The sequence below is a fragment of the Polyodon spathula genome, chromosome 19 (assembly GCF_017654505.1).
Source record: "Polyodon spathula isolate WHYD16114869_AA chromosome 19, ASM1765450v1, whole genome shotgun sequence".
In the NCBI taxonomy this organism is placed as follows: Eukaryota; Metazoa; Chordata; class Actinopteri; order Acipenseriformes; family Polyodontidae; genus Polyodon; species Polyodon spathula.
The window spans coordinates 25,343,992-25,416,080 of NC_054552.1; the positions used below are offsets into that span (position 1 = coordinate 25,343,992).

At 37.3% G+C, this 72,089-nt stretch overlaps 2 protein-coding genes across 8 annotated transcripts; one reads left to right on the forward strand and one right to left on the reverse strand.

Annotated features, from left to right (window-relative positions):
• The first annotated feature begins 10,711 nt into the window (after positions 1 to 10,711).
• On the forward strand, positions 10,712 to 12,338 carry LOC121294486 (beta-1,3-galactosyl-O-glycosyl-glycoprotein beta-1,6-N-acetylglucosaminyltransferase 3-like). Its single transcript, XM_041218227.1, has one exon. The coding sequence runs from the start codon at positions 10,817 to 10,819 to the stop codon at positions 12,149 to 12,151; it is 1,335 nt and encodes a 444-aa protein (XP_041074161.1). The 5' UTR covers positions 10,712 to 10,816; the 3' UTR covers positions 12,152 to 12,338.
• A 17,095-nt stretch (positions 12,339 to 29,433) lies between these two features.
• On the reverse strand, positions 29,434 to 45,105 carry LOC121294514 (tropomyosin alpha-1 chain). 7 transcript variants are annotated; one of them, XM_041218301.1, is made up of 10 exons: positions 44,862 to 45,105; positions 44,184 to 44,309; positions 38,926 to 39,059; positions 38,089 to 38,206; positions 37,619 to 37,689; positions 36,728 to 36,803; positions 36,183 to 36,245; positions 36,009 to 36,078; positions 34,930 to 35,008; positions 29,434 to 30,353 (listed from the first exon to the last, which is right to left on the reverse strand). In XM_041218301.1, the coding sequence occupies exons 1-10, from the start codon at positions 44,973 to 44,975 to the stop codon at positions 30,335 to 30,337; spliced, it is 870 nt and encodes a 289-aa protein (XP_041074235.1). In that variant the 5' UTR covers positions 44,976 to 45,105; the 3' UTR covers positions 29,434 to 30,334. The 7 variants fall into 7 exon arrangements, with proteins under 7 accessions (XP_041074235.1, XP_041074241.1, XP_041074234.1 ...); XM_041218307.1 differs by lacking the exon at positions 34,930 to 35,008 and adding an exon at positions 43,888 to 44,013 and having other exon boundaries at positions 44,862 to 45,104; XM_041218300.1 differs by lacking the exon at positions 44,184 to 44,309 and adding an exon at positions 43,888 to 44,013 and having other exon boundaries at positions 44,862 to 45,101.
• Between the last annotated feature and the right edge of the window lie 26,984 nt (positions 45,106 to 72,089).

Genomic DNA, 72,089 nt, shown 5'->3' on the forward strand with positions numbered 1-72,089 from the left:
ATTGGCTGAGCGCTGCTCGGGCAGGGAGGGATTAGGCCAGAAGGGAATCCACTGTTAACCACCAGTGACCCCTGTGGCTGATAGGGTACCTGCGGATCTGGAGTGGTGTTTAGCTTTATGTTGAATATAAAAAGACTACTAAATGCTAAGCAGAACACTGCAATGATTGAAAAAGCAACAGTGTAGAAGTGTTTTTTTTTAACTCTGTGGACTGCAGTACAGTGTAAAACATCTACTGTTGACTTTCTTTGGATGGATGGTAACGTCAATTCTTTTGCATTGGCCATTAAAAGCACAACCAGGTATGTTCCTTGTTTTTAATTATTTACAGGTTATTGAGTAAACCAAGTAACTTGAACAAAGAAATCTTGGCATGTTTGTTTATATACTTTGTGAATCCAGAATCCCCATATCAAGTTCCCAACAACTTTTTATGATAATATAATGCATTTTAAGGCTTTACTCGTTTAAAATGTTCAATTGCGATGCATAGTTTCGGCAAAATATCATTTTAAATGTCCCTCCGAACATTAGCAGGAAGACATTTTCCTGCTTTATGACAGTCGACCGCGTGACATCATCGCAGACTGCGGAACTGACTGTAAACTGTACAAGTACAGCAATAGATGTATTCATGCAAACAATTTTAAAAGATTTAAAAGTCAAGTTCAGCTATGCCTAAACATTGTATTGCGGCAGGTTGTTCTAATATAGCTACTGGGTATAAGCCTCTTCAAATTGTCACCAGCCGAGAAACTTCGGGCCGAATGGGTTAGGCAAGTAAGGTGAACTCGCTATAATTTTATAAGTCCAGCTGAGCACTTGGTACTTTGTAGTGCACATTTCACAGATGATCATTTTGATAATCAGCTGCCTCTAATGATATAATTTTAAATCAACGTGTAACTTGTTTCACCCCCCCATCCCCCAAATAGAGAAGAGATCCATGAAAAAGGATCCCAGAATCCATCGGAGGCATGTTCTGCAAGGATGTGATCCCTAAGGCTGGTCATGTGGTCTACCACACTAGTCAAATCGGTGTCTCCCTCAGGAATATATGTGCAGCAATGTTTACCCACCATATGGCATACCCCACCTTGCTCATCTAATAACATATCTAGGACCATTCGATTTTGCATAACTATGATCCTGATAGCTCTCATTTCAGGTTGCATAATCTGGAATCCTTCCAAAGTTAAATTGGTTAGGGTTTCTAGTTCATAAGCGGTGTTTAGGGTTACAAAGCACAACAGCCTATCCAATCACGAGGGAGGCTAGTATACACATTTCTACCACATATCCAATAAAAATCAATCATTGTTTTTGCGCCAAGCCATCCAGGACCTATAACTATAGGTCCTGCTTGGACAGTGAGGTCTTGTTCACCAAAATAAAGGAGGTCCAACGGCATCGGAGGGACTACCCTTGGTTATCAGTGTTACCTCGCCTAGTCTGGAGGTCAGTGTTTGAAATTTTTACATAGTACACATACGTTTCGCAGTGCGAAACCCCTATAAATACTCCATTTGTCCTGTTTCCCCGACACCAACAAAGGGTGTTGTTGGAGAAAGAAGCAGTTCGTGGGACAGTGTGACTTAATGGCGTGTTTCGATTCGGCCAATTCAATACCAACCAATTGCTTACACCACTGTACATGTATACTCAGAGTATCATTCGAGTAACAGTCAGCATGGTTGACGGTACAGTCGGAGGTGCTGCGATCAGTTCCTATATAAATATTCATGGCTCCTCTAAAAATGTTCATGGATACATTTTGGCTGTTTTTGTGGAGATCCACCATCTCGTTTATACTGCTCTGTTGTGTCATTTCCATGCTGGAGACCGTAATTATAGTCATTGCAGGTGCAAGGGTGTTTGTTGACACTTCTACTGGGCACAAGGGGAAAGGTTCCCCTGCTGAGTGTGTCATTAGAGAACAAACATAGCAAGGTTCGGTGATATTCAAAGTGTTCCTGGTAGTGTGGCGCAACAGAAACCACCAGGCATTACTAGTATGGTCTACATTGTGTTCAGCACTCGCTTGGTGCAGTGTGTTCCTTTTTGCTTTAATACTGGGAGACTCAAGGAGCAGCAGGGTGAGGAGACACACGCTCAAGAGCATGGTGACTAGTCCCAGGTGAAACTTGAGTGGAGACATCTTGGTCTGGATCGTGTGGTACTTTCCTGCAGTGACTGACATGGACCCACGTGGACCTCTCAGCTACCTTTATTGCGATGGGAGTTGTCAGCAATACTTGGAATGGTCCAGTCCAGCGCTGTTGGTGTCAATACTTCCTCTGAAGGTCCTTGATCACCACCCAATCGCAGGGGTGGACGTTGTGTCCAGATCCTTCTGTTGGGTCGGGCAGGGCAACTTTTACCCTAGAAAAGAGATTCTTAAGCACATCATTAAGAGCGACACAATATGCCATGAGCTCATCATCACAGCCTTGGAGCGCTACCTGGTGTCTGGTGTGGGGCAACCGATTAGGCATACACATAATGCGACCAGTCAAAACCTCATGGGGACTCAAACCATATGCAGCATGAGAGCATCCCCTCATGTACATCGGAGCCAAAGCTAGTACCGTTCCCCAGGCCAACCCAGTTTCAGCACACAATTTTGTTAATTTGCTTTTCAGGGTCTGATTCGCGCTTTCCACTGCGCCTCCACTTTGTGGATGGTAGTCACAGTGTCGCTTAAGATCAATGTGGAACGAGGCTCCCAAACAGTCAATGATCTTGTTTACAAAATGAGAGCTGTTGTCCGAACTTAATTTCATGGGTAGTCCATACCGGGGTATTATTTCCCTTACCAACACGTGGGCCACCGCTAGTGCAGAGGCATGTTTGATGGGGAAAGCCTCAATCCAACGAGAGAACATGTCTACGAGTACCAAGCAATACTTTTTCCCTTGCCATGGGTTTAGTTCAATGAAATCCATCATTATATGGTCAAATGGCTGATTAGGTTTGGGATGGGCGGACATGGGAACACCTGTACCCCTTCCCATGTTGTTCTGCATACATATAACACATTTGGAGCAATATTGTTCAGCAAAAGCAGTAAAACCAAAACAAAACCAAAATTGATAGACATAATCTACTACCCCTCCTTTTGACACATGATCAAGACCGTATGCCCATTTACACATAAAGGGATAGCAAGATCGGTGTAGTATGGGCTTGCCGTTAGGGCCTAACCACAGACCAGAAGAGGATTGGCCGCCACGTTGTTTCCATTTACGTTTCTCCATGTCATTGGTGGAGGCCTGTAAATCAAGAATATCTTGGAGAGAATAGGGTTGGTCAGTAACAACAGTAGTAAACAATAAGGAAGCAAGGGTGGTCCCCTGTGTAGCTGCAGCTTTAGCTGCTGCGTCTGCACGTGCATTACCTAGGGAAACAACATCAGTGGAGTTAGTGTGCGCTGCGCATTTAACTACTGCGATAGCTTTTGGCCGTTGTATGGCATCCAGCAGGTTTTTGACTAGCTGTCCATTGTTAATCGGCTTGCCAGAGGCAGTAAGAAAGTCTCTTAACTTCCAAAGGGCCCCGTAGTCATGTACGACTCCAAACGCATATCGACTGTCGGTATATATGGTTACGCTTTGTCCAGCAGAGAGATCACAGGCTCTGGTCAGAGCGACTAGCTCAGCAGCTTGTGCTGACCAATGGGGAGGTAAGCTTCCTGCTTCCAGAGTTGCAGTGTCTGTTACAACCGCATAAGCCACAAGGCCTTTCCCTTTGTTGTTCCTTTGTGCAAAGCCGTCAACGTACAGGACCAAATCGAGATTTTCCAATGGCTCATCCTTTAGATCAGGCCTTGGTGTGGTGACTTCTTTCACTAGCTGTTGACAGTCATGTGGTTGACCCTCCTCTTCATTAGGGAGGAGTGTAGCAGGGTTAAGGTTGGTGCAGTGTTGTACAGTAACATTGGGCATGGTTAATAGGACATTCTGGTAATGGAGCAAACAGGCAGGTGTAAGGTGGACTGTTTTAGCTTGATTAAGTAAAGCGGAAACAGCATGGGGGACATACACTGTCAGGGGGGACATTTGTACTATACTGGGTGTGCCACTGGGCCCCTACCTGCCATTGACCTCGTCCTTGTCCGCAGTGACCAAGTGTTATGTCCCTCCTTGTTTGGCCCAGGTCTCGGTTGAGGATTGGGATACTGGATCAGTGGGAACAAGCCTCGTACTGTATCATCTTTCTTGTTACGTTCTTGCTCTTGCTTAGGGTATCTTCTCACTGTTGGGTTTGGATCAGTCGCTTCTCTTGCGCTGTCTTCGCTTGCGGTGGAGTAGTCAGTTTCCACCACTGTTTCGGAGGGGAGGGTGGCGGTGCAGTTGGTATGGTTACCGGAGGCTCAGTCAGGGGGGGGGGGGGGGGGGAGAGTCTCTCTCTGCACAGTTTCGCCTTCCTCTGATCCATCTGCAACATAACTTGAGCCTCCCTGTCTGTCTTTTTGTCTGTCAGTTCAACACATCAATGTTAGGAAACCCGAGCAGTGTTCTGACATACAGAGTTAGCATACAGTTATTATACCTTTAGAGAGAGACAGGGTGGTTTCCCTTTCAACCAATAAGCTAGATGCAATTCAGTTGGTGTAACAAAGAAAGGGGGACAGGTATGTACAAGGTAGTACAGTAAAGGTTAGGTGGAAAGGTGGGTTCGCCTTGATCAACCGATAAGCTGGAGCCAGCTCAGTTGGTGTATTTAAGAACAGGAGGGACAGGTATTAACAAGGTAGTACAGTAAAGATTAGGTGAAAGGTGTGTTTGCCCTGATCAAACGATAAGCTGGAGCCGTGTTCCTTTTGTCAGTAGTACGGTGTAGCAACAAACAGGTACAGGAATGGTTTTATGCAATTATTCCCCTACAAACACAAACAGAAAATTAAACAGAATGCAGTACCCACGGTATTTATAAGAAAAATCTCAGCACATTCTGCACATCGAGTCTGACCTGATCGATTACATCTGGCAGTACACCCAAAGGCACGGCTGTGCTCAAACTTCAAAGTGTTTGATTACTATTTTGTACATATCCTGTAGCCTGACTTCCATTACATGGAAACTGTAAATATAACTAATATCATAACTGCTTATAATTAACTTATTATGGCTTTAGCAAGCCGTTTTGTTCCTCCTGGCACCATGACAATCTCTGTCTTGTCATGTAGGCTTTCTTGCGGTTATTTTAAAGCATGGCTATATATGGGCATTTTCAGTCTACTTTAAACCCTCTTCACTTAGCAATGATAGGATGCAGTTGAATGCTAAAAGGGGAAGAGAAACACCTAGACTATATTGAACAATTCTTAAACTTAATATCAAAGTTTCAAACTTCTTATTACATTGATATAATCCCTTTTTAAGTCACACAGGCTAAACAAACACATGAACAAACAGCTCAGAGGTTAGTACATAAATTGCATGAGATGTAATTTTCCCACCACAAAGTTCTCCCTTAAACAGTACAAATCATCCAGAATACAAAGATGTGCACCCATTGGACAGCAGGACCAGAAAATACAAAATAAAGTTTAAAGCCTGTTTGTGTTTTCAGCAAGTACGCTGCGTAAAACAGAGAACCAGGCAGAAGTGGTGACCGAGGCCTCCTTCCGAATTGCATGGTAATAGCCAGAAGGAAAAAAAAAGTTCACAGATGGGGAAATGGTCAAAGAATGCTTTCTGGAATCTGCAGATGTATTATATGATGGGTTCAAGAACAAAACTGAATAATAAATCAGATAAAGTCATTGTAACTCTCTGATAATACAGTTGCTCGCCGCAAAGAGATGCTGGGGCAAGACTGTTTTCATCTGAAGGTAAACATGCTACAAGCAGAGTGCTTTAGTTTGTAGCTTGACGGAAGCATAGAACTTTGCTAAACTTATAATTTGGTTAAGATACCCACATCGTATGGAACACTCTGCCGATTTTATTGGTATTATTGAGGAAGAACTACTTGGTATAATATTGCTGAGAGTCCAAAGACGTGGGTCTGACATCCATTTATCCTTCAAGCAGTATTTTCAAAATAATTATCTTAATTGCATCTGGTCGAAGTTGGTTTCTATTTGTACTGACGGATGCCCTGCTAAGTTAAGAAAAAAAGTTGGTTGTCATTGCATTACACAGCAGGAAGCACTTATTGGAAAGCTGCAAAGTGGACGCTTTTCCAGAATCATGGAAGTAGTTGTCAGAATTACAAACTTTATTTGTGCACATGCTCTTAATCGCCGGCAGTTTTGGTCATATATTGAGGAATATTGAACTTGTTACTATACAGATCTGGTACTACACAGCAATGTTCATTGTCTTTCAAGAGGCAGGCTACTTGTAAGAATTTTAGATCTTCTTCTGTGTATTCGGGAGTTTCTGGAGGGCAAGAGAACGCCGGAGCCTATGTTAGGGGAAACTTATTAGATTTAATTGTCATTACTGATATAACTGCTCAGTGCAATGCCTTGAATCTTACTCTGCAGGGAAAGGACAAAACCCCAATGGAAATGCTTTCTGCTGTAAAAGCATTTAAAGCAAAATTGCGATTTATTAAACATGATGTAAACAAAGATTTTACGCATTTTGCCCATTTGCTTCATGTAGCACGTGAAAAGCAACACTTAACAGAGCAGTTACCAACCGATGTGTACACAGAGCACACCACCAAGCTGGTCCAGTTTAAAGTTCACGCCACCTTCTCTTTGTAATTGAATAATAAATAGTGCTTCATAAAAAGGCAACGGAAAAGTAATTAGTTAACAGTGGTCAAATCTTTACAGTGGATCAGATGTTTTATATACTTAACATAGTGTATCCAGGTGATAACACAAGTATAAAAAATACTATTTTAAATGCCTTGCCAGGGTGGACAGATTTATGCCCGCATCCAAATTACTGGACCACTGCTCTAGGGCCTATAGCAATTAACAGTCAAGATACAGCTAGTCACTTCATTTAAAGTTCGGGTTGCCAGTGCACTGAAATACATTATTATTAAAACAACTTCAAAAATGCTATATAAAATTAACAATAAAAGCAATAAGTATAATCTCTATCAAAAATAATAGCTTTTCAGGTTGGTTTCTGATCTCATTTCACCAAAGCAGGCAGAGCAACATACACCACAGGTACAGAAAACTGACATGGATGATGATGATAAAGTAAGTTAATAAGCAGCTCAGTCACTGTATGTTTTCTATTAGGCAATGTAAATGACCTTTACTATATTGCTACATTTATAATATGACACTCTATATATACATTTTATTTTTTTGTCTAGTTAAAATGTGTGTACATACTTATCATTACATATTACAATGTTCTGTATTATATTTATTTTTTCCCAACTTTGCATATTGAATAATATTCCTATTAAAAACTTTAGAAACAGAAACAAGTTGCATGTCAATCCACCTTAGAAGTGTACACCAACACATAGAGAAGTAAACATATTCAGGCTTATGTGAACATTGAAGCTGTGAACATTTTTAAGCAGATATATAGTGTAGCGTGCATGAAATACATAAACCCGATATGTGCTCCTGCAAGGCAGCCGGCTGTTTTGTACAGTGGTCCTGGGTTCATGTCCCACCTCCGCCGGTGCGAAACCCCTGCTTGCAGAAAACACAATTTGTTACTAATATATATACACATACACACACAGTGCTTTGTAAAAGTATTCAGACCCTCTCACGGTTTTCAAATTTTATTGCTTTAAGCTTGCAGTCATGACACTTTGCAAAGTTGGTAGAGACTTTTTATAGGTCTGAATGCTTATGCAATCAACATAGTTCAGTTTTTTCTCTTTAGTTTTTGCTGACATTTACTGTAACTTACCTTACCCTTAAAAGTCTTCAGTTTGAGCATTCAAGGTTTGAATGAAATATTAAGTTCAGAGCCAGAGGTACCCGAGCCAGCACCAGCGGTACTGGAGCTGGAACCGGAGCCGCCTGCCCAGGGTCTAGAATTGGCAGTGCCCAAGCTGCAACAGGAGGTGACAAGTGTACCTCCACCACAGCCCCAACCTCCACCCCTGCAAAGCAGTCCGGAGCTGATGGGTATAGTCCCTTGCCCCATGCTCCGGGACACCCTGCCTAAGGTTCCGGATCTCTTGTCGCTGGACCTGGAGCCCAGGAGTGTGCTTCACTAGGCACAGTTCCTTGCCTGGTCCCCCACTGCATTTCCCCTGCAACCCCAGATGTCGTGATGCAGGCAGCAGACATCGCTTGAGCTCCCTCTGCCTGTTGCTGTGCTCCCCCTGGCAGTTCAGAGGTTGCTGCGCCAGTGCCTAGCCTCATTCCTCATTCCCTCGTCGCTGGTTCTTGGGCCCTCCCTGGGAGTGCTGGAGGGACCAACCCACCCTCAAGTTCACCCGTGGAAGAGGGTGAAATTAACATTTGTGGACTTGAGGGTGGGTGGTCTTTTAAGGGTGGAGGGAGGAGGCCGTTCAATGACCGGTGTCTTAAAAAGACATGGGGGAGGATGTGTGAGCAGGGAGAGGGTTAATTTCTCCCTGCTGAAAAAAAAATGTGCCTATGCAAGTTTTGATTAATTTAATTATCACCTGCACCTGGGAATTATTGTAAATTGGTGTCAGGTGCAGGGTTTAAAAAGGGTGCAGTAAGTCTGTTCAAGACTGCTGTGCAGAAGGAAGCAGGAAGGTATGTGTCCTGTTTCTGAGTAGTCACAACTGCATGTTTGTCTACTGGCAAACAACTTACCTGTCCGGTGTGTTAGTTAGGGTGATCCTGATAGTTAGTGCTCTAAAGGGAGCTAGGTGTTCATTTGGATTTTGTTTATTTTGTATTATTAAAGTGCACTAAAACTGCAACTCTTGTGTCTGGGTCTACATTTTTAAATAAATAAATAAAAAAATTATATATATATATATGTGTGTGTGTGTGTGTGTGTGTGTGTGTGTGTGTGTGTATATATATATATATATATATATATATATATATACACACACACACATACACACACACACATATTATTTATCTGTTTTGTATATGTTATATTTTCAGATACACAAACAGATTCCCTAAATCGCATGTGCACGTCTAAAAACTGCATCTGCACAAGCATGGAATATTGTGGGGATACATAATTCTATGGGTTAATGTTACAGAAACACCTGTCAGAACAATTTGATTTTGAGATACATGCCTTGGTTCGAATATTAGCAGACATTTTTTCCAGTCAAATCAGTATATGTAAAAAAAAAACTCAGAAAGGTTTTCTAAGGACATTAGGACCTTGTTTATAAAAAAGCAGGTCAATTATCATTATTTGTTAATGAATTACATTGGTTCCCTATTATTTTCCCAACACCAAGCTCATCTGAACTGTCCCTAAAGCACTGGTTTTCAAATCTGGTCAAAGAGATATTACTGATCAAAGATTTTAGAGAAATCACTTTAGCTACAAATTATATGAGGCTGTCTCAGTATTATGTGCTGTGGAAAACAAAAACAAAAAAAAGAGCTTAGGAATATTCAAGAAAACATTAGACACATTCAAAATCTGACCGCAATGATCTTTATTATTATTATTATAATTAATTAATTAATTAATTAATTAATAATTATATTATTGGGAAATATGTGCACTAAATTCCTAAATGTGTACATTTGTACTGTTGGAGGGCAGTAGCAGAGCAATAGCAGATAGGGTTCGAAGTTGGTTGTTTTTAATTTAATAATGATAATATCTTTCGCATTTATAATTGTTTCACTGTAGCTGCCGGTGTGCGGTGCCATTGAGTCAGATTGTATCATCTCTCATTTCAACAGGCATCACTATTGTTTTAATTATTCTAACTTTTTTCCCCCGGAGGCTGGTGCGAGGCACGTCTTCATGGAAGGTTTTGGGGTACTATTCAGCACAGGCATTTGCAGTTATATTCCGTGTGCATGATTCATCCTGTAGTTTAGACAGAAGCTGTTGGGTGGTGCTGCGGGCACCAAAATAAACTACAGAAAATGCCTCTTATTTATAATAATAATAATAATAATAATAATAATAATAATAATAAATGGTTTCCTATGTGAGGCAATTTCTGCAAATGTCTGTGCAGAACTGTGAATTCTGTAATAATTTCTGTGATCGCAGAATTGGGGAATACTGGTAGGGTTAGTTAGTATATATATATATATATATATATATATATATATATATATATATATATATATATATATATATATATAATGAGCTTAACATGCAGCCTACAGCACTCACCCATCCAAGTACTAACCACGCCCAACATTGCTTTGCTTAAGCATTGCATGGTAAGTTTGATTTGAAGAGCTTTATGCCATCAGAGACGTTGCCCATGGGTCACTACAAGGAAGTAGCTCTTCTTGACCTCCATAGGGTTAGTGATTAAACCTGTTTGTTTATGATTAAAAATAGTGTAGTGTTGGATATAATATGGATGTACGCAAAATAAAATAGACGAGTAGAACACTTTCTTATTACATACTGTTTCATACATGCTGATAAGTAAATATAGTTAAATACTGAACACTTGATTTGGTATGTTTGATGTACAGAAAAGCACACGGATAGCCTATTTACAATTTACTGAACCAATGATTCTGTTCTGATCCTGTACTGTATTCAAATTAGGCTCTCTATGATGCATCATTTAGCATAATAATAAGAAGAAAAAACTTCCTTGTTGGAGTAACTTAAATCAAGCATCACACCCCAAAGGAATTCAGTCAATGCACCTGTGCCTGGAAAGAGCATTGGTTTACGGTAGACTTCAATTTAGCTAAATATATATATATATTGTAATTTGTATGTACAGTATTGGATTGATTCATTATAATATGAAATTTCATAGAATAGCACCGTCTTGTACAAAATGGATCACTAAAGCATTTTTTAGTAAGTCTTATTTATTCATATTGGTCTTTTTATTCATGGTCCTGCTGCTGCAATCTGGGAGGCAGTCCTGCAAGCCCGCTGACATCTCAAAGAGATCAGTTCATCTACTCAGTGGAAAGAATCAGGATTTTCTCAGTAACTGCTCCCGAATCATCAAAGGGGACGTGGAAGCCATCGAGCAGGCACTCTTGAGTCAATTACTTATTGCAAATAAGAAAAAGCCTTTAACTGAGAATGACTATTTGGACATGACTGTGGATTGTCCTGCCTTTGTAAAAAACAGAAGATTCCTTACCTTCCCACTCAGCCAGGAGGAAAGAGACTTCCCAATCGCCTACTCCCTTGTGGTGCATGAGAAAATCGAGATGTTTGAAAGGCTTCTGAGGGCCATTTACAATCCCCAGAATGTTTACTGTGTCCATGTAGACAAGAAGTCTCCAGAGAACTTCACCAAGGCTGTGAGAGCCATCGTGTCCTGCTTGCCAAATGTCTTTGTGGCCACTAAGCTGGAGAAAGTGGTCTATGCTTCTTGGTCACGGGTGCAGGCTGATCTGAACTGTATGAAGGATCTTCTTGCAGGAGGTGTCCAATGGAGGTATCTTCTGAACACCTGCGGGACTGACTTTCCAATCAAGACCAATGCTGAGATAGTCCGATCCCTCAAAGTGCTGAACGGCAAGAACAGCTTAGAGTCTGAAACTAGCTCAGAGCATAAGAAAACCCGTTGGATGTACCATTACGAGGTCACGGATTCCATAGGCAGGACTGATACAAAGAAGAGCCCACCTCCTATTAGCTCCCCAATGTTCTCAGGCAATGCTTACTTTGTTGTCTCCAGGGAGTTTGTGGAGTACCTGTTTGAAAACCCTGAAGCACAGAAACTTATTGAATGGGAAAAGGACACCTACAGCCCTGATGAGCATCTCTGGGCCACTCTCCAAAGAATGCCTGGGGTACCGGGCTCCAACCCACCAAATGAAAAATTCCAAGCCTCAGATATGAACTCCATTGCCCGGCTAGTGAAATGGTCATACTTGGAAGGGGATGTCAGTAAAGGGGCTCCCTATCCACGCTGTACTGGGATTCATCGAAATTCAGTTTGCATCTATGGCTCTGGGGATCTTCAGTGGATGCTCAGACAACATCATCTCTTTGCCAATAAATTTGACCCTGCAGTGGATGACATTGCAATCCAGTGTCTTGAAGAGCATCTCAGATACAAGGCTATTTATGGAGAAGAGTTCTAGACACTAGGATTCACCTGAACTGGGACTTGGGAATTATATAAGACAGGGAGAAGTTTATTATTTAAGTGGTAATGGAAATGTAATTATTAATATGAAACTTATACAACATGCCATTTAAAATTACCCTAAATCTAATAAGAGATAATGGTATGTATGGCTTTACATTTCTGATCATTTATTGGTTGTTGTTACCTATTACTGCAAGTTTTTTTTTTTTTTAAATTAATTTATGTTTTGTTAAATTGAAAAGTAATTCTCTTGGTAGGTCTAAATGCTGTTCTTGTTTGTTCTGAAATTTCATTTTTCATAAATACATATTTGACTACTATGAAAAAAGAACTTCAGTGGTTCAATAATTAGGGGATTTCAAAATATAATCTGTTTATCACCTGTAGTTTAGACATTGTAGGGAATTGTGGCATTTATATCTTAATCCTTATATGATTTAATAGTGAATAGCATAGATAATGACAAGTATTGATTACAGTATAACAAATTATACTGTTTATTTATTAACATTCATTCTATTATTGCATAGTGATATAACAGCAAACAATTAAAGCAAAATATATTCTTATACAGATTATATTAGTCAATTAGTTCATACCATAACACAAATAGACTGATCAGTTTCTACCTGCACACCGGGTACTCTTTTGCAAGACAGGGCACTAAGCTAATTACAGTTCTAATCTTGGTGACATTACCACCTGTTTCCTTAAACAACTTTAAGTGCATTCATGACCTTCTTAGTTACATTGTATCAGGGTCATTATAACCTGCCCTGCATTTAATCATTTGCTAGCAACAAATGGAAGAAAAATGGCATTTTCTCTGTCTGTTTTGAAGAATTGTAGACGCCCTGCATGTTACGCTTAAGGATAATTAGATAAATTACCATAATAAAAAAATCCTCTGCTGTACAAAATGTCGAGCAAACTTTATAAAGAAATAGATTCAGATATTGTATCAAGTCTTATATTAAGTATTTCTCCTACACACCTAGTCTTCAGTTACAGTATAAAATTGATATTAAAAAGGTCTATATTTTTGCTGTTCTATGCATTAAGGTAACTATTAAGCAAGAAAGGTACATCTAACACTATAAATGTAGGCACACACGTTTCCTCCCCTTTAAAGACTTCTTGTCACTCAGGTCACACACAACTAAATAAACCACCTATAATAAGGAGGTTATAAAAGTCATATTCTCCACTGCAAGAAACAAGCATCACAAAAGTAACCTTTGCTTTAGATTGAAAGATGGGCATTAGCAGTCCACATACCCCCTCATAGAAAGTTTTACCCAGTTACATACCAATGTTGTATACAGTACCATAACAGTGTAAGTATCTTCAAAATCATCATGCACTTTGTTTAAAACATGCTGAAAAAAATGGTATTAGGTAGAAGTCGGCCATCTAGAAAGGGGGCGAAGCTACGGTACACAAACTCAGTAGCCTGGGCGAGAAACAGCGTGGCATCCACAGATTGGACGAGCGGATGCGCTCTTAACATAGGAATCATGGGTGACGGTATAAAAAGGGGACGTAGTGAAGCCATCTGTTCCTTTTGTAATTGGTTAGAGAAAACCTAAAAAGGAGAACGGTGAAAAACGTTAGTGTTGTTTGTTTGTAATGTCTTGTTAAAAACCTGTTTGTTCGTTGCTTAAACAGCTAACACAATCCAGAGCTGTCGCCAAAGGCCAGCACCAAACTGAACAACATCACCACTTGTTTCACGAAGAACTGTTTTTGCACCACAAGTACTAATTTGCTCACTAAAGGATTTGTGTATGTGTTTTGTGTTACGTGTGGGTGTAAACAGAATGGGACTTTTTGGTTGCGGAACAAACCCGGGGATTATAAGTAGAGGTCTAACTAAATTGTGGTAAATTGGCATATTTTTCACAGGTAGGTTGTGGAATAAAATTAGGATTCCGTGCACATTTCGCAGACCTGTTTAAACAGTAGACAGTATTTCAGAACACTATAAAGCCTAAAAATAGTGATACTTGCTTCCTTACTAAAACAGAGTGCTGTCATTTTTTAAAGGCAAGCATGCAGCATCCCACCGCAGTTGACTGGCCCATACATTGAGACTGCATCCACTTAATTGGTTGGAAGTTAAGGCAAGGTTTTGCCAAATTATACAGACGTGGAAATTGAAACGGCCACAAAACTCAGTTACCCAAGGGCATCTGGCATACTTTACTAAAGGCAATGTACAGTGGCTCTCAAAACTATTCACCCCCCTTGGACTTTTCCACATTTTATTGTGTTATAACATGGAATCAAAATGGATTTAATTAGGAGTTTTTGTCACTGATCAACACAAAAAAAGTCCATAATGTCAAAGTGAAAAATAAAATCTACAAATACAAAACAGAAAATAATTGATTGCATAATTATTCACCCCCTTGAGTCAATATATGGTAGAGGCAACTTTGGCAGCAATTACAGCCATGAGTCTATTTGGATAAGTCTCTACCAGACACTGCAATCTTTGCCCACTGGATGGGGACCTTAGGTGAACAGCAATTTTCAACTCTTTCCACATATTCTCAATTGGATTGAGGTCCGGGTTTTGACTGGGCCACTCCAGGACATTGACTTTTTTGTTTTTAAGCCACTAAAGTGTGACATTGGCTGTATGTTTGGGGTCTGCTGGAAGATTAATCTTTGCCCAAGTCCCAGGTCTCTTGTAGACTTCAGCAGGTTTTCCTCCAGGATTTCTCTGTACTTTGCTGCATCCATTTTGCCCTCTATATTCACAAGCTTTCCAGGTCATGATGCAGAGAAGCAACCCCATAGCACGATGCTGCCACCACCATGCTTCACGGTAGATGGTGTTCTCAGGATGATGTGCGGTGTTAGGCTTGCGCCAAACATAGCACTTGGCGTTGAGGCCAAAAAGCTCTAATTTGGTGTCATCAGACCATAGAATCTTCATCCACTTGGTCTCAGAGAGTCTCAGATATGCCTTCTGGCAAACACTGGCCAAGATTTGATGAAAGTTTTTTTCAACAATGTCTTTCTTTTTGCCACTCTCCCATACAGGCCAGCTTTGTGAAGCACCTGTGCTATTGTTTCCATATGCACAGTGTCTCCCAGCTCAGCCATGGAAGACTAACTTCTTTAGAGTTGCCATAGGCCTCTTGGTGGCCTCCCTGACTAGTGCCCTTCACACCCAGATACTATTTTCAAGGACAGCCTGGTCTAGACCAATTCACAGTTGTGCCATATTTTCTCCATTTCTTAATATGGAACTTTACTGTGCTCCAGGGGATATTCAATGCCTTGTAAATGTTCTTATATCCTACCCCTGATTGGTGATTTTGAAGAACCTTATTCCGGATTTGCTTTGAATGTTCCTTCGTTGTCACGATGTAGTTTTTGTTAGGAAATGTACTAACCAACTGTGGGACCTCCCAGAGACAGGTGTATTTAACCTGAAATTGTGTGAAACATCTTAATTGCACACAGGTGGACTCCATTCAACTAATTATGTGACTTCTAAAGAAAATTGGTTGTACCAGAGCTTATTTAGGTGTGTCATAGGAAAGGGGGTGAATACTTATGCAATTATTTTCTGTTTTATATTTGTAATTAATTTAGAACAATTTGTAGATTTTATTTTTCACTTTGACATTATGGACTTTTGTGTTGTGCAGTGGCAAAAACTCCTAATGAAATCCATTTTGATTCCATGTTGTAACAATAAAATATGGAAAAATTCAAGGGGGGGTGAATACTTTTGAGACACTGTATGCAGCATGTTCGTCGTCATGTTATTTGTCCCATCCAATAATTGATTTTATTGGTAGAGTCAAAACAAAAAAATTTGACTATTCAGGTTTAAAATTCCAAACTGCAAAAAAGTAAGCAGCAGGTTGAAGTGAGGTGGCTGTCCTATGTCGTGTTGTACTGATTTAACTTGCAGACAGGAATACTTGTCTGGGCTGACTTTCCAGTTTGGTTTCTGAAGAGCTGTTTATTTTACATTTTGTTCAGCAGCCTCTATTAGCCTTTTGTTTAACACGCAATGCTGAAGCTAAATAGCGATCGACCGTATTTTCTCCAGAGACATTAAGATATGCACAACAATTACCTCAATCTGCATGTACAGTTTCTTTGTGAAATATCTTGAAACAATCAGCCGAAATATGTAGCACCACCCCCCTTTTAGTATATAGGAGAGGGGAACTCCTAAAAACAACCCTTTAAATATGAAAAATACAAGGGTTGGTACAGTTTGAAACAGAATGTATTTATAAAATGGGAACACCAAATTGAATCAAACACAGGTTAAAAACAATTACAAAGCACTCTCTTCAAATAGGGACTATTTAATTGTAGCAAAAGCAATAATATTTAGTATAAAGGTTCAACTAGATAGTATTTAATGGTGGCAAATTCAATAGTATTTAATATAAACGTTCAAATAGATAGTATTTAATGGTAGTGAATTCAGTAGTATTTAATTGTAGAGACTGATGAAGGCAGCCAACTACCAAAAGCCAGGACGGCGATAAGGCCACCTTATGAACAAATCACACACAAAAAAAGAAACTCAGTGTCAAAAAAATAAACAAAATTAGACGACAAAATTATCAAAAGTGCATAAATCAACCAATAATAACACAATATAAGCTTGCTTAGCGCAGTGCTCTACCCAATATCAAAATCTAAAGCAAAATACCCTGTGACTATCACTGTCCAGGCAATCGAGAGTGCACCACCCTGACAAAAACTCCACAAAAGGTATAGTTTCAATATAAGCTATGGACAAATAGTACGTACAAGGTATTCACAGGATTCTCATGCAGCCATTAAGAGTCACACACGTTTGTAGAGTTACTCTAGGTAGCCATATAAAAACTATCTAAGAAAAACTGTGAAAGGCACTCCTTGTCCTATGAAAAGAAAGCAAAGGTTAGCAGCGTCTCCACACACAAAGGCATTTACCACTATACAATTAAAAAAAAAAAAAAAAAAAAAAACCTCGGGTGAGCTACAACCTCTACATACCCATAAACAAATATAAATTACCACAGGCGCGTTGACATTCAATTCACCTGATTGCCGCCATACAGATATAGGAACTAAAATAAAACTCCAATTAGAAATAATGCTCCAAGTAAAAGAATCACACTGAGCAGAGTGGAAATGTAACCTTAATTCGCCAAACGTCTGACAGGCAACCGGGAAGACAGCTACCGTAGGAAACGTGTACTATTGCATAATGAAGGAACACACTGCTTTTAAAAGGTAAATGTAACCAACTAATCAACACGTTTTCATGATCTTGAAATCTGTCACACATGTTAATTGTGCAGATCACTTGTTATTAGGCCAATGGTACTTAAACAGATCATTCAGTAGATTTATATAATATATTAAGCAGTAGCATTTATTAAACATATCGATCAGTAATAATTAATAACATTAAATCAATAGCATGTGTGAAGCATATGGGTCAATAGTGTTGATTAAGTATAATAAAATCAGTAGCACCTGCTACATAAACTTTGCTCTTTTTTTGTAGTCCATTTCTAATGTTTAAATCCAATGCTGAAAACTTGATTTATGCGACCCTAATGCAGTAAAGTCCTAAATGCAGTAAAGACGCACTGATAGGCTGATTAAAACTTTGTTATCATTTGAAAAGTAAACAAGAACGTTGACCGCTTTGGAGAATTTTTTTTGTAAATGCTACTTGTGCACGTTTTTTGTTTGTTTGTTTTTTGCTTAAGTGCAATTCACATAGGACGGTGAAGGAATAAAAAAGGGCTATCTTCAGAAGGAAGATGGAAGCTTGGGGCCAAGATGGCTACTTTTGCATGGCCTGAACAGTAGGAGCAATACCGAGACAGTTTCCAGTTGGGTCAGTAGTGGGCGCTATCCGACTCTGAAACCATGTTGTGTAGCTGCCGGAAGGCTGGCCCTTGAATGAGTAGACCCAAACATGGAATCTGCAGTTAAATGCTTCCTTGTGAACTTTTATTATTCCAAAACAAACAACATATATCCATACATACATTCACAAGGTCTTGGCTTTTTCAAATTCTAGTGCAATCTTCAGGCCAGTGCTGTTCAGGCCGGCTGATTGCATGTTGCATATAAATGGTGAACACCACTTCTCTTGGTGGGGACCCCCCGATGGAAACTGTGCCCTCTCGTTGTATTCAAGAAGCACAAGCAGTACGCTGCTGGCTCCCACAGCGCCTGCTTGTGCTTGGACAATAACTCAGCATACTGTCTCTACAGCATACCCAAGAAACTAAAACAAGTCCAATGACCTGATTGTCAAGTTCGCCAACATATTTCACTTGCAGGGGCCAGTTCCACTGTAGCAGATCAGGACATCACATTTCATTGAAATGAAATGCTTGCCGGATACATTTGAACCACCTAAACCAGAATCACAATGGGAACACGGGCAAATGTGTGTCTTTTCGTTCACATAAAGTCAGAAAAAAACAACATATGAATCTAAATTAACATGTATTTATACTAAAGTAATACAAAAATTACTACAAAAGATTTAGAAGTGAGTAGTTTTTCGAGATTTACGATGTTAATTTGGATTCATATGTTGTTTTTTTCTGACTTTATGTGAACGAAAAGACACACATTTGCCCGTTTTCCCATTGGAAATAATGATATTTTGAAATATCACTGTCCTGGTCACAAAAGCAAAGTTTGTGGGGAATAATAGCTATTTTCTATACTTTTGAGGCATAAGCAATTAGGAAATAACACTTACTACCCAGGAACAAAAATTGTGTTACATAGTGTTATTATTGACGATGTCAATAATACGATGTTGTTATTTTCTTTCCGAGTTTGCTGTCTCGCTTTTTTCCGCAATATATAACTTTAAGAGCCAAACCTACCCTGTTCAGATGGGCGGTTTCCTTATTTTCTAAAATCGTTTACCCATGCCCGGGCAAGCGCAGTATACAGTGTACCGCTTTTCAAAGTCTTCTCTGCCTTAATCACACACGCGCAATAGACAGCTAGTCTCCCTATTTATCAAATTCAGCTATTTTATTGTATTCATTCCAGCTTAATCAAGTATACAAATAATGACAAACTTTATATAGGATGTTATATACAATTCATATTTCTATATTGCGCTTATTTCCTTTTCCTTCTTAAAAAAAGTGTTATTACATTTACATATTTATATAATTTATTCTAAAAACGTATTTGTACAGATGAGTCATATGCATTATCATTGTATCTTTCTTGTTGCATCCATAAAGTAAAAACATATGCAACAAAATAAGCCTTATTTAACCTAACTTTAAATTAAGTTTAAACCTATAATCTGTTTAAATGATTTCAAGGTGAGGAATAATATTAAAACAATTTGAAACTACGATTAAACGGATTACATGTTTTTTTGTGTTAAAAACAAAACAACACCCTGTCTTCAGGGCTGTGTGAGAAAAACAAACAAAACAAACAAAAAAAAAACTGTTTGACGGCTTTGACTCACTGGATAATCGTTCATACATAGGAAACCGATATACATTCATATCAAATAAAATGATGAAGAATGCCACCACAATTATGAAGTATTCGTGGAAACCATGTATTGGTCTTTCTCCAAACAATCCCATAAATGCTCAGTGAAATTGAGGTCGTGCTGTGTGACTGGATTGCATTCTGTCATGTTTTTCTCTCTTACTTTTTAATTATTTTTTTTTTAACCTGCAGTAATTATTATCAGGCACTAGACCCGCAGACTCTTCTGTACTTTATGCTACTGAGAAAACGCATTACAAAAAACAATATTGCATGCTAGGTCGAAAAAATCCTCTAGATGTCGCTCTTTCACAACAATCACCTTTTAAGATGAGTCAAACCATATAACTAAAATCAGCACTGCCAGATATTGTGGATTGTGGCAAGTAATAATGTGTCCTGTGGTCAACACATTCAACAACAGTGAAAAGCCCAGGTCTGTCGTACACTGTATGTTTGACATCTCTTGAAACAGAAAATAAAAGAAGAGATGCATTTCATTCAGCTGAAATACAACAGTGCTGTGGGACTGCTCTTGGGAATAATAAATGCATACTGATAGGTTGTTCTCAATGTGCTGCTGCTGATGTTAATAACTGCTGTGTTCCAGCAGATAGATAGCAGCATGCTGCTAAGCATGGAGGAATCTCTTGACTGAGCAGCACACCACTAAACACTGTGGTAACTGTCACCAATTCAGAATTTATTCATAGCCGTGTGAAAAACCCACTCAGCATGCCTGCAGTAATTATACCATAAGCTGTACAGAATATGATCCAAATAACCAAGGGAACTTTTGTCCTGGAATGTACAATTTATTTAAAGATTTAAAAAATAAGTCTACTACATTCTTATACCAGTAACACTGGCACACGCACCATCCAGGATACTTTGCACAGGCCTCCAGTTGACCAAGATAGAATACTAGCTAGCTAGCTGATATAAGTGAATGTCATACACTAAGTGTACAAGCAACATCTTGCTGAACACTCTCTCAAAGAAGCTACACGATGTGCTGGTAACAGCGTTTCTCATTGGCTTCAGCACATGCCCTTTTGCATACACAGTTAAAATAAACGATCCCTTACAATTATGTATTTCCATTTCTAAAAGACTTTGTCATCAGGAAGAAAATGTGTTATATTGTTATGTTTGAAATGTATACAACTTTCTACCAGTTCAGTGTTGTGGTATTTTGCTTTGTTTAGAGCATTTTCTGATATGCAAGCATCAGACCTCCTCAATTTGGCATTGAAAGGTAGTTGGTTCCTGGGGCAGTTCATTCATCTGGCTGCACTGATGCAGAATGCATGGACCTTAATTGAGATGTCACAGTTCCACCTGTGCAGACCTATCAGGTGCTAATGCATTTTCACATACAATTGACCCTTTGTTTCACAAATTTATTTAGCGTTACAGCCATGGCTTGGGATTGTGTACATGGGAGAAAGCTCTTGCGTATTTAGTTGTAAAAAAACAAGGGCAGACCTTTGGATTTCCAGCTAGTGTACAAGCGATGCGTGTTAAAGTTTTAAAGCCTCAATGAACCAAAAGTATGCCTCTTTATTTGGAAAAAAAAAGCAAATGTATTTGCTCCATGTTAGGTCTTTGTGTAGCCTTCTGTACTCATTGTTCATTTATCAGAATGCTATTACTATTCAAAACCTACTTACTCATTTGAGCCTGGTTAAGTGGAAACAAGCAGACTCACTTATGATGTTGGGTTTATCACAGGACATACCCATTCTGTGCTATATCACATGGTATATCATCTTGGAATCCTTATAAAAGTAAGTAGACCAGAATAGTTGCACAAAGTTGTTCAAAATGGTCAATTCTTTCAGTGCTGTTTGAATCACCCTGTCTATACCTTGCAGTGATGGGATGGTATGGATAAAATATTGTACCTCAGTAACAGTATTTTTAAAATGGCATGAGGGCACAATACCTGACATATTTAACTAATTAAAAACTTTGTAAATGTACCCTTTCTTTGCTGCCCCATTAAAAGACAATGTCCCACGGCTAGATTGCCTTTTGGGAAGCAATAAAAACACCACTGGAATGGTTCATAGCCCGGTTGCCTGGGGTTACAAGGAACGTTGACCCTTGACATTCACTTTTCAAGAAACACATTCCTGCTTTTTTTATATGGAAACAATGCAAGAAAGGAAATACAGTGTACTTTATATTTTAGATGAATCTCTGTTTTCTGATTAGCAATATTTGAATGAAATTTGTTTTTTTTTGTTTGTTTGTTTTTTTTTTTTTTTTTTTTTTTAAAGGAATCTAGATCACAAAATATAGGATTACAAAATCCGGATCACTTTGATTTAGATTTTTTTTTTTAAAAAACAGCCCCTGGTTTTATCCTTGACTGCTTCCTGTTTGTCTTAAAATAGTCATATAAACTGTATTAAACATGTCATATTTTCAGTAAATATAGATCACTTTACTGTAATACTGTGAAAATGAAAGAAAAATCCAAAATGGTCCACATTACAAAACAGACACACATTTTTACACACTTGCAGCAGACACAAGTAACAGTCTCTGAATGACTAGGGAAGTGGTGTTCCAGTCAGCATTGAGAGGCCCTTCTAGTGGAAGCTCTCATGAAGCCTGCTGGCTCCGTAATTAACTGTACCCAGGGCTAATAGCCTTCCACTGATTATCATGAACACGACATGCACCAAAACAATATTTGGGAGTGTTTGGCACATTCCACCACCACCCCCCCTTTTAGAACAGCGTGTGAAAGCTTGCTGTGACAGTCCTCTGGATAAACATAAGACGATTCTTAGTTTCCTGCATTTAAATTCTGACCAAGAAACTAATTCCACAAGACTGTTGACCCTGTTCCCTGGAAAACTTTATTTCCAAGAAAATTTCCTAAGCCTTGCACTCTAGGGATCAGGCCTGTGACAAAAGCAATGTGCTGCAAAAGACTGTCTGATAAGATAAATAGACCGTTTAGCGACTGTTCCTAAAGATGTTGGAAGGCTGAGTAATTTAGAATAAATGCTTAGTGTCAAGAAGGATACATAGATCAACCATAATAATGATTTATCATGTACAACTCAAAGGTTCCTCGGTTCCCAAGATATATCTGGGCAAATAAAGGAAAAACCTGCCATATGTAGCACATTTCTGTGTAAATATGCTCCTGTTTCCACTGATTAGGAAAGCTGGATCTCCATATTGCCGTTATCAGTCACGATGGGACAGCAAGACAGCAGATTTTACAGACTGTGGTCAGATAACAGAATCCTTCCTTTGTTTTCATGGTCTGATGTCTCTGATCCTATCTGTTCTAACATGGTCCACAGCTGTTGTTTTGGAATCCTTGATATCAATCAGGGCCAGGAGTAAATACCTTAAAACTGACACCTGGAACTATCAGTCACCAGTAACCAAATCACGCAGGTGCTAAAAGCCTAGCCCACTGTAAATCAAGATACATAAACTAATAGCATCCTTTATAAGGGTATTTAGAAATAACCAGCTGGCACAGGTTTCTCCTAAATAAAACAATGACATTTCCACTTTCCATTAGCATAATTACATTTGCCCACTTATTTGCAGTTTTCCACACTATTTTCATTTTGACTCATGTTAACATAGTCTGCTTGCTACAATCCCCATTCACTTCCTTTGTTACAGGTCACTGGACCCATGCTTATTCTACATAGCTTCCAATGGGAAACATGGTACACAGATGGGTTGCTATTGCCTGTCGTGCAGATGGTGAACTTAAAACACTGGCAGGAGAACTGGGCTTCACAATAGAGCTGTCAGGAACATATCTAACCTCTGTGGCAGGAGAACTGGGCTTCACAATAGAGCTGTCAGAAACATGTCTAACCTCTGTGGCAGGAGAACTGGGCTTCACAATAGAGCTGTCAGAAACATGTCTAACCTCTGTGGTAGGAGAACTGGGCTTCACAATAGAGCTGTCAGAAACATGTCTAACCTCTGTGGCAGGAGAACTGGGCTTCACAGTAGAGCTGTCAGAAACATGTCTAACCTCTGTGGCAGGAGAACTGGGCTTCACAGTAGAGCTGTCAGAAACATGTCTAACCTCTGTGGCAGGAGAACTGGGCTTTACAATAGAGCTGTCAGAAACATGTCTAACCTCCAAGTACACCAGAGTCAGCTATTAATCTGCACCCTGCACTCTGTCCCTAGCAGATGTAGAATATACCACAGTCGTTCCGTGGGATAGTCCTTACAGATGAATTTCTTACATCCACAAGAGGCAGTAGTGTTCAGAGTGACGCGTTAATACATGACATCATTCTTAGAGCTCTGTTGGGGTCACGGGTTCTTTCAAGTTGAAAAAATATTTATTTATCTTTCCTCATTTCAGTGAATTTAAAGATTAGAGCACAGCTTAGAGCAATTTCTCAGTAAAGAAGCAAAATGCCCCTTAAGCTTATGGCTAGCTATGATTGTATTAGGAGTTATCTGTTTTTGCTTAGACATCACAAGTTTCTTGTAAAAAAAAAAAAAAAAAAACTTTCAATTAAGGCTGGTAAGGTTTAAATGTTATAAACTGTGCCTGTAATCCTAAACATTGTTTTTACAAAACATTTCACTGAACCTGTCTTGAGAGGATCTTCGATTGATTTTTCCTTTTTTTTTTTTTTCAAAAAGTTGAAACATTTTATAGTATCTTTATACATTGTAAACAAGTGTAATTGAATGTGAATTGTCGAAACTCATGGCCTACATTTCCCACTCTGGCAAATTGTAAAAAAGGCATTGCAGATTGCTACACTGTAAAAAAAGAAGCTGTTTGAAACAACTAACTAGTAACTGCTATCCATCATCATCATACTGTTTAGATCTGACAGATGGATTTCCTTCCACGAAATTTCTCTTACAAGCCTTTGCTGCAGAATAACATGGTAAGAGCATTATTTAAAATGCATAATTAATTAATCATGTTGGTACTGTATAATTGTGTACATTCAAACTAAATTACATTTATTCTTTTGACTGTTCAATAACTATTTTGAAATTATAAGAGTGACCCACTGTCAGAAATACTTTGTAAAGCTGTGATAATGCTGTCTCTGTATCCCAATGGCTCGTCATATAAAGACCCAAAACACACACATTCAACTTTTATAAAGGTATTACAATAGGGGCTTTTCAATGGGTAGTCAGAGAACAAAGAGACAAAAGGGATCCTAAGCGCTCACATTGTAAAAAAAAAAAAAAATAATTAAAAAAAAAAAGCATGTTAAATATTATGATTAGGATTATGTATGACTTGGTGTTAACAACACAGAACGACCAACATACAATGATACAATGCAGTTATCCAAAAAATATCAAGATACTTGAAAGGTCCGGGAGAGTTCAACTGAGGATTATGCAACTTGAAGGAAATCTATTTGAAAAGCCCTGAAGAACTACTTAAGCTTTTTAAAAGATCCATTCAGTTTAATTCATACCCGCTGAGATTTTGTGCAGTTAAGTAAACCGTGGGAGATTGAGCATCTTCATTAGCATGCTGTTGTCATGAAATACCCACTTGAAAGTTCGCTACAGTTAATACAGTGACCATGAAATAAAGCTTGCAAGTGAAGTTCTGCAGTGGACAACGCACAAAACAAAAACCTACTCAACTACAATAAGTAGCCTACATATCTAGATGAATATCCCCCAAGACAGGAAACAAAAGTCTTCCATTAAACACTACAGGCCTAGTAAATTTTCTCTGTGCTATACAAGCCCAGCTCAAAGGGAAAAGCAGCTTGTTGATTAAAGGCAGTGTCGCTGATTACAACCCCTCAGAACTAAGTGAAAGCCAAATTGCTGAAAGGCAGTTAAATAAACACTTCAAGGCAAGTGGCTCTATTAAAACATCTTTCTATAGGGCCCAGGGTGAGCCAGCTGTGGTAATTCATCCCAGCCAGCCACTGTTATTTAAATGTGTATTTAAATACCTATCACAGAGGTTAATCTGACCTTGGGATACGTCTGCTAATGCATCTCCTATTGACGTAGCTATTGACTCTTAGTTGCTGGGGGGGGGTGAAACATGAGTTTGGGAAAAAGTCTGCTTCCAGGTTTATGTTTAAATACAACTCTCACCAGCCAGTAAACAACAAGGGGCCACTCTTTCTTTCAATAAGTGAGACCCATTGGCAACAAACATTTTGGTTTTTTTAGTGTTTTATTGTTGTTTTTTAATGTGTGCAATTATTATAAATCATTTTTAAATCTTGAGTTTTTGCTTTTTTTTTTTAACAGTGCGTAATGTGAGGTGATTGAAGCTGACTCCTGCGAGCAGGCCTCATTCTTGGCCTGTTTTTGTGTAATATGTCGAATTGTTTAATGGTATAATGTACTGCACACAGATGGCTTGTGACCTTCGTTGCATTCACCCACTGAGCCAGTTACCCCTTTACTTATTCCTTTTTGTTAAATATGTGTGTGCTATGTTCTGAAGAAGGCAAGCCAAAATCATTTGATAGCCTCTTCAATAGACTGCGGATTGCATTGTGAAGAAATTACAATAACGGTACTCTTTTACTTTGTATTTCAATCTCACGCCATTTTAAAAGGTGCAAGCAAATAGCTGTTGCTGTGTGATATTTATAAACTGTCAAACAAGCACACCCGAAACCACACAAACAACTTGGCTTACCTACATCCTCTCAAAAAATACCACTTCTTGTGAGCATAGAGAAACATATACCGGTATTAACATATTTTGCAGTGCATGTTAAAGGATGTGTCAATGCTGAATTTTACAAACACTTACAAAGGGTCAATAGCACCTCTAAACCATATTTACACTATAAAACACATTCAATTCCATTATTGTCTAAAAAATGACAGCAACAAAATATACCACTTGTTCAATATAGTAAAATTGACTAGAGAATGAACAACTGTGTTTGCGTATGAAGATATTTTTAAAACGTGATCTAATGGCTGCATTTTGGCTTAAATGGCAGGTTTCTTGCACAGACACAGCTGTATTATATACTTTTAGCAAAATACATTGAAATGTCACATTACACTTCAAAATACAGGTACTGCATTAGTCAGCACACAATGCTGTGATTGTGAGGATGGAACAGCACACATTAACAACATGTATTTAGCAAAGTTATTTACCCGACCATATCATATTTTCTATAGTATTCTTGTCCTTTAGGCAAAAAATGTGGGGTCACCAAAGTGATCAATGTAGTTTTCTTCAGTGTGGTGGGAAAACAAAGCAGGAAAATGCTCCACTTTGGGGCCAAAACAATGTACGACATGCCTGAGGTGGCTTTGACTGATGCAAAACACTTCACTCATCAGTTGTTGATTTTTAGGGTTTAGTAACCTCAATGGTTTCTGAACTCTTTAACCTTCTTAAAAGCACTACTCTAAATCAGGTATACGTGTACACTGGTTCTTTTTTTGTCATACCTTTAAATTACCAATATACAGAATCTGCCCTGAGAGATAAACCAAGATAGAAGATGCCATTAATATGCTTCATCGTAGCTTTAGATAAGCATTTTTCACTGTGTTTTACCAAGCAGGCATATCTGTTTTGAATATCAACCGTGACAGTGCCTGAACCAAAGGCAAAGGCAAGCTCTCAACGATAGATATTTTCCTAACTTGCGAAAACCAGGCCTAAGCAAAAAGGAAATCTACTAATGCTGCAAGATGGGCAGATTGCCATTTCTCCAAAAGTGCTGTGCTTCTAGCTAAACGTGTGCTTTCTTCTGCCAAGAGCAATTCAATTGCATCTTGTACAAATACTTGTTTGTAAAACCTCCTGATGCTGTTCTTGGGGGATTAAAGCTAACACATGGACATGCTACCTGCTCTACTCAAACAGATAATGAATACTGCACACTGTAAGGAATGAACAGAATTATTATTGTGACATTCTGGATCCACAATGCATTCGGTAAGGTTTAAAACTCAAGTAGGTAGCTCCTGTGCATTATTATGAGAGACATGCAAAATACAGCTGCCCCTCAGGTAACTCAGAAATGGTACGTTTACATTGCCGTAATAAATACAGGATTAGTTCAGAAAGGGGGCTCACAAGAATCTAATTACATGGTTCATTCAACTTATTATTTGAAACGGTTTAGTTTCACGGGGCAGAACAAGGCCACCTGCTGAGATATTTTAGGACATAAAGTTAGTAACTAATAACATAAAAGAGAGGCTCTGTCCTTCAAAGGCCCTACACATAGGACGGAATCCGTCATTGCGGAAACTCGACAAACAAGAGGGGGGTCATCGTTTCCGAGACGACCCAACAAACAAAGAGGGGTCACCCTCTCTGAGATGACCCGAAAAACGAAGAGGCTTACGAACCAGAAAGAAAAACATTGGTTAGTAATATTAACACATAAAAGAAGTTCCGACTCTTCAATGGCCTAACATATACAGTAGGGGGGTTCCGTCGCTGAGGACACCCAACACACAGAAGAGGGGGCCATCGTCTTCGAGGTGACCCGACATACAAAGAAGGGCAGCATCTTTGAGGTTACACGACATAAGAACAGGCTTGCGAACCGGAAAGAAAATAAAGTTAGATGTTAAACACGCAGAGTGGGGTGTTCCGCTTCTTCAAAAGCCCAACATAACAGAAGGGGGGTTCCGTCGCCAAGGAGACCCAACAAACAGGAGAGGGGTCACCGTCTTTGAGGAGACTCGACAAACAAGAGGGGTTCCGCCACTTGGGGCCCTCACATGAATAGCAGCATCAGAGCCTGAAAGAGAAGCAGACAAAAGATCATGCATGCTAAAGGAGGGGTTTGGCCAGGGGTCCCCTCTGATTCACGGAGAACCCTCCTCTATGAGGTAAATGAAGCGATGCTCAACAAAGGGTTGGAGAAAGTGGAATCACTAACCCCCCAGAGGAGACCAATGCAAAGGCGGTTTGAGATTCTAGAGGAGGAGGAGGGAGGAGGAAACGAAAAAACACAAGACAACTAGGAGGAGGAGACTAAGATTTAAATAGAATAGATTTAATTGGTGGAAGATGACAGAGCGCACAGGCCTAGTACCACCCCCTGAACAACACATATAGGTTAACACTCAAATGTTTTATAAAGATTAGTTAGGAAATTTCTTGTGCTTCCCTAAGCTAAAACAGAGCGTACATTTGGCATGTACACTTTGTGCAGCTGCCTGTAATCACAGACCATTTAGTTCTAAGACCAGAAAGCAGCTAAAACTACCTACAGCAATGTAGACCACTGGCCAGCCAACAATGACTGGCTACAGAACAACACACAAACAATGATGAAAGGGTGTAGTATCCCTGAGGAATCATATTTTACTGTTAAATTGAACAGGATTGCGAGACATTGCAGCTTTAAATTATGAACCTGAATGGGTAGTTTAGGGAATTTAGTATACTGTAGCAAAACCGATTTTTCATGATTTTACACTCACCTAAACAAAATACTGTGCTTCTATCATAGTAAAAAAACAAAAAGAAAATCACAACAGACAACATTTTAGAAAATTTTCCCCAAAAGTGTGCTTTTATTTTGTATTTATTAGCATTATACAATGTTTTTATTTTATATAAGGTATACATTTAACACCTCTGAAAATAAAATGTGTAAAATAAGTGAGGCACAACCAAATGTAATATAATTAACTTTAAAACAAAATAAAATACATAATGCAATAACCTCCCCAAGGTTCATTTATCATTGAGCTTTTCAAACTTTTGGTTTAAGAAAGAAAAAAAAAAATCTATTTTTAAAGCTAATGTTGCCACACATTTTGTAAAGAGCTTTTGGTTTGCAAAATAAATATATTCTAGAGTGAAAATAATCCCTTTCTAAATATGGCAAAATACTGGCATGCTGCTATTTCGTAAATTGCTACTGCCTGCATAATAGAAAAAGATACCTACTGCCTATGATATGTATCTTACATTTTCTTTGTATCTTGTTTTTTTTTTTTTTTTTTTTTACAGTAGCACCTGTATACACCTGAAGTTTGTGATCTTACATGAAAAAAGTACCCTGCTTCCCACCACCACAAAATGTACAAAAGCTACAGTGTTAAACTTTAAACCCTTCTCAGTTATTCACTGGGCTCAAAGAAACAACGCTTGTTGATATATAGTAACAGATTTGCTCCTTTTTTTTCGTCAAAACTATCCGGAAATAAAGAGTCTCTTTAAAAATACACAGCCTAAGCATGTATTTCTAGGAAATCAACAAGAACAGAATCTTCTTTTATTGCAGATAAAAGGTGCACATATTTGTACTAGAGCAAAACAATTCAAAATAATAAAAAATAATAAACATCATCATGTGATGTCCTATGTTGCAAAAAACCCAATACAAAATGTAGACAGCATTAAATTTAAATATCAGTTTGTATCTGTGCTAGTGTTCCTCTCATTTGGCTTGCCGTAGGAAGAGCTGCCCCTATCCCCGGGCCTCTGTGCTGTGTCGGAGATCCAGAGAATATGGAATGGTGTAATATACAACTGTTTTTATGGTGCAATTAAAAAGGCTTTTCTGTCTTTTTCCAGGGGGTTCATGGCAAGCGAGGTGCAATAGTGGGAGTGAACACAAGCTTTCACAGATTGTTCAGTTCCAGAAGAGTCTGATCCAGCATCTGGTGCATATTGAGGTTCTCTTCTTTAGCCTGTGCCAGTTTCTCTGTTAGAGCAGCAAGTAAAACATATTATAATCAACTGGGGGGAAAACAACAACAACAACAACAACAACAACTGTACAAGCTGCCTTCAAAAGGCATCTAAGAACCAAAAAGCATGCAGGGCTCATGTTTCCTGATACGTTCAATTTACAGCAGTCTTAATAGGCTACAATTAAAACAATAGAGTGTTTTTTTTTAAATGGATATTTTCTGCTGGTATAACATGATTTTTTTTTTTTTTCAATTAACTATATCACATTTTACATGCACACTTAATAAAGTAGTACTATGAACATACACTTTGAGTAACATCTATTCTGGTGCATTCATAACCCAGAATCATTCAATGCATGTAACACAAAAACACACATTACTGTATATTAAATGTCTGACTGTACAACATTTTGAAGACTTTTTTGGTTTTCTACAGTCCTCTCAAACTAGTCAGTTCATTATGTAGTATTCAGTTGTGATAATGGTATGCATATTATATACAATTTTATAATATATCTTTTTTTACTTCACACCAGTGGTCATGTTAGCTCAAGGTCATACATTGTACAACAAATTAAAGTTAAAATATAACCAAGATATTCTTAGTCCTCATTCAAGGCCAGATTTAGTTCATTAGTAAGAACACGTTTTTTCTCAAGTTGCTGGTAGAGCCGATCTGCACAGTCAGTAAGCAGGTTAAGAAAAAGAGAGAAAAATAATCAGAAAAGTGTTAAGCAAAAGACACAATAGCATGCAATTGGGGAAATTGTTCATACTCTCACTGCAAACCAATAACACTTGAAATGCCATACTACACCTTTTTTGCAGATGAATAGCAGTCCAGAGAAGAATGGGTGGTCTGGTAACTTAAGCTTTTTATTTTAGACAACTAAGGTCAAACTAGATTCAGAACGCAGACCTCATTACGTTTTTTAGCACGCACATAGCATATTCTGAGCAATATTAGGTCTCAACCATTACAGTATTTAAACAGAACTTCACATCAACAAACTGGCGTAAATGAATAAATTACACTTAGCAGAGATAACCTGATGGGGTATAAGCCGCAAAAATGATGCAACTCCATATGCCACAAACCTAAGAGGTCAGCTGCTGATTGCTTTAATCTGAACTGAAGTACAGTATGCATCAATGTATTTACAGTACGTATAAACAGCAAACCTCAAGTTAAATATGGCAACTTTCAGCAAAATAAAAACTTTTTTAAAATACAATTGTTCAAAAAAATGTAAGGACATTTCCAGAACTGGATGGAATAGCATGGATGACAGCTTTACAAACCTGTTAAACTAGATATAAACTAGGGATAAAATAAGCAAATACCAGTCCAAACCAATCCCAGCTGCTGTTTGACAACACATCATTTGTGGATGACTGAATCAAGATAAAGGGCAGTTTTTCTGTAAGGGTCTTGTGTACACAAGAAACTGTTTCTCTTGGAGTTGTAAGCACCACAGTCATGTTGAAATTGTTGGGCTACTACATTCTCCCACAGCCCTGTAGGCTATGAATTTGTTGACAGTCCAGTTTGTTTGCATTACTCAGAGAAAATTGAAGGGAAAAAAAACTTCCTTGGACCTTGAAATCTGTTTGTTAGCTTTCCACTCTGAAGAAGCACATACTATTGGAAGTAGTAGATGGTTTGTTTAAACTAATAACATTTCACAAGTAACATTGACAGATACTGTATAACACAGTGTAAAAATATATATATATATTTTTTGTTCCTGGGTAGTAAGTGTTATTTCCTAATTGCTTATGCCTCAAAAGTATAGAAAATGGCTATTATTCCCCACAAACTTTGCTTTTGTGACCAGGACAGGTAAATTTCAAAATATCACTATTTCCAATGAGAAAACAGGCGCTTTTGTGTCTTTTCGTTCACAGAAAGTCAGAAAAAAACAACATATGAATCCAAATTAACATGTATTTACACTAAAGTAATACAAAAATGACTACAAAAGATTTAGAAGTGAGTAGTTTTTTGAGATTTACGATTATACTGTAAATTTACAACATGGCCTTACAAGGTCTGAAAGCCAAACAGACTAATTATTGCACACCAAAGCTCTAGAACTTCCTGCCTGTTATTGTCAGGCAGTCCAGCTTGGTGACTAAATCAAAATTCAAATCGTCTATTTTTTGTTTCATTAAGTGAATCCCGTGGGGACTGCTTTCTGCTGTCGTTGAAAGTGTAGATTGTAGAATAAACTATGGTGAGATAGGCAAACCACTGCAGTCCATATCAGTACAGTGAAATGCTTTCTGTATTGGTAAATTTCACTACCAAATTTCTGATGCAAATCTACTGAGGATATGTGGCTATGGGGTTTGTGTGTAAAGTATAAAATACACACATACATAAATAAATAAATACTCACACAAAAGCATCTATGATGTCTACACATCATAACCAATATCGCTAAATCCTATCCATACCACACAAGACAAAATGAGCGAGCCAAAATAATAATCCTTGATTCTGAAAGCATACGTTCTTAGTTTATTAGAGCATCTTAACAATAATGTAGCATAGAGAGAGACAGAGCCAGAGAGAGAGAAAAAACGATAGATACAGAGTTCATAGAGACAGAAGGAAGTTTATTTTACATAGAGCGAAATGATTTCACAGGGTCTGTACAAGAGAAGGAATACATGACAATGATTGCTAAATTGTGAAACATGGTGCTAATATGGGTAAAAGCACAGAAAGGATGGAGAAAGGGGTTAAGAACTTGAAAAACGCTGGAGAGAGAAGAATGAGGGCTATTCTGCCAGCTGGAGACGTCTTTGGCGTTTTGCAGGGTAAACAATTTATCTGTGTGAAAAATAAGGTGAACAAAAGCATGAAGGGATAGCCTCAAAAATAATCTGCCAGCAAAGCAAAATAATAATAACAATAATAAAGCAAAGCAATTGATTGATAGCATAGAACCAAAGCAGGGTATTGCTAAATTAAATAAACTGTTTTGGCCAACTATCACAGTTAGAAAGCGAAGCGATTCATTCTTTTTGTGCCTGAAAATCTGAGTGAGTTACCAAATTCTTTAATTTTGTAATGATATTCTAAATCTCTCACTCTATAGTTCATTGCCAAACAGTTTTCTTTCTGCTTATTACTGTATCGTTTAGGGATGCAGGGTTTTCAGCATAGATCTGCATGCAAAGACTCGTCTTTCTAATGCTGCTGGCTGCATGTGTCTCCCTTCTAGTAGGACAGAACAAATGGGCACTGGCTCCAGTAGCATACACCTGTCCTCGGGATAAACGGGGGGCAACCCTGTCAACATTTTTAGATTTAGGCTGTGGGGGGGGGGGGGCTGAACTTATAACAACTTAAACTTGACCAATCAGCATTACTTGGGTGCTCCAATCAGCTGAAGTATTCACAGGCAAAGGCATAACAGCAAAACACAAAAAAAGAAAACCAAGCAGTGGCTTAACGCATGCAACTCTGCAGGAGGCTTTACTTTGCTCTCCAGATCTGGGAAACCGAAGGCTTCGATCAACCAGCCCTTGTGGGTAACAGTTAGTGGAATAAACAAGTTAATTCTGTTAAAAGTTAAAAGAAAAGGCGAACATATTGCAGAGGAAAAAAGATAGAAACAAGTTATGAACCCATTTAAAATGTCTTTCATTCACACATCTGATGGGTTACCATCTGTAGGTGGGATCTCTTTTTAGCATGCAGGGTTCTGAAGTGAGACAACTCAATACTTTAAAAAATAGGTTATTTTCTGAAGCAATCAAGGATGGGAATAAAACTTAAAAGTTTGAGTCAATACAGGTGTCACTAATGTGGATTAGGCAAACTTTAAAAAGATCACAAATTTTGATTTCCCTCCTCAAAGTACCAGAGTGAACAGTTCCACAATAAAACAAACTGGATTTTTTGACAAATAAAGCAATTAACCTTTGCTAATTACACAAAGGTTAGAAAATAATTCTAGTCCATTTGACTTCTGTTTACCAAGTAATGGAACCAATGTGTATGCCATACTCATTTGTGTATCAATCAATTCACTTGATAGTCCAAATACTGCCATAAGGCTTTGTGGGCAGTAGTGAAGAGAAAAAAGAAAATACAAAATATGTGAAGTCATTGTCTAAATTTTCTTTCAATATCTTATTCCAAAACTCATTACTACCATATGGGGGGAAAAAAAAAACCCAAAAACCTTACTGTAGCAAGGTATGGCATAACTGCAGTAATAGTCTCTATTGAAGTGACAGTATTTGGCAAAATAATATGGAAGCGCAAAAATAATTACCCAAGTTATATTTGTTCTCCAGCATTATTGTTCCATACAGTCTACCCAACAGAGGTTATTCGATACTGTGAAATACTCTGCTGTACTTTCCTTCCACACGAAAAAGAAAGTGCAGCAACTGAAAGATATTTCCAGTTCTCCCAAACGCAAACCAAAAACAATGGTCCATTAGATGTTGTATAAACAGAAGTGAAAATAAGGATATAGATACGATGGTGAAGGCATGTGCAAGGTAGTACAGGAGGACATGAAGGTACAGAAGCAAGCAGGCACACAGCAGTAGGAGATTTACATTGAAGTCATGTCGTTGAGAGCGTGGTCCAGCTCCTCGCTGATTGCTTTGTACTTCAGTTTCTGAGCGTACAGCTCATCTACGGGGGGCGCAGCGCAAGGCACAGGGTGAGAAGAGGAGGGAGATGGAGTGATCAGGTGATGGAGGATGAAGGCAGTGACAGACCACCCAACCCAGCAGGAAGTTTGACAGAGCACAGCAGGAAAAGGTGACAGCCAACCAGAAAATAGTGGAGAAAAGGAAAGAAAAAAAGGGCAAACAATTAACAGGGAACCGAATGGAGCTTAGTACAGTGTAAGGTTATCCTTGGAATGCTCCACACACCACCAACTTTTTTTTAACTGATCAGAAGCTTCTTAAATAGGTGTAAACATGGATCTTTACATAGAACATTTTCTAGACAAGCCTAACAAAAAAAAAAAAAAAACAGGCTACAGAACGGCAACAAGAACCAGCACATTGGCCAGAATTACAGACTTTGAGTGACTTATCCAGCCAGCTACGACCTCTCAACATAGTACAGTACAGTAAGCCCTTAACTAGAACATACCTAAAGCTATGGAGATTACTTTAGACCTGTGATGAACACTAAATAGAAAACGCATTCGAGAAGTGTACGATTGGCTGAAATAAGCCACAAACAGCAACTGGTGCACAAACAGCAACTGGTGCACATGAGGGCAGGCACATCATGAAATGGTTTCAGTTTGCCACAATGTCCAAGGCACAAACCAAATTGTACACATACAATTAAATTTTCATTGCTGCCCTATCCATTAAAGTCTGACATAAATGGTTCCATTAATAGACCACAGATGACGTTAATCTCTTTTGAGCATGTGTCATTTATATATTTAGATTTAATTTCTAAATGAACACCCCTGCAAACAGAGGGCATTAAATAATGACAATGTGGGAAAGCTTGCTAAAGAAGTTATTTTGAAGTGGAAACAGGAAAGGAAAGGTAAATAGAAGTACTGGTCTGGTCTGAATAGGCAAGAACACTGGTTTTATAAAATGATGCATTTGATCATTTACAACAGTTTAAAAAAAAAAAGAAAGCAATGTAAAAGTCGTACCTTCCAAGTCATCAATGCTCTTCTCAAGCTTGGCAACAGTCCTCTCAGCGAACTCAGCACGGGTCTCAGCCTGCAATGGTAGAGAGGCATGAGCACTGGCCCCTTCACAATGCCGCAAAGCAAAATAAAGAGAACAACTAATGAAATGTGAATGCTGCGCTATCCATCACTCACCTCCTTCAGTTTGTCAGTGAGGACCTTGATCTCCTCCTCATACTTGTCTTCCTTCTGTGAGTACTGTGGGTAGATTGCAAAAGACACTTTAGAATGAGATGCAAACCAGTGCTTCAAACAACTACTACAACTAGGGTGCTCGGATTAGCTTTTTTTGTAACTAGCTAGTTTTTCTGTTTTTCGTTTTTTCTTATTAGCTGTACTATATGGAAACATTTGTGCAGATCGCATTCTGTAAAACCAGCTTAATAAATAACTGATAAAACATACAGAAAAATTATTGTGTACCTTAACTTACTTATGATTGTGTATTTTAAAGTTATGGTAAAACATGATAAACCCCTTAACTATTTCCCATTGTGGTTTACTAAGTTTAGCAATTTTAATTAGCAGCTCAATAAACCGCTAGTGGGTAAAAAATTGCTTTATTGTAATATTATAGAATTACTTCAATCTGTCATCATTTAGATTATCAAAACAGCCTTTTTTTAGGCAACAGATGTAGCTTCTTGGTATCAGATTGGTTGAATGGGTCACTGGCCTACCTTCTCGGCCTGTGCCTCCAGTGACTTCAGGTTGTTGGTCACAGTTTTCAATTCTTCTTCAAGCTCAGCACATTTGCTGTTATTTTAGAAACAGATTGAAGAGGGACGGATGGTGGCAGAAGTAGAGAATGATTGGAAAGACAGACAGAGACAGAATGCACAAAACAGAAACAAGAAAAGTAGAAGAGAGAAAAAAGGGAAAACATTAACTAAAAATACAGGGAACAAGAGGAGGCCTGAAAATAGCGGACGGCAGCATGGCTACGACAATCAATCTGTTTGAAAACCAATGCGTCTGCATTTCATAGATCCTTGTTCAGGCAAATTCCCATTTAGACAGGAAAACAAAAAAGTGAAATGAAGGTGTGAGCAGGACAGGAAGCAGTGAAGATTCATCCAAAATGTGAAAGCGAAGATGCAGTTAGGATGAGCAGCTTTCATTAGTAATTGTACCTTTTCCTCCCCAGCAATTTTTGACTTAAAGATATGTTCGAGTGTTCTTAGCTCTTGATCCGCAATCCTGACTCGGCTGTTAGTGAATATATGCAATGCACAAGGCCATACAAAAGAAAAAAAATGAGCATGCAACAATTTTTTAAAATTATATATATATATATATATATACACACACACACACACACACACACACACACACACACACATATATATATATATATATACACATACACACACATGCTGTTAAAACAAAGTGCAACTGTATGTCAAACGACAGCGTTTAAAATGTAATCTGAAAAACATATTTCTGTGTGTTCATAAACCACATAAATGCAAACAAACATTATGTGGGTGAATTGTAATATTAGACATGCTTGATGTTATTTAGCCAAACATAAAAGCTTTGTGTTGAAAAAAAAAAAAAAACGCTCTTACCCTTCTGACAGCTCAGCACGCTCCTCAGTACGCTCCAGATCACTCTCAATGATCACCAGCTTACGTGCAACCTTTAGGTAAAGCACAGGCAAAGGACAGCTTTAAAGTGAGGATCGCCGTCATCGCATTGTACTTGAACATGTGCCAATCACTCGGCAGAAAGAAACTAATCAATCCAAATGATACATATTAAGAGAGACAGCACTTTGCTTCTGATTAGAAAAAAAAAATTATGTGGGAAGTTTAGTGTTAAATTAAAGCAAAGGCTTCTTAAATGTCTAAAAGGGTCACTTATTTATTGATTTGGTGGGGTCTGTGTACATCCCAAAATCAAATTTGGGAGACTAGATCTAAGCAGAGATCCAAAATTATGTCAACAGGTTTTGTCAAGTTTTTATAATTTCATTTTCCCCATATAGAGAAGGTCAGTCAGCCCGTCATCCTCTGCCAGCCGCATCATAAAAACTTGCCTCTTCATATTTGCGGTCAGCCTCCTCAGCAATGTGCTTGGCCTCTTTAAGCTGGATCTCCTGCAGTTCCATCTTCTCCTCATCCTTCAGAGCTCTGTTCTCAATAACCTTCATGCCTCTATAATAAAGAAAGCAGCAAAAGTTAGGACAGATAGGTTACAAACGGTACTGTTACACAACAAAATCACTTGATCCTAAATGCATAGCGCCAGCTACCAAAACATTATTCTCAACACTTCAGACCTGTATACAGGTCTAAGAAAGATAACTCAGTAAAATAAACTAAACTACACATTCTAGTATTTATTTTCAGTATTAAAAATACATTTTCTGCAAAGAGTCAAAAGGGAAGAAGTGGCTTCTTTCTACAACTGCATCACTGGAAAAGTAGTTTATAGATTACTTATATCACTGCAAATGAAATTAGTTTTGTCATACATTACATTTTTCACTCCATGTATCGTAGGCAGGGGTACCTTTTTTTTTTTTTTTTTTTTTACTGAAGTGTTATAAACTGTGTATACAAAATAAAATTATTCAGTCATTTTGCAATGCTGTAATGAGCACTATTTGTCAGCCGATAGAAGGGTTGCATTAACTCCTTAGTACTGGGCACCACTGTCAACATTAAAAACATCAGAATGATGCATGTTCACAGGGGCAAAGTGGCACACTAACTTTGTAATCCTCCTGTACAGTGGTAACACCCTTACAATGAAACTGTGTCGGTGATAAGCATTATCACTGATAGCCACCAGCTGCTGCACTCTGTCACCCCATCACGGACAGCCAGAGCTATCAGGGTAAATGTACAGGAAGGGATTTCTTCTTACATACCTCTCACTCTCATCAGCTGCCTTCTCAGCCTCCTCCAGCTTCTGCAGGGCAGTGGCCAGACGCTCCTGAGCACGATCCAACTCCTCCTCAACCAGCTGGATGCGTCTGTTCAGGGAAGCTACATCAGCCTCAGCCTAGACCAAGAAGGGAAGAACCACCGCATAAAGCTCCTGCTGTGCTCGATTTGTCACCAGCATCCTCTGCACAGAGCCTGGGCCGACTCTACAGTATGGTATATTTTGGTGTATCAAGGAACACATCCCTGAGGAATACACATTGGGGAAATAAGTCTGAAACTGATCTACAGTATACTGACAAACTTTTTTTTTTCTTTTTCTTTAAAAACAAAACAAATTGTAATTGATGTACATACTTTTCATGTTTGCCAAGAATACAGATCATTTTGGACTTTTCATTTGGGGAGATCCTTATGTATGGGAATCCTTTCCCCCATACAAATACACATCTAATTTGTTTAATGAATTAAATGGATAATGTAGTCTGTTAATGGTACAACTCAGGTGCACAGGAAAGAAAAGTTATGGTACACTGGACGACTATTATGAATGCATGGACCTAAACTAATGTGCATAATTATGTTAAATTCCAAAATAAAAGTTCAATTAAGCCCAAAGATATACTGAATCCATGCTATTATTATTCAGAAAACTGAATCTAAGCAGTCAGATTCATAACCCTTTTTACATATATGCACTGGTTTGTATGCTGGCATAGTGTAGTTTTGCTTAGCTCCTCATAAAAAAATAATAATAATAATAATCTAGTGAGTCCAGAAAGCATAGAAACCAATCATATATGTTTTACTCTAAGTAAAGCAAATTGCCCCTAAATCAGAGAAAGGCATTCCAAACTCCTAGTCATTTGCTGAAAGTGAGAGTGTACCTGACTAGTATAATTCTGCCCAGATGTAGACTTTTCTGAAATAAAAATATATTTATTGACTTCTGCAGGTTTTTACAGAGAAGCTACACTGTTCTTTAGTCTTACTTTTAACTTGCATTTTAACCAAATTTCCCTTGAGTAAAAGTTGAGTATGATTTGTATAAATTCTGAATTTTAAAAAGTTTGAATCTAACAAATTAGTGGTCCATGTATATATGGTAGAATTTGACTGTACTTTTGGGCTAGTGAAGTAAATGACTCAGAACAAAACTAGTACGATGGTTTATTTTTAGTAGCTAGGAAACAACAAGAAAGCTTTGTACAGCACTAGACCGATGCTATGCTGCATGATCAAATAAGCAAACAAGGTTTTGTGAGATTTTTGTTTGTTTTACAAGCATGACGCATGATAACTGAAACACAGATGCATATGGCCGAAAGTACTAATAATGAGTAAAGGTCAAGCTAGTGTTTCACTAACTCTGCTAAACTATGTTTGGCTCGTTCTCCCTAGCTGCACTACCCATACAACACTGCTCTACCAAGTACTTTATCTCCTTATAAGGCAATTTCATAAACAGACTTTTCTTACATATAAGGCTGCGTGTCAGACTACAGCATCCCTATCTCAAGAGTTCCCTCCAGACACTATTTTCATAAGCCTTGTCATTCTTCATTAAAATGCAACATGTTAGCTGTCCACTGTTTAGAGTCTGTCTATCATAGCAGCTGGGATTTGTATTAATGTGATTCATTTGTGAAATTGGCACATTTCATTGTGGTTATTTATTTATGTATTTATTTTTGTAATTAAGTAGTGGTTGCACATTATGATTTAAGCATCACAGAAATTATGAAGACAAAAAAAAAACATTCATTCTGTCACCCACAGCTGTAGTAGTATTTGTCATGCATGAAGTATGTAAACCGCCCTTCCTTTGTAAGTGTTTTACAATCCAAAATGATTAAATGTAGATTTCCTGACTGCTGCCTAACAAATACCACATCACACAGTGAATGGAATGACCTCTGAGGCATTGGATCATCAAAATCAGGAGCAACACTGTCCTTGTTGTTCAACTAATAAAACCAGCTTATCCGCAAGGAGCCAGTCTCTGGTTAATCATTTTTATAGGTGTGAGAAATGACCAGCAACGTCAATTAAAAAAATAATTATACAAAATTCCTGAAATGCTGAACAGACATCAGTACACCTGTCAGACCTTTACTGTGCTAAAGGTAAAAAAACTGTACATGTAATGCAGCGATATGTATGTAACCTGTCACAGTTGTTTTGTGTCTTCCTACTAAAACACACACTTTTAAAGTCCAAAATCTGTGTCTATATCTGTGATCCATTACACAGAATCAGATTAACTGACTACGCAGCAGGCCTCCTACAGTTAGAAAGCTAGCTGAACAAAATCTGTGTGTGCATAAGAATCACCTTGTCCTAGACAGAGGTGACAAGCCAGTTTCCTGTTCGCTGTTTACAGTCATAATTTTGCTTTCTGTTTGCCAAAGCTTGCACCGAGGACAAAGAAAATAGTTACAACCTTGCTGCACAGTGTGCAAGGCTGCCAGTTTGATGACACTTGTTAGGTGGGCAACTGCACATCATACCAGGCATAATGTAATTGTCCACCTGCTGCTAATAGGACTAGTGTATACTGCCTTTAAAAAAGAAAAGCAACACCCCTCTTTTTTTTTCTGCTAGTGCTTTAGCTTAGGTTATATACATTTGCTGTTCTATTTTATCTTTTAAGTATGACAGTTGTCATAATAGAAATACATGATACACAAAAAAAAGCTTGTCTTAAAACAAAAGCATCAACATAAACAAATGTTGCCTGTAATAATATTATCATAGCTTATAGTATCATTCATCCATGGCCAAACCCGTCCTAATTTAACTCAAACACACAAGCTTACAGACTCTCGGGCTTTTCTTTCCAAATCCAGCTGTTTCTGCAGCCTCTCTGCTTTATCTTCCGCAGAATCTGCTTGTCCCTGCAGGCTCTTTATTTTCCTTTTTACGGCTTCGAGGGACGTTAAACCAGACATAACTGTAATAGCGGTGTATTCGATAATCTATGCTAGTTAAGACTCAATTTTAAAGACACAGAGCGTACGTAGTAACGCCCCGACGTGGTTCAGTAGCTATAGCTGCCTAGATCTGTGAGACGCACAGAACGTCTGTGCTGCACTGGGTACCGGAAGTAACCTTGTTTTCATTACAGAGAATTGGCGAGGAAACTAAATGTATGCTGGCAACTTTATCATGGCACTTTGCCAACTTTTGATAACGTCATCCCCACGCTTGTAAGCTGAGCTCGTCTGATAATAAAAATGAAAAACATAATTATTAAAAAAATGGCCACGCCTAGTTATTAACATTCCTATAGCGTATTTCAGTGTCTAAGTATTGACTGCCACCTGCTGGCAAACGTGAACTAAACACCCAATTAGAAAAGTTAAGATTACTTTTAAAATCTAGCTTTACCTTTACTTGGGTTATTTTGGTAATATTGGAAAGGCACTTTACTGCACATACTGTTAAGTTAGGTTTAGCAAACGTAATTATTTTAACAATATAAAAACTAAAGTTTATATACCCATTATTGTTATTATTATTATTATTATTATTATTATTATTATTATTATTATTATTGTCGATAACGTTTGAATCACATGGAAATACGGTGAAAGGTGGGAGAACATTATATCAATGGCAGACGCAGTTCATTTGTTTTGCCAGCAAGAGTTGCTGCGCTACAGAACAGAACTGTCTCATGAATGGGGACATCAATGCTACAGCAACAGCAGAGCCTAACGGCAGCAACTGTAGGACTCGACAAGTTCTTGAAGGCGCTACACAAACCAGCTCCTGAACTGATTAACAAGTGTTGTTGAGATTGCTATTTTTCTAAGGATGAAATCACAAAAATCTTGTCTGGGTTAGGGAAAACAGTCTAAAATAAAACTACAGCTGTGAAAAGCAAAACTCAGTATCATTGTACTTAAAGCACTGTATATTAATAACCCGTAGGCAGGTCCTAGTTATAACGCCTGTGATGTGATGGAAAACCCTATATACACTACAATTATTGTTATGTCTACAAACGTACATTCTGAGTTCTATTTTCCTATACCCTATATATAAATAGTTAGCATAGTTTTCCTTATAAGGAGTATATTCTACCGAGCTACAGAGCTTCGTTCTAAATATGTCAGCTGGTGAGATTTAGCCAGTTGGAAGTTGGTACTACTGTACATGTCCCATCGCTTTATGTATAGAGGAGGATCTGCAATTAGTGATCATGTGATCTGTCAATTATTCACTGGTTAACAGTTTAGCCGTCGTAATACAGTTCCCTATAATACACCGTGTTATGTTATGATTCATACACTTTTTAAAATTGTATTTCAAAAACGGATATTAAAATATTAATAATTTGAATGGAATGTTTCAATAATGACATATGCTTCATCAATTGCAAGGGATTGAAACTATCTGAATAGGGGTCGAGGTTTAAATGTTAAACATGAGGAACACTCTCTTAGTACTCGCGTTGGGTGTCTTAAATTATTGGAGGCAGAAGACAAGGGGGCGCTCTAACTTTACCATATAAAGCACTGAGCTATATATAACCACCAGCTCTGCTCTGAGACTGCACATCCAGCAGATTTCATCCTCCAGCCTGGGTCTCCGTTTTGGAGATGTATCTTTTACTTGGCATGCATGAATACAAGCGTATAGTACTGGAAGGAAACCAACTTCTGGGGGTTATTAATAAGGGGGGACGGGGGACGGGACTAATTATTTATCACATTTTCTCTTTCTCATTTGTGAGTGAAACGTCATTTATAATGACAGCATTTCGATTTTCGACACACCAGACCTATCAAAACAAAATCTTTGTAGTTTTACAAAGTCGCTGTTTAACCTGTTTAACCAGGTGAATTTGACAGGCATGCCAGTAAAATGGCGTGCAGATGTTACAGGTTTGCTGTGAAGTAGTGAAAAGCATGAAAGAGGGTGTGAGTGCCTGTACTTACATCGGTGGCTTTCTTCTCGGCCAGTTCCAGTTTCTCCTGGGCATCTTTCAATGCCTCAGAGTACTTGTCCAGCTCATCCTCAGTTCCCTTGAGCTTTTTCTGCAGAGCCACCAGCTCATCGTCAAGCTGATTTTTTTTAATTTATTTTTTTAAGAGGTTCAATAAAGATGTAGGGTGTGCAGCAGGAGACAGGTAGCGTGAGCGCGCACAGAGAGAGCGCACAGAGGCACGGACAGAAAAGAGAAAGAAAAAAGGAGACAAGCAGTTAGAAAAGATGTTTCTGGATAACCAAATACCTTTGTGGCGTTTTCATCAGAACTTAGCAGCTTTTCTTCAGCAGACTGGAACCCCTCGAGCAGTCTATCCCTGTCGTCTTCGGTAACACGTAATTTCTTTTCCAGTTCACTAATTTCATCCTCTAACTAGATATGTATATAAAATAAAAGACTTGCTCAGACAATTATACAGGAATAACGCGAATTCATCATTATGATTAGTTAACAGGTGGTCTACTAACATATTGAAATCAACACTGTCCAAATGTATTAATTTACAGAAACGCACATCATGTAAACGTATTTGTAATACAATTCAACAGTGTTATCCCTACAAACTGCATACCTTAAAGATATCTGTCATATATGATTACAAATGTTTTCTGAGTTCACTTGTGTCTGATTACCATACAACTGCAATAAACTCATTCATTCAGTCCTTATTCTTTTCTCGTTGCCCTTCTTTAAATCTACAGGTTGTATCCATTACAACTTCCTTTAAAATATTCCATATATGAGAAAGTATATAACCCAAATCTCTTTAGATTTTTTAAAAAACAAATCATATTGCACGATTCCTTAATTTATGTATCAAGGTCTTCGGAATACTGTACTAATAATCCAAATTGCAGAGCTGCTCCATTAGGACTGAAGCACTGTTTCAAAACACCAGGATGCGTTGTTTTAAAAAAGGCAGACCTGTTTGCTCCTGTCCTCGGCTGCCTTCTTGTCTGACTCAGCCTGCTCAGCTCTGTCCAAGGCATTTTCCTTGTCGAGCTTGAGCATCTGCATCTTCTTCTTGATGGCATCCATGGCGGTTTAGTGTTTGTGTGCACAAAGTGCCTCCAAAAGAAACTAAAATGAAGAGGGTGGTCGGAGAGAGGCTAAGAGCGACCGTGCTGTACTGAACGCTGGGCTGAAGTGCAAGCTCTTTGTGGCTGTACCCTCTCAAATATGTACTTTCGCTGGGGGATGATTGAATTCCTTTGGACATCCAATACTTTTTTGGAAGCGGTTTCTCCTTGCCCCTACCCCAAGCCCTGTCTTTTTTATGGATCTGTCAGGCGATTCGCTGTTCCCAAACATTTGACCGCTGATAGGACTATATATGGGATCCGAGGGGCAAGCAGGCAACCCTCACTAAGAAGTACGTTCCTATTTCTAAACACAGAAACAAAGTTAAACCGCTGGAAGACATTGCAGTGGGATATAAAGGCGTTGAAGTTGAGGAATAAGAAAAAAAAAATTCTTAAGGGGGTTAGACTTTAAAAGCTGCTAGGGGGTTAGCAGCTTTTTTGACAACTGCCGTTTATCTGGTTAGGACCACTAAATCATTTCTTGTTTGGTTAAGCCATACATAAACAGTGATTGTTATGTACAACTGGTTAAGACCTACTTCAATTAGATTATTTTCCTTTGATGTCTAAACTAGAAAAAATAGCATATCTCAAATATATTATTATTATTATTATTATTATTATTATTATTATTATTATTATTATTATTATATTATTATTATTATTATTATATTATTATTATTATTATTACTACACTGCCTAAGGTACTGTTTATGTCAATTTACGAAATGCTATCAATCTTTATCGATTATTACACTTTCATTTTTATTATTTAAATTTAACCTAATAATAAAATAACGGTTTATTTTGTGTGTTAAATTGTGTCAGAGTCCAGGCCGGTGTATAGCATATATTTACTAAATGAACTTTTTTTTTGTCGCATTATTTCCAAATGATCTATGCCTAGGCACAACACAATAACAATCATAAAACGCCACATTATCAGTCATTGGTCATTTGTGTGTATTTTCTCAGTTCAATAATGCTTTGTCAGAACATTGCAAACTAGTTCTTAAACCCATTAACAATTAATGTACTTCTGAGAACCCACATTCCGTGTAGCCAAGATGCTGACACTGTAAGTCTTGTATGTCAAGGAGAGAATCATGTTGACAGTCTTGGCAGAATTGTGTGCGAGATATGAGTGTATTCCTCTGACAGTATCATTAAACTCATCAGCCTTCTCGGCAATTTCCATCTCTCGGGGAGAAACACGTACTTCAGAATTTTAACAGTGCACAGGATGACAGCTTCGCGAGGAACACTACGAAACAGCTGTCATACACACAACTGACACAATAACAGTGAAGTCACTAAACTGTGTAATACACGCAGCACCATTTAATTGATGCTTCCTCATAATTAAAAGCATTTCTTACACATAGCTATAGTTTTTTGTGTTTTTTTTTTTTTTTTTTTTTTTTTTTTTTTTTTTGTATAGCAAAGATAACTAAAACAAGTATTTGGCATTGCACAAGACAACATTGAAGTGGGCAATAGAGTAAATACTACCGCTAGCCTCAATATAGGCTCATTTAATAAAGGTACTTTTCAATCAGATAAACAGAAAATGAAAACCCACTTACAGAACGATAGTGTTTTAAGTTAGAAGAAATTCTTGTTTTTAGAATCAATAAATGCAACCACATTTTTTTTTTTTTACTGTTTTTATTAAAGGGTTTGTGTGTTGTATTTTTTAAATTGTACTTTTGAGTAATGGAGTCGGATATGATGCCTTCGCCTAAATGCCAGCACGCGCACCAACAAACACTAAGTTATGTACTAAAAGACAACTACATAGATACATCGAGTCTGGGGAATTATATCAATAAGGTCGTGTACAGTACATTGTGTTGCGCTTGTAGCATGCTATTAGCATACACACTCGTTTGGACGGCTGCTTTTTAGCTTTTCTTTGCAGTCAGCTGCCACTCAGTTCCTTAGAGCTGCAGTTACTTCGGGGGTATTTTTAGTGCGCAGCACCTGCCTTTATCAGTAAGGATCTACTGGGCACCTCACCAAGTGGTCCGGGTCTCACACCATGAGGCAATTCCTTAAAATATAGCCACAGAAGGACCTGTTATCTACAGACTAGTTGGGTTCATGCTTTTTATTTTTTATTTATTGTTTTGTTAATTAGTTTATTATCATTCCATGGGTAATTTACAAATGTACTACTAAATGTAAGTCATAAAGATATACAGATATACATATAGATACAAAATGTAGTATATCCCAGATTAACTGTGTATTGAATTCGCTTTAAAATTGAATGACAAAACATTCCCACCCATCAAACGCATATTGGCTACACTGAAACCTGCAGACACAGCCTGTCCTCAAAATGTAACGTGTTTTGTGTATTGGCTATGGATTAAATTGCATCAAAATAGGTGCTCAATGTTAATTCCTGAGAAAAAAAAATATTGGAGATTTATACTTGAAAAACAGAATGATCCACACAATAATATAAATATATAATTTAGGATTGCGTAATTGTGTGCATATTTCCAGCTCCTTCCAATTTTGACTATCTGGGATCTGCGTATGTCAGGGTAACACAGTACATCTCTTATTCTCTACATTACAGAATTGAAGAATGTGCCACATTAGTGAGTCGGGGTTGAGGTTATGCTAAGGGTAATAAAATGTTTGCGGTGTGTTAACAATATGTGGGTTAATAGCCAAAACAGTCAGCACCAAATAGCAGCGTGTCATAACAATAAAGCCAAATCAGGAAAGCAAACAACTGGCTTAAACAACAATACTGTACACCTGGCGTTGGTTCGCTTATCATGAAAAATAAATGCATATGTCCATATGCTTGTAAGAACTGTGTCATCAGAATCACAACAGTTGCTGAGGTAGCTGATGTAAGAGTTTGTTAAGAATTTGTTAAGTCTATTGTTCTCAGTTGGCATTAACCAACTAGTGAACAATTATATGTTGCCAGAAGCTGGTATGCTGGCATTTTGTGTCAGATGTTTACCATTCCAACACAACACATTAAAATATTTTGATGCACGTTTTTTTTTTTTTTTTTCTTCCTGTCAAGACGCTTTCGTTTTTATTTAGCATTCCATTCAACAGGTAAGGGGTTCTCGGTTTTTTTTTTTTTTTCTCTAACCAAAAATAATAAAAAGTAGCACATTTAAACCCTTCGACAAACAATATTTTATTATGTCTCTGGAAATTAGCATATGTATTTGGGCATAACAATACATTAGAAAAGTCACATATCACAACTGTACGTTGGATAGTTTAGATGAAAAAAAGGTCTTGCTCTTTGGTACAAAAATAAACACTTCATAATAATAATAATAATAATAATAATAATAATAATAATAATTAAAGAACAAAATACAAGCAATTATAGTACAAATATTAAAAGAATGAAAATTGTTTGGGATACAATGATCTGGTATTTCCCCCATTATAAGGTTGCAGTCATCAACATTCTATCTTAATTCTATATGAATACAAACAGTATGTTTTGAAACTATAAGATAGAAACCCCTATTGGCTAAAAATGTTAATAACTAGTAACTGTCTGAGAGCACATCATTGCCATATATTATTACACAAACAGCATTTTCAGATTTCCATTGACTTACAATTGGAACAATACCCTTAGTTCAGGCTTCTAACTGCTAAAAAACATGGTGGGCAAGGTGTGGTAAAGCCCTCGGTGCTGTGTATTATGTTTGTATTCCAGCCTTTAGTTAACTCCTAGTTTTTAAAAGGAGGAAAAACATCTACAGCACGTACAAAACCAAATCACCCTGTAATACAATTCAAGCCCGTCTTCTAAGAAGGTTGTTTGTTTCTTAGATTTGTAACATTTTCAAGGAATGGAGTTAATGGAAGACTGAAATAAAAACTTATACTCAGCTCAATACAAGCTATATATATAGAAAAAAAGAAGACCATGTGTGTTTCATTTAAGCCTCAAAACGTGGGACCTAGGTAATTGCCATGCACTAAAGGTAAGTTTTCTGATTTAATTGGCTTTGTGAACTTTAACACTGATGTAACACAAATTCTATACTTATCCATGGAAATGCTTTATATCCATTGACAGTTGGAATAAAGCACACTGGTAGCACTGGCAATATAGCCATACTGCTGTCTCTAAAAGCAAGCTTATGGAACAGCACCATAGGTTTGCCATATCTATAGAGGTGTTCTAATTGTGGGTTTAATTACTTCCTTGGCCAAAATAAAAGTTTTAAATTTAGTATTATTTACAAGTGATGTCAATTACTACAGCAGTGTTCCATTATAATAATATTGGTCTCTGTTTAGGACATCACTGCACAGCTTATTATTCTGTGATGTATCAGAAGATGGACTTTGTTTACATTCATAGTTTTTTTTTTTTTTTATGCCACTTTCTTTGGCCAAAATCAACTTCACATGCTGACCGTTCAGCACATGTTATTAAATAAACTTGAAGCATGAAAGGAAACAAACATTCTTTCTACTTATTTTTGTTATGTTCGTAATATTTATAGGACATACCAACAGCTTTCATATTTTCACCATTGGCTCATAAGACAACAATGATCAAAAGAAAAAAAAATGGAAAAAATGTATGTATTCATCTGAATGTATCATTTAGAAATCAGATAGCAGACAGGGACTGTTTAACCCTCCATGAATCACACTTTTGTAGCTGAACTCCTATTTTGCAGGGGTGTCTGAATGTCTCAGGATCTCACTACATTTGCTTTACCTACCTTGTATGTGTAAAATATAGAGATTATTAATAATGAACGTTTGAGGTATATTCATCAACAGTGATAAATGAACACTATAAAGCACATTATCAGCTTCTCTAAATTGACATAGGGGGTGAGGTACGTAGCTATTATGATATGAGGGTAGAGTTTGAAAATGAATCCTGACAGTGATTCTTTAAGTTCCTATCAGCATTTTATCCTTGTGATGGCCCTAATTGTTATCTGTCTTCTTGAACACATGGCAATCCTGTCTTTCAATGGAAGGGATTGTCTTTTTGTTTGGCATCTTAGTTTCTCATCACAGAGGTGTGTTTTGCAATTGCAACACTCCTCTACCCCTTAGTAACTATTGCTACAGTGCAGAGGTTTTGTAATATGTACAAACCAAATGAAACTAATGTATTTTGTGGGATTTGCATACTGCTACACATTATTGTATGGTCTGCATAGTGTTGTATGGCAGCAACCAGCAAGCCAGTAATCAATCAACAGGGCTTTAGTAATGTCATTGTACAGTTAATAATACCCAGTTAGTTTACCTTAGTTTAGGTGAATACAAGCCTTAGTTAACATAACCTTCTCAATTAGCATTGTCTAGCAAATGGGTCCTTATTGCACATGAAGTGAATTTATAGTGTGTTGGTGTGATGTATAGCAAATATAAAGTCTATAAAACATTAACAGAATGTTGTTATACTTATGAAGGATGGATTATACCTGGAAACTCCCTGAATAGGCACATACTGTATATGAATAAATGCATGCACAGTTGTCTGTGATTCAAATGCAACAGAGCAGAACTGGCGCCGATGAAGATAAGCTGATTTCCCTATTAGGAAAATGTGGCGTTTTAACACCGGTTACATATTATATATGTTAGTGTATATATATATATATATATATATATATATATATATATATATATATATATATATATATATATATATATATATATATATAGATATAGATAGATCGATATCACTATGTAACACAATTTTTGTTCCTGGGTAGTAAGTGTTATTTCCTAATTGCTTATGCCTCAAAAGTATAGAAAATGACTATTATTCCCCACAAACTTTGCTTTTGTGACCAGGACAGTGATATTTTGAAATTTACCTATTTCCAATGAGAAAACAGGCGAATTTGTGTCTTTTCGTTCACATAAAGTCAGAAAAAAACAACATATGAATCCAAATTAACATGTATTTATACTAAAGTAATACAAAAATGACTACAAAAGATTTAGAAGTGAGTAGTTTTTCGAGATTTACGATTATATTGTAAATCGCTTTCACGAATCAGCCCCCAAATGTAGTCTGCCATCATTTTCTCGTTATACTGTCCTTGGTAGCGACGTTCAAAGTCCAGTATATCCTGGTGGAAGCGCTCGCCTTGCTCCTCCGAGTACGCTCCCATGTTCTCCTTGAATTTATCAAGATGAGCGTCAAGGATATGGACTTTGAGGGACATCTTACAGCCCATTGTGCCGTAGTTCTTCACCAGAGTCTCAACCAGCTCCACATAGTTTTCGGCCTTGTGATTGCCCAGGAAGCCCCGAACCACTGCGACAAAGCTGTTCCAAGCCGCTTTCTCCTTACTAGTGAGCTTCTTGGGGAATTCATTGCACTCCAGGATCTTCTTTATCTGTGGTCCGACGAAGACACCGGCTTTGACCTTTGCCTCAGACAGCTTAGGGAAGAAGTCTTGAAGGTACTTGAAGGCTGCCGACTCCATATTTAGCGCTCTGACAAATTGTTTCATAAGGCCCAATTTGATGTGCAGTGGTGGCATTAGCACCTTCCGGGGGTCCACCAGTAGCTCCCACTTGACGTTGTTCCTCCCCACAGAGAACTCGGTCCTCTGTGGCCAGTCCCGCCTGTGGTAGTGCGCCTTGGTGTCCCAAAGGCAAAGATAGCAGGGAAATTTGGTAAAACCGCCTTGGAGACCCATCAGGAATGCCACCACTGCAGCCTCTTGATGCCATCTCAGAAAAATGCAGATATGTATCCATTTAGTCAGCTGGAACTAAACTTAACTGTTGGGCTTAAGGCCCCTGTATTTATACTACTATTTATATTACTGGAAAGTTCTAGAAAGTTCTAGAAGTTACTCCAAGTTTACTCAGCACTGAATCTATCTGGAATGTTCTGGAAAATAGGTACATTTCAAAATATCACTGTCCTGGTCACAAAAGCAAAGTTTGTGGGGAATAATAGCCATTTTCTATACTTTTGAGGCATAAGCAATTAAGAAATAACACTACCCAGGAACCAAAAAAATAAATAAAAAAATTGTTACACGGTGTAGATGGATAGATAGATAGGTAGATTTTTCAAAATTACAGCACTATAGCTTTAAGGTTTGCTTCTTTTTTTTTTTTTACACACTTTTTCTTCCCCAGTTATTTGTTTTATGAGAGTGTGTTTAAGCCAAGAGCATTTCAATGTAACAATCAATCATTACTCTTTATAAAACAGCATGGAGTAAAGTTGTTTAGTTTTCCCATATGTTCTGTGTGCAGTTATACTTGTAACTCCACTACAAAGTAAAACTTGATAGGAACGGAGAAATGCCTCCATATACAGTATGTGTGTGTATGTGGGAAAGAGAGAGAGAGAGAGAGTCGTCAAACTGTTGACGACAACTTTGTTGTCAACACTTTGTGCTTAAGCATTTGTTTATTTCTTTCTAAATAAAACCCGAGTTCTGCACGAATATGTATTCTTTCTTGATCATATATTTAAAAATCCACCTGATTTCACCCGATTTTTTTATTAAATAATTTTACCTGATTTTTAAAAAAGCATTCACACGAATTTGGAAAAAAAATGTCACCTGAAAATCAGACTACCTAGTTATTCTCTTTAAGCAATCTGCAGTTTGCTAATACTATGAAGTGTATAAATGTACTGCAATGTACAGTAACCAGCTCCTTATAAAGACCAGCTTGCCATTAAGGTCACACTGTCTTAATTAAGATTGTTTCTTCTCAGTGACTTCAGTGGTCGTAATAGAAAGACTCAACTTTACTGTACTGAATTGCAGTTTTCAGTTTTAATAACATAATAACTTAAGTAAGGGGTGGCATGCAAAGTTCAAAACAACTGTGTATAGAAGATGTGTGCAGTTACATACATGCTACTGAATATATTTAGAGAATTAATACAAAAATAAAACAGAAAATGAAGTTGTGTTTGTGTGGAAGAAGGTATTGTTTTGAGCTAGCTCTGTCAATGGGGTGTATCAATCCTAGTTATCTCCATAGGAATAACACTTATCAGCTGGAAGGAAATGTTTACATTTTTTTCAAAGGCCTGTTTTGTTTAAGCCACATGCTCTCCATGCTGATAAAGCTCAAAGGCTTATTGTGTGCTGTAATATGAACCGAAGTTCACAGCTCCTAATGGGCTCTGAATCTGAGTAATGTCTGTGCAGGTCCATGCAGCATAGCAGGCCTCAGCTGTCATTACGAATTCAAACACATGATGAGGCATTGACAAGTTTAATTACAACAGACACTCCAAATTCATTCTTTCAAAAGCCTACATGGTAATTGGTTTCGAAAGACGAAATAATTAAATATGGGTGCCAAATGTGTAAATTCCCAACCCCAAACAGTATATTTTATTTTTAAACTTTGGTGCTTTGAATTTAGTATCCATGAAAGAAGAGGGACTATGGTTACTGTCACAACCCTGTAAGCACACCTCAATCTTGACCTGAACACTCCCTGCCATTCTGTGCAGGGTCTTTCTCACTTGGGTCACTTGAGACCACCAAACTCATTGTGACCTGGGCTGGATTTGAACCCAATTATTTATTTATTTATTTTTGTACAGAGCCTTGCATTATTCTGTTATTACCAAACTTAAACAACATTTAATAGACTGTAATTCTCATAGACTGTCAACTGCTTTTTACTGGTGGATTATAACAATGAAGAATGCCTATGTCTCAGCCACTAAAATGAAATAAACCATCACTAGCATCTTTCTTGGAGGTAAAATTAGATGATATATGATGTACATGGAAATATAATCTTATAATTATGTGTACTGTATATGTTTTTTCTATTATCAAATACCTGGGCTGCAAATCTGCAATCGTTTTGCATGTTTACAGCAATCATCTCCCTTGACTAAACATAAGCAGAGAATTACTTTAAAAGGGTATTGCGTTTCTTTAAATGCTTTTTCAATAGCATTGAATTTGTCAAATTGTATGTGTTCAAAAGAGTTGCACAGTTGGTCTTTTTACTGAGCTACAGTGCACAATATTAACCATTTATTCACTGCAACGACAGTAATTACAGGTTAATTCAAATGAGGTTATAATGCTTTATCATGGCTTTAACCCATTAACGTTCCCAGTTTGCATATTTTACAAGTATCAAGTGATCACAACTTCGGTTTTAAAGACATGTTTCTTGTTTGAATGCAGTCTCTCTCATTTAATTTCACAGATAATAAGCACCGGAAATGTATTAACTCCCTTACAAACTTACATTGCGCTTGTGATAAAAATGAGCTCAATGAGTCAAAGATTCCCTTGGTGCTTCATAAACCAGAGATCCATACTGAGCAATTGGGTACATTTTATGCAAAAGATAGGAAAGGTTTTTTTAACAAAAGCCCACACCTTGTGAAATATGTGATTGTGTATAGGGATTATAGTGTATCCTTGATTGACGTGAATCCACCTGGGCTATGATCCATAAAGGCATTAGGTTTGGAATGGTCAACTTTTCATTTTTGATCCCACCCTGTCATTGGATTTGGGACTGTTTCCAGCTCCGGCATGATGTGAAATGCTTCACATTTGTTACGATTATAAAAGCTCAACCTCAAATTACTGCCATGTCATCACAGGAAAGCTAGAGATCACACATGTAGTGTTGTCTACCTCGGATACAGGGAGTGGGCAAAAATACTAAAACATGTGTGGGGGTCCCCGGTGTCTCATCCAGCGAGGTACAGGATCATTCCTTAGCGATTACCATCACCTTCAAGGAAGCAGTGGGTTGAAATCTGCAGCAAAAATCTGGTAGTCACGTTTTTTTTTTTTTTTTTGTCAAATCTCCTGGTTTGTACTGCACAGTCTATTGTGGGTAAACCCAGCTGCTATTAAAACAAAAAAAAAGAAAGAAAAAACAAACTACACAGTTTCTGCTTGCTTTGTTTCCCAGTTTTAGTGTCCAGAGTTTTGAAGAGCACTGGTTTTGTTTTCATTTGTTCTATATATCTATCTCTTCCCAGCATACTGTAGACGATGTGTCAAGCCTCCCTATCTGGCACAGACAGAGCCATTGCTTCCTGTGTTTATGGAATGTCTGTAAAAACCACAAAGGCATTTTTTGAAGACTTGCATGGCCTTGCCCTCTTTTTGCTGCTTGTTTATTTCTGACTAAAACCCGGTGGATTTAGCTGTAGTTATTTCAATTAAGGTTTTTGTGCATTTAATTTTTCTACTGCAACTGTTGCATGGAAACTGTAATCTTGCTTTGTTTGTCACATATGTGCACAGACATCTTGAAGTAAGTCATTATTGGTAGCATTCTACTTGAAACTTTGCTACACAAGCCGGCTTTTACATTGGTTCTGTTGGGAAAACGGGCTGGCTGAGGAAATATCTAAATTTCCACAGAGGACATTTTCAACTTCAAGCCGGTTTTTCCTATAGAATCAGTTACAGCCAGATTTAAAGTGCAATGCAACAGAAAATAACTGTAGACATGAATCCAATGCTTATATTTTAGGAAGGGGGAATTGTCAACTCTCAATTGATATAACAATTTCTCCAGAAATGTCATTTTTCAAGCCATTTGTGGGCAGAAAAAAAGGCCTTATCCTTTAGAATAGGGCAGATGGAGTTGAAGTTAAAGCTCTATTTGTAGTGTAGCTACAGACTCAAATTAGAATAAGACTAAGTTTTAATCTAAAGTTGTTTTTTTAATGCTGATTTATATACTGATGTACCCTTTTAAATACAAATTACTAACTGGAAATGGTAAGGCATGACTTTCATTTCATAAGGTCAAAAAAACTAATGCTATTCACACTTTTTCTGTACAAATGATATATGTTTGCCATGTATCATTATTGTGGTGTTATTTCTAGTTAGACTGTAAATATATATTTAAAAGATTAAACATTTTAGTCCTTTGTGAAAAAAAGTCTATTGCATATATAATGTATGCTCTTCCTAAAACATAAAAGTTTGGGATTTTTGTTCTTATTTAGCATTTTAGAAGTTTAGAATTCCACAGGATTTTTTTTTTTCCTCAGGATTAAGAAAACGTGATTCTTCACACAGTCTTCACTCCCAGGCGTTGTCTGGCAGAATTTATAGAAACCATCAGGTATTTCTTGCACATTTCTTTGAAGCAAGTTCCAAATGTTTAGCACTAACAGTTTAGCAGTATTTGTCAGTTATCAAATATGAATCATTTGAATACATTCTTCTATAGACAAACTAATAATGAGACCTTTTAAAGTTTTATATTATGATTTACTGGCAAATAATGAAGGACTTGAAAAATATGCCCCTTTTCCTTTTAAGTTTTGGGTGTAACTTTATACTGTGCCTGTCTTTAATTAATGTCGGTCAACCAGAACTCTCAATTATTTTTCTTTTGTTACACCCTTTAGGCTGCTCAATGTTTAGCATGCATTTCAAAAAAAATTAAATATCATTAAAGGTATTTCATGATTAACCCTAGAAATGCCAAACAATGCATGCTTTAGTTTCAGACTATTCAGTGTCATCTAATTCTAATTGCTTTCTTGTAGTTGCACAGCTGCTTTCAATTTGGATGATTTAGAGACTATAAATAAGTTGGCTGAAAAAACTGTACCTGGTATTTTTTATAGGGAGTAAGGCGTGCATTGAAATTTGACCTTGCCTTTGCCTGACTACAAATTAGTAATGTACCACATTTGATAATATGTGTTAACTTGTTTTCAGCTCTTGAACAGTTGCATATTTCAAGTTAGCTATAACATTTGATAAGTAACTTGAACTGTAACTGTTTAAGAGATGAAAATGAGTAAAAAGGTCTAATTAAACAAATTGTTAGTTCAATTAAGGGGGTCCCCAGGACCGAGTTTGAGAAACCCTGGTCTAGACCAGGGGTATCCAACCCTGGTCCTGGAGAGTTACTGTGGCTGCCAGTTTTTGTTTCAAACAATCTCTGTTACTTAATTGAACCAATTATTGGCTTAATGAGTCATGATTAACAGGTGTTCCAGATCTTAGCCATTGATTATGTAAAGACACCTATAAAACCTGCTGGATAGGGGCTCTCCAAGACCAGAGTCGGAGACCCTTGGTCTAGACCAATCTAATGAGTAATCCTGGTCCTGTAGGGTCAGTGTCCCTCCTGGTTTTTGTTCCTACCCTAAATTATTTAATTAAAACAATGAAGTGCTTATTAGAAGCTTAACTGGTCCAATTAATTAAGTTAATTAATTTAGGGTAAAGGTGGAACAAAAACCAAGAGGGATACCAGCCCAGCAGGACCTGGATTGCCTACCCCATATCTAGACAGTGGTGGCTTTTAATATTGGCATCTAATGTCACTGTATTTAATTGTATGTAGTAATGGTATGAATTGAGCCAATGAATCAAAGTTAGAGAGACAGTATTTAGATCCACTACTGTTTAAATCATTAAAATAGACAGACTTTTATAAACTTTACTCGCAGACCAGCCTTTTAAATAGACGGTTTTAGTTTAAACTGTGATGCTTGGAACCAAGATTGTTGTTCTTAAAGGATCCCTCTCATCAATGGATGGGTCTCGTCTGTTCATTTCTGTACTTTGTGATGTAGGGTTGCCACCTTATTTAAAGATTGTACTTTTTAGTGTTTTGAGGATTAAAATACATATTTGTTCAATCCATTTAAAAGTCTTAAAAAACTTTTTCTTACATAACTCATGAGTTAATGATTTGTTGTGAATCTGTTGATTGAGAGTCCAATCAATACTTGTATCAGATGGAAAAGGTGTCACATTAAGATTAGCTAGAAGCCATCGGTATGGATTGCCATTGTCAATATCAAAAGTCATTAAAAGCAGAAAATGATTATATATATATATATATATATATATATATATATATATACACACACACACACCGTATAGTGTAGGATGCTTTCAGATACAAGCTGATCATCATTACACATAATAAACATACTGCAAAATTAATAATAGTATCAGTATAAACTACGAAGTGATATGTTTTCTTAATATATGTGGCCCAAATGAATAATAAATGTGTAAACAAAACACATCTCATCTGTGTGTAAGACTAGCAATATTGCACAGATCACAGCTCTGTGTGAACAGGTTACATTCTGTAACAAACCTCAGGATTCACTGGGGAAATCCAGTTTAAGATACCAACCACTTCATCAGTCAAGATTCAATCTGTGATTAACATAAAGCCAATATCAGTACATGTTCTGTGACTCAAATTTTTAATTCTTTTGTGAAATTCCAAAAAAGTGCAGCGATGGGGAATGGCTCCAGTCTTGATGGAAATCAATACTCTTCTGTGTTTTAGGGAAATTTAATATGACACGCAGTATAATAAACTCAGACGAACACAATGCTTACTATGAGGAATGGAGTTCAGAGAACCATGCAGGGTTGAGTAGTTTCAGCTTCTTGAAGGAATTTCACCAGTGCAGTGCTGCACAAGAATCTGTAACCTACAAAGAATGTGGGCATATAGTCAACTGCATTCTTTCTGCTCATGCGATCCCTTCCTTCCAATTCATTTTCATTACAAAAAATTAATCCTACCTTGGGATTCTATGTTGGCCGATGGAAACAACATTATTATTATTATTATTATTATTATTATTATTATTATTATTATTATTAGAGCTGAAATGTATACATACATATAAATGGTTAATTATTAACAATTATTTTACAGGAACTGTGCTCTTTATAAATACAAACAAAACTCTGAGTATGTTTCTCTTCGTTAGTGGCAGTGAATGGTTCTTCACATCTTCTCACTGGGAAATTGCAGTAGCCCACCCTTTGTAAAATTTTACCATAGTGAAGTTGTGGTAAAGCATAGCTAAGCAAAACAAACAAACAAAAAATATATAGTTAACCAAACAAATAGTATAACTGTGAGAAAAGCATGGGAAGACTGCAGAATTACTGTGGTCAACTTTTATAAGGGACTGTTATGTTATGGTTATGCTTGAGGTTCCCTGTGAGGTGGTGTGTCAGAGCAAAGGCCGCTGTCAGTATTTTCACATTGCAATCGAGGTATAGCATTCTTAATCTGGGGGTACAGCCCTGCAACAATCCACTGTGGAAACAGAAACCTTTAAATATTTGCAGGGTTACATGAACTTTACGGTTTGGGTTCTAAATAGTGATATTATAGCTGAGAACTTGTTTACAGTAGATAAAGAAATGATTGGTTGGTTTTAAATAATTACTTGGCTGCGGTATAGTTTACAGTACTGGTGTTTTTAGAAAGATTTAGACGGTATCAACACACAAGTTAACCATTAGTAGGCCAAGATCGGTAGCATTCTCATAGTCTTATCAATTTGTTTGTTTCCTGATTTTTAATAAGCGAAACTAATGCCAGTAGGTAAGAAGTATAATAATGAAGGCAACAATAATTTAAACTTTTGGTGCAATATTTATACTAATCTAATTGTTTAATGTCTTGGTACATCTTATTGCTGTACTAAAACAGTTTATGCTGTTTCTAATAAGATATATACATTTGTGAAACTGCTAACCCATTTCCAATATTAAACTGAGGTTCAGTGGTGCAGCATCATTTTTTGGAAAGCATATTACACTTTTAAAGTAACAAGTTGCATAATTTATTACAGCAAGTTCTTTTTTTTTTTTTTTTTTTTTTTTTTTTTTTAAATATTGACAAGCATATTACTTTTCAAGGCCACAAAGAACAAGTTACTTCAGTTGGAAATTGTGGAGGAACTATAGTTGGCTATATTTGATTTATTGTTCCCAGCTTTCTAACATCAAAACTAAGACAATGGCCAGTTAAACTATAAACTCTTCACACCTTTATCTATAATGTGCATTAATTTTATATTATTATTATTATTAATATTATTAACAAAAGTAATCAGTAATCTATTCTTTAAGAAATTAATCATTATATGTAACAGATTACTTTTTAGAGCCAGTAAAGTTCACATCGTTGTGCACTTTAAGCGGGTGTCTTCAAAGTTGAAGCATGATGAAGCTGACTAGTAGCAGTAAGGGCTTATCTACAAATTACAAATTTAGGGAAAGAAGAGTCAGCGTTCAGTTAATACTGCAAGTTTTATTATTGTATTGTGTTCTGTGCAAATGATTGACATTCACCTGGTGTACCCTGTATACATATATATCACTTCATCTGCCATTGCATTTTTGATGGCATGTTTCTGCCACACCACAAATTGGAATTAACAAAACCTGTTCAGGGTGTTTACTTTTTATCTGCATTTAATGGAAGAGAAACAGGGCCCATTTCTTTCAAGTGTATTCAATCTCAGCTGCACGGAAAAAACAGAGCCTGCGATACTAACCCTTGCAGGAAAAATTAAGACGAATTCATTTAGGTTTGAGAAAATTCTACAGGCAGCTAAATCAGGGAACTGAGTGACACAACATCTGTCGGTTTGTTGTATCAAATTATGGGCAGTTTCCTGAACAGCTCTCTTGTCACTTCCCAACTTCCCACCAGTGTTTAAATCTGTGGGCATCCAAGGAAGAGCAAAGCCTGTACTCTGTGTTAACAAGAGGTCCAGATAATGTGATGATGGTGATGATGATGATGCCTCTTCTTCTTCTTCTTCGCCCTTTTCCAATGTTACAAAATGTAACATTATAAAATATCATATTACAGAAAAGAGCAGTTACAAGGTACAGTAGCATCAGTAGTAAATAAGATCAAATCAGAGAACATGTTTATCTTCCATGTTTTCACAGGCAGCTGCATGATCCCACAGGCAGAGTTCAGTGGCACCGTGTTTTATTACCACGTACTTGAACTCTCATGCTTGTTTCTTTCCTGAGGAAGGACCCCTTTCTAAGTGACTGGTACTTCTCTATAGCCTTTCCTCTGCTTTGTGTGACCGGAGCACAGGGCAGCAAAAGTTCCCTTGCATACCATCTGCCGTTTTCTGCACCAGCTATTTACAGATCAGACAGCACCAATCATGGACATATTCATTTATGACAGTAAATGCAGAGAGTGGCTTACACTGCAACCTTACCTTGTGTGAAATGTGAGCTTTATTCATTAAACTGCATCAGAGGGGTCCTGTGTCTTCACGCCAGCAAGACAATGCATTGCTATAGAACAGGATTAATTAAATACTGTATGCTCTACATGGTGACACAGTAAGAGGTCCAGAAAGGTGATTTCCATATCAATATTTTTGTGAATGTCTACTATCACAACTGTTAAGGGGGAGGGTGTCTCTATAGAAATATATTTCTCTATTAAGAAAGTTTACTATCGATATAAGATATTAAAAGAAGCATTGGGGAATTTGAAGTGTATGCGATAAAGCAAAACCAAGTTTGTATTTTACATATTTCGACAGCCTTATTAGAAACTTTATATTAACCATTAACACTAGAGACTTAAGTATTGCAATCAGAATAGAAAATTATACTCAAATGTGATTTTATAGTTTTCAACCGCCAGTTGTTCTTCCTATAGTCATCCATACCAATGCTTACCAATGCTTTTCAGAGTGTAGTTGTTGTAGTATTTTGCCTTAAATTAACTAATATAAGGTAAAGTTGACATGCATCCCACTCAAATATCCATTCCATGCATATTGTACATGTTATAGATATTGAGATATGTCACACTCATTACCAATCACTTAAACTTGAGGGCGATTTAATATATGGATATAGACAGTAATCTGTAATACATACAAGTCATACCGTCTCATATGAGAAGCTCATACTGTACTGTATGCCTGTTCTGTATGGGTTGTTGGTTGAAGATAAATCCATAGCTTTGTATTTTATAAACATTAGTGTTCTTTCTGTGAGCGTACTATACTGTTAACTGTTCATTGAAATGGATTCACTTAGACGGAAGCAGCAGTGAGAGTTCTGGAAAATTCCCAGACGAAAGCTAGTGCTAATTGCCTTTTATGGGCAAGTTGGCCATTGAGTACTAAACTGCTGCCAATTTAGGCCAGGCCTCCTTTTGTGTTTTCCCTGAAGCAGCTTCGCTACAGTGCATTCACCCACCTTGTATTGCTCTGACAAACCTTCAGCAGGGTGCATAGACATGGCACCATGTAGTAACAAAGTACAAATACTGCTGTTGAATTATATAATGTACAATGGAAATTTTAACCCTAGCCAGATCAATGCACTGAACACATTCCTAGTTTAACATGCTTCCTTATGTTTTAACCATGTAAGGGTGTACTTTGGATTAGCAAGCTTTTGCTTTTGTTTTCTGCACTTTAAAATAACACGGTAGAAATCCATTTTGTGACAAAGATCAATAATTAAAGGGTGCTTTTACAAGAAATATGTTGTGTTTTTTCTAGTGGTCTGTGGTCTGTTGCAGCAATTGTAACATTTTTGAAATTGCAGCGGGTGGCTCCTCCCTACATATTTGGATTTGAAGAAACATTGCTGTCTTTTTTTTCAGTATCAGTCATACAGCTTGTCGCTATGAAGAAAAATGTGCTGTAATTTGGATGGTGTGTTTTTCTTTTAAATACGATTACTAAATTATTACAATTTACATAAGTCAATGGGCAAGTTCATGTATTTGCCACAGTACCAGTACTATGTGCACCATGGTGCAAATTTGGCAGATATGCAAAATTATAAACCAATTATAAGAAATCAGTTGCAGATATATAACAATTCCATTATATCTTATCCTGTTTACAAACTGTGGCACAATTAAGCTTAAATTAGGGGGTCATTCCAGCTCAAGTGAAACACATTCTGGGAGGTATTTCCTCCTCCTGTGGTTAAGGAGCCATTTTTACAGTGTGAGGAAGACTTGATGCACAAACATTGCTTTTCCAGAGGCATTTAATACATTAGTGTCTGTTCACTTTTCAAAAGATGATTCTGGCTGCTATTTGTACTTTGTATCAGAGATAAGCACAGATAAGACATGCCTTTTTAGCACTTAGAGTTATCCATTTTAATTATTTCCCTTAGAAACCGTTCCAGAGTAGGAAGCCCCCCTCTGATAATAAACGGCTTCCTACATTGCTAACAGTGGACATCTTCCCAGGCTCCTGTGACTTTCCAGAAGTCATCATTGTCTTCTGATTTAGTGTGTTTTGTCTCTTTGAAATACACTTTTTGGTTAAATAAAATGGTCATATAACACACAAGGCACATTTTTAATTAATGCCTCAAATAACAACAATTATATTACTTGGCTGTTTGGTTTTAGTTTTCAAAAAAGTACGCAAACTCTATTTTACAAAACTAGAAAGATATACCTTACAGTATCATACTAATCTATATAACATTCTTATGTGTGTGGGAGAAGGTTAGTGTCCAGCAATCATGTTTGATTTTACTGAATACTCAAGCAGTGGTACTCAACTTTGGACCCATTTCCAGTCCTGATCCCATCCCAATTGACACTTGCATTTCCACAACCTCCCTATCCATGCTTTTGCTATTTATCTGCCTCAGTTGAAGGGTGTGAGCCGAGTCTACCAGCACCTTTATAAGAAATACAGAATTGACTAATAGTGTTTTATGTGTTTTTATTGAATCTGACAAAATGTGAATATTAAAGGCTGTGTTCTTCAGAAGCACTAATACAAATGCGGGTTCAGTCTCGACTCTAACCCAGATGAATATTATTCACAGTTAGCATATCCGGTGTAGAAGAACTACAAACCTTTGTATGATGTGCTTTTGTGTACTGAAGCCCAAAACAGTGCTGGGGAGGGACATTCTAATATGATGTGGATTTATTAAACTGTAATTGTAAATGCACTTTTGTGCGCAATTTTTGGGAAATGGCAGCTACCCATGGCATATGCAGTACTGTACATACAGTAGTATTCAATGGCACAAGTAGTTTGATACAGTCATACAACATTTTGTCAGTCACATAACTTGAATAGTGACAGTCTTTGCAGGAGCCAAAAAACTTTGGCATTCTAGTTTACAGCACATGTTAATATTACATATTTAAAAGGCTTTGTGACTCTTAATTGTTTTCTGAGGAATTTTATCCCAGGCTGGTTTGTGGTGCTAGAAACTCAAAGTCATCTGGTGTCTTTCAGGCACATTAGGAGAAGGGCTTGGGGGATATACCACAAAGAAAAAATAAATAAAAACATTCAAATGTGACCACTGCAAAGCATATAGTAATTGGCAGCTATTTAAATATTTTCCATTCTCTTTGTCTAGGAATGGAACAGGCACAGATACAGCACTAGTCTCTCTTCTCTTGGAGTGTGAGGGCCGAATTTTATCACCCTAGCAAAACAGTCTGAGGAAACTTGCTCACCCATCAGTTTGTGCCACTACTTACCTTCTTAAATAGAGAAGTGCAGTTTGTTGGTTCAACACCTTTCATATGAACATTGGGACTTTTTCTAAAGAAATGATCAGAGATGTCTGGATCATATGTATTGTTCTCAAAGTTGGCACAAGAAGGAGAGAGTTTTTCCAGATTGCTCTTTGACATTTGCGGTCTCTGTGAACAAGCCTCCTTACAGACATCCATTCAAAAGACTTCTATGTAAGCAAGCAAAGGAATGTTTATTAAGCCCACAACCTGCGTTTTATATGATACCGTGTGATAATGGCTTTGCTGTAACTCTGTGCCACCCCAGTTACAGAAACGAAACTGACTTCACAGTGACCTGGGCTTTCTGTTTAAACAGATGCCCTGCTAGCCTCAAGTAAAACTGGCAGAATGTTTTGTTATCCCCATTTCTGCACTGTACAACAGTGACTTGCTAATTGCATTTAAATTACATATCTGTCCATGTTCAGTTTGTCACTGACTGCTTTGAAACACAAGAGCCATCATCTACCCTCAAGAGAAGGACAATCTAAACTTGAACTTTCAGGTTGCTCTTCCAGTAAATCTGAAGCAGATTCCAGATGAGAGCTCACTGCTGCTATAGTTGTACCTTTGTTAATAGGGATAATTAAGGGTTAATGACAAATGTGTTTTTTAAACGTATTTAAGAATAATTGCAGGTCCTGACGTTATCTCATCTCCAGTGCCTTTTCTATGATAATGCTATGTTTAATCTGTACCTACAGCTTCTTTAATATAGTTTATCTCCTCACACCAGAAGTGCATAAATTGAATTGACAAAAGCTTTACTTTAGAGGACTGTGTTGGACCTTAACATTTCTATAAAATCCAGTTATGAAACCTCCAGCAGCTGCTTCAAAGTGAAATAAAACTATGCAATAAAAATAAACCATACAAAAGGTTAAAGGGAAAGTTCATGACTTTGCAGAACCTAATTCAAAGCACACCATGAGTTGCTGCTATACCCACTGTCTTTTCATTAAGCGTTTTCCCCTTTCCTTTTTTCCCCACATTTTGTGCTCTGTGACATGTTCTAAAGACATACGTTCAATTCCACATGAGCACTGCATGGTTTATGACGTGGAGGCGCTCATCCCATAATATTCTCTGCATCTGTAGATACATGGCAGTAATCTGTACAGTTACATACGGGTATAGACTATTATGAACTTCTCCCTTTGAACTACCACAATGTCAAATGGCTTCCAATGAATAACCTTATCTGTCAAACAAACATAAAATTGTAGTCTGCTTTTAAAAAATACATTTTAAGTGACTCATAACTCGAAATAACTCCTAACGATGACAGACTTTATTGTAGTTGAAAGACAATTCCAGTGCTCGCTTTGACAACTTCAGCATTCCCAGGGACATATCATTTTTGTCTGTGATCCATTTTCAATCAACCCCAATGGTGATTTCTTATCCCAAGTGAAGCAAGTGCTTCAGGCAATCGACAAAGCAAATCTGGAATCATTCTGGTCTGCCTATATATGCCTAGACAACTACCATTTGCTCTGTTTGTGCTCTCCATGTTTGGATCTACTTACACATGCAAAGTGGTGTATATATATATATATATATATATATATATATATATATATATATATATATATATATATATATATATATATCATTTTCTGCTTTTAATGACTTTTGATATTGACAATGGCAATCCATACCGATGACTTCTAGCTGGAAATTGTAGGTTTTGATTGTTAAACAGCTCTTTTGTTTGTTTACTGTATCTTCCAATTGCAGATATTATTTTCAATGAAACCTTATAAAACAAATAAGAAAATGGTATGCATTTCCTTTTGCTATAAAAAAAGCAAGCCAGTGACACGTCACATATTGATTTCAGTGTTTCATTTTTATTCGTGAAAAAATTGTTGGCCTTTTTTCCTGGCATAAAATCTGCTAAAGGTTTCCTTTGTCAACCTGGGAGAGGTACAACTAAGCATTGCATTACATTGCAGACAGCCCTGATCCCCCGGCACTGAAAGCAAAGGCCTCAGCAGAATTCAATTTAGTTAGACTCTGCCAATTTACTGTATAACACCAGCACTATCTGAAATCACTTTCTGTATCGTAGCACTTCAAGAACTGGCTGATTTACTACAAGGAATAGACAAATTGAGTAAATCACGTCACAGGATAATAAATCTATAATTTTTTTTGTTTTTTTTAACAAGATGTGCAGCTGTGGCCCTGTAATTCACAGTGTAACAGAGTGTCTCAGAGTTTTAAATCAAGACCTATCCAAAATTAGGCTGGGCTACAAGCTGAGACTCAATATAGCTCAGCACTCGGTGCTGACTCAGAAATACCTCCTCTTCTCTCAGTTACACCAAACTGATACAAAGAATGACTTAAAGTGGCCTTACCCTCAGCGTAGCAAGACATGGGCCACAGTAAGAATGAACGCCAGTAAAACATTGACAAGGGGATACATAGCAAGCTGTCAGTTTTATTCTAAACCTTTGCAGTTCTCCAGTAGAAAAAATATTATGTCAATAGTTGCTTGACATATTTTCTTGTTTTCCCATGTTCTTTCAGTTATTTTTATTTTTTTTAAATCTTTTCAGATTGTGTTTTTTCCCCCCCTTTTAACTCTGATAAGCATTTCCATCTGGTTGTTGACCATTTTGGGATTGTAAGCAGAACTGTGGGCAAGATCTCTTGACCTCCCCAGACTGGATGTCACTTTGAGGAAGCAATCACTATAAATATCTATAGAGCAAATATTTTTTATACAATAAAACCTGTGCTAGTTTGCGACTTTGTATCCCCACCATAGGGGTTGGAAGTGTGCAAATTTATACGCACATATATATATTATATATATATATATAATATATATATGATAATATATATATATATATACTTATTATATATATATATATATATAATATTATATATTTGTAGATAAAGATAATTTTCAGAGTGATTCATGAACAATACACCACCATCCATTGATAGGTCACAGATTGGGCTTGATGCCTTTTGATTACTTAAGTAGTCAGTAGTGTATGCTTAAAAACATACCTGAATTACAACATCACATCTGACAATATTCTCGCTAACAAGGATTAATACATATGAATCACCCTGTGTATATATTGTACGTGTTTATAATTCTTTTTGCATACAGTACAGACTTGCACATCAGAATGTCTTGAAATATTGAGGATAGTGAATTAACACACTGTAAACTACCATCAGCTTATCCCTAATAAGTATTGCATCGTGAAATAAGGGGGCACTGTGTAGGTCAACGTCCAGATCTCTCAACACTAGTAGACATTTACAAGCTTAGTCATCAGCATGCTTGCATAGCGAATGCTCTCTAATACCAAGCTCCAGGTCTTTGGAATGCATTACCTAGTTCTTTCCAAACACTAGGAACTTATCTTTATTTTAGCAAAGCCTTTTTTAGCATGCTGTTTCAACACTCTAGCTCTGCTAGATGTCCTGATTTCAACTACTGCATGTGGATCTCCTGCTGTGATAGGATGCTTGTTAAAATTAGATAGTCTATCAAATCCAATGTAAATATATTTACTTTAAGATAAAAATAATAAATGGGGCACGAATTCTGTAAATTAAAACATTTAAAAAAGGGTTGTCAAATCCCAGCACTCGCGGGCCGCAGGGTCAAAATGTTTCTAACTACCTGTAACAGGGCGAGGAGCCCTGTACAGGTATTGTTTATTTTAGAACAGGGTACCCCTCTGCCCCTGTGCAATTTATTGTTTTGTATTTGTTTGTTTATTATTGTTTATTATGTATTTAAATGAAAGCCGTGCATTTTTGCTTTGTTTTAAATGTGTCCTGGCAGAGTTGAGGTTGGCAGCCCGTCCTCTGCCAGTTACTAATTAAAAAACTTCTGCAGATTGTGGCCAAGTGGTAATGAGATAATTGATAGTTAACCCCTCGGCCACGGTAAATAAAAGCCTTCAGCTCTCTGCACTCTGGGTGGGTGGACAGAGGAGTGTACGGGAGCGCGAGAGGAGAGAGACCAGTTTAAAAACAAAACTAAAACTTATAGGATCCATGAAGGCTACTGCCCAGCCGGACCTTAGGGTTGAGTTTTTGTTCGTGTTTTATTTTGTTTGCTCTGTGAGCAGTGTGTTTTTGTTTCAATCATTTATTTTATTTTGTTTAAAAATAAAATAAAATGTATTTTTGCCCTGCAGTAACTTGCTTGTGTTTTGTACCTAATTCTGGCCTGATGTCACCACAAAGCCACCCTGTTACACCACCTAAGAAACATTTTGAAGCATCTTTTCCATCTGCTATTATTGATAAGCTTTGCCTAATTTCCAATGCAAATAACAGTGGAGGATGGGCTCCAGTCTTCTTCCTACAGTTTCTAGAACTATCACTATCACTTTTTCTAAATACAACATCAACTGCAATAAAAGTTCACCAAGTGAACTTCATAGTTGGGATGTGAACCAGTAAGTTTAAACCAGCAGTAATTGCCTGGTATTTATTTCCTACGAGAGGAATGCAAATTACTGTGCGACTTAAAAAGTCCAGACAAACCAGCAATTTCAGATCTTTATTAAACAATTGCAGTTCCAGGTCTTATTGTGCCCCTCAATGCATGACCACAACTTAACTTTGACACTTAAAAGGAATATATTGTCCTGACTTTAATCTTTAAGATGCTTCTATACCTTAATCACAATTACTTTACCACATTTGGCCCACGGTGACTGCTGCTGAAATGACTGTTGCACAACAGCTGCATGGAAATATTCAGTTTATAAAACCTTAAAAGCATTTGTACTGAAGTTGAGGTTAAAATTTAATGATGACAGAGCCACAGGGTGGGGCAATGGGTGGCTCCTTTACGGAAATACAGGACAGGGAAGGCTCAGAGGGACGTTGGATTGGTTTTGTTACCTCACTCTGCCTCTGGCTACTATAACATAAACTCATTCTTTAAACCAAAGTGAAGGATTTAATTTGTAAAGAGATGTTTTGTGTCTACTTGAGAATGGCTTATAATAATGGAACACTCGTGGAGACAAATGGTGGCCATTAAGAAGTGATAACCAATTATCTTGTATTACCATATTACAAAATTTACTCCACCAGAGAAAAAGTTAAGCAAGGGGAAGTGTCCTGAGCTTTATAAAAAAATAGCTTCACATTACACTGACAAATAGGAACTAGACAATACACTCAGTACCCACCTGGTGGATATACCTACCTAATTGGTAAAAAAAAAAAAAAATGTGAATCTTCATACGGGAATGAGTTAATAGAAGCAGCAAAGCCACATTTGGAAAGACGTATACCAGCTGTAAGAATAGTAAAACAACGTTGGCCTCCTTTCACCACAAATACGGGCACAGGATTCTGTAAAAGTAAATTAAGACTGACATCACTGCTATGCAAACTGGGTAATCTGGCTCATCTCCTTAAAATAGTAATGTACAATACTGCAGAAGGCAATAGTCTACACACAGCCATTTATGTCTGTCATGTTGGTTTATCCAGAAGAGAAGAGAATCGCTTTGTATATAAAATGGAGGTACGGTGTTTACACTATAAGTCGAGGGGCCATTCCTTGGCACACTCTACCCCTGTTAACAATGCTATGGACTCAGTCTTCCAAAGCTTTCATTTATTACCAAAGTAACCTGATGTCGTGTGCTCAGCATGTACATCGTACTATAAGAGTTCTGTTTTGCCCTCTGACAACACATGAAAACAGGATACAAAAATGACAGCACAGCGATCAATTGTGTTTGCTTTAAAAAAATAAAAAATAAAAATAAAAAACCTCAGTCAACTTAAGCACATACCCCATTCACTTTTGAATAGCTTGCATTCTGAGAGATTAAATGAACAGAGGAAACATCTCCCGTTGAGCATGGGTGAGCATGCATGAAGGAAAGTGAGGTATATGCACATATTTCGTATACTGCAGCACAGTACCTCAGTATGTGAGACCTTTTTTTGAGTAGCAAAACTCAGTAGTCTGTCTGAAATTATCGTTTTAATGGTTTATTTACATTTTAAATTAAATTCCCTTTTATTTATATGCAAATAATTGATATTGAGGGGATATTAGGTACAAAAAGGCAAAGAGCCCTATATTTTAAAATAATCTAGGCTAAACTTCTGTAGGATTAAAATACATTTAAATCTATGGACATGCTATGGATTTGCTTGGATTAAAAAGCTATTTGGTTATAGTTCAGTTGTGGGAGAAAATCTGTAAAAACTGAATTATAAATTTTGCTGGAAATTTTTCAGTAAAAAAATAAAGGGCTTTACACAGGCATAAGAATTCGGTTAAAAAAATTATATATATATATATATATATATATATATATATATATATATATATATATATATATATATATATATATATATATATATATATATATAAGCTAGCTATTGCAGACATACCAGCTGTCAAAGGGTTTCCTGTAAGCACTAAAATGAAAACAGCTTCCTGCTAGAGTAAATATGCGAATGAACACCAGAAACCTGAGAAACTGATTTTGTGTGGCTGCTGCCCATATTTAGTCATGCAGAGTACGGTCCATTCACTGCCAGCACGCCCTTATCCTTTTGGTTCCAGGTCTTGTTGTGCCCCTCAGTGGCATGACATACATCTTTCTAAAGGAAAAGAACAATTACTGGACAACTAGCTTTTTTTTTTTTTTGCTCAGGAGCACCATTTTTCTGTCTGACAGGAAATTCCCACCCTAATGAAACTTAGTAAAATATTACAACAAACATTTCAGCAAAAAGTATTTATCAGTTTCTTTATCTATCATTTGATCCATTTATTTATATTCATAACAGTCTTGGCAATGAACTGTCCATGTTCAGAAAATCAGACACCCCCAAAGGCTTCTGGTCTCAATGATTGTCTGAAATATTACAGAATTTCTTAGTCATCCTACCATGATATTACAAAATGAGTAAAAAACACTTCCATTGATTCACATTCAACTGCACCTAAGTTGTTTTCTACTGTTTTTTAACATTTTTATTTCTTTTTAAAGGAAAGACCTGGTTTTCATAAACCTAGACTGTGCAATTCCAGTCTTGATAGATTATTCCCCTTCCTGCCACCCTGGCAGTTCCTCCACATATTCTTGCTCTCATTCTCAAATTGCTGCTTGACAAGTATAAATAGTCTCTGAACCAGCCTTGGGTATTTGTAAGGAAATTAATGAGAAAAGAATATGATGTTATCTGAGCTCAGTCCAGTCTCAGCGCTTACTTATCTTGGAACTGCTTCTTACAGAAAAGTAGGAAAAGTCTGAAGAAACCAGACTGGAATGAAGTTACCCCAGACCCTATTACATACTATTAAGACTTAATTGAAAATCCTGCTTATACAAATTAATCTGTCCCTTTAACTACACTAAATACTATCATACACAAAAAAAAAACAAGACCAGAATATATACTAGTAAAAATAAAAGTTGAAATCATATAGGGTAAATCAAAAGATGGTTCAGCGGGTGTCCAAATTGTTGCATTGCTTTGTATATCTCTATCTTTAGTGATTAGATAGTCTGAGGGTGTGGCTTCTACTAGTGGCACCTATTGGTAATAGGTGGCAGCTTGCAGTGACCTAACCCACAAGAGCTGCTCTGGAAACAACTCCTCCTGCTTTAGCTGGCTTGTCCACTGTAGGGAAACTCAGCTTTTGCCCTTCATGAATTGTTCTGACTAGTTTATTTCAAATTTGAGTCTTTTGTATTCCTTTTTTGTTTAT

What these genes read in the sequence shown, in the direction of transcription:
- LOC121294486 (XM_041218227.1), top strand. Translation starts at nt 10,817, where the DNA reads ATGTACAGTATTGGATTGATTCATTATAATATGAAATTTCATAGAATA.
- LOC121294514 (XM_041218307.1), bottom strand. Translation starts at nt 44,975, where the DNA reads ATGGATGCCATCAAGAAGAAGATGCAGATGCTCAAGCTCGACAAGGAA. An exon ending in CGTGCTGAGCTGTCAGAAGG is followed by an intron (nt 36,804 to 37,618) that starts GTAAGAGCGTTT and finishes CTAAAATAACAG; the next exon opens with CAAATGTGCTGAGCTTGAAG. An exon ending in TCACTGACAAACTGAAGGAG is followed by an intron (nt 36,079 to 36,182) that starts GTGAGTGATGGA and finishes CTACCATTGCAG; the next exon opens with GCTGAGACCCGTGCTGAGTT.